Here is a 72089-nt window from a genome sequence, read left to right on the forward strand (position 1 = left end):
TCCTTTTCTTCTCCACCGCCACCCCCTGCCTCCCTTCACCTCACACAGTCAGTCATTGTCTAGATCGTTGCTACCTGGTGTGAGGCAGGGTGTAATTCATTAGCAAGTGAAGCTGGAAGGGCCGTCTCTCTTGCTGAGGGTGGGAAAAAAAAAGGGATGAAATCAAAACACAGACTGATCATCAAGGGCCACCCTCTTGTTTTGCTGCACTCTTTTTTCGCCCCTTTCCCTTCTCCGTTTTTTTTTTTTAATGTCTTTCTCTCTCCCCACCCACTTTGAAGTCTCTTCACTGAAAGAGAGCCTGACTCAGCAGCCAGGCTCTCCAGCTCTCTTACACAGAGGTGGGCACATGGCAACCTTGACAGAGACTTATGGTGAGCAAGCCTGACGCAGCCATGCAAATAAATTAGACACACAGAGTGCACTTCAGCAGCAGCTACAAATCACGGATTCAAACGCAAAGTGTGAATGTGCGGGAGGCGACAGCGCCACACTCAGATGCACTCACATAAAAACACACATGGACAAGCCGGAAACACAACACGCGTACGCGCACACACAAACAACGCAGAGTGGGAGCTAATTCTGCCATGCTGAATGACAACGACATGGCAACAGGATTGCGTCACAGGCTGGTAGCTGGAAGACAGGAGAGAAAGAGGTGGTGAGGAGAAAGCCGAGGAGGAGGAGAGGAATGAGAGTGAGACAGTCCATGTTGGCAGGAGGTGTAAAAAATGATGGAGAGAGATGATTGAGGTGAGGCCGAGGCCGTAAGTTATGCATTCACACCTGGTGTTTTCTTCTTCTGTATTTATGAGACTCTGTCCACTCTAAAAGTCAAGGATCAAAGGAGAGAATCAAAGGCCTTCAGTGAATGGAGGGGGGGCAAAGCTCCAAGGGGATGTGTAATCCATGTGAGACTCACTCACCCTCCTTTGCCTTCCTCCTCCACTCACCATCACTCACCCAGTTATAATCTGGAATAGTGCACATTAAAACATGTCTGTTTCTCTTATTCCTTAGCATGTTATTATTGCTACTGGCTTGATGCTTCCCTTAAGTTGCAAACAGTTCCGGTTATGGGGAAAATGGACAGCTGGAGAAACGTTCTGGCTGGCTGGCAGTCATTTCCTAAAACTGTACAGCTGAAGACTTTTAATGCCTGCTATTTTGAATGGTATTTCCCCATTACATGGCCATTATCAGTTATCACACCCATAATTATGCTTCAGCAGGGGCGAACTGCACCCATCAGGGTGGAAGAACCACATTATTGATACGTGTTGTGATTAGTCGACCCCTTAAGGTCCCAGTAACCATTACCGTTTGTGATAGCGTGTGAAGGCTGTTGTCCACAATTTCCTAATTCAACTTTGGAATTTAAACGATTTCTTTTGTGTTTGAAACATGTTCCAAAACTTCTGTGAGCGTACACACGCACTGGGCCATCCGTAAACCTATCAGACACGGCCCAGCGTACAATGCACTGGCTCACTTGTAGAGGTTTTAGTCTGATTAAGGAATGGTACATATCTAGTAGAAATATTAATTGCTTGAATTTCAAATTTCTACTACTGGAGCATTCTCTGTTTTTCTGTTTTATGACAGCTAAAGTGGTGGGCAGAGCATAGACTGTAGCAGAGCAGGGAGAGTGAGTGGCAGCTCAAGACTGGCTTGATTTCTGAGTCTCACGCTATCGCTAGCTGAAGTTGCACATTGTAGCTGTAAGATGTTATTTCAACCCAAACCACAATGTTTCTTTAAACCTAACAGAGTTTTTGAGCATAAACCTGGAATCGGTTTTGTTTTAATCTCGTGTACGGTCCCAACAATAAAGCCCCTGGATTTTTTGTGTCAAATGTTTACAATTTCTCTAAATCTTAAAATACTTCTACTTAAAAAAAAAAAAGCGCATAAATAGAACTGACTATTTTTTATATTTATATTAACAAGCGCTGATATGTAGATGTGGATATTGATATTGATGAATGCTTTTTGTGTACACTTCTTTCTCTCTCTGTCACACTGTCCCCCAAAAACACATACAGCATTATTCCTTTTATTACAAACACCATCATAATGAAGGCAGTTCTCGGTGTCAGGCAGCAGACACGTCTTAGTAGTTTTAAACCAGAGTGCCAATTGCTACGTCAGTCTCCCAAGGCCACGAGTAAAAGTGCCAGCCATCTATTTCAAATGGTTAGAGGAGAATGAAGGAGGGAGGGTGAGAAAAGATCTATAAGACAATTAGAGGCTGGATTTCCACTTCAGTGGCAGCAGTATTTTTACTTGTGTGGGTGTAGGTAAATGTACCATTTGTATATGATGAGAAAAGAGAAACAGCAATACAAAGACAGGATGATGTATAAGGACACACATGATAAACACAATTTACATCTAAGGTATTTCAAGGTAGTACTTTCTTCTTAACAGGCAGATTTATATGGGCACACTTGTAAAATGAGTTCACACTCAAGTTTAACAGGGAAGTTGTTGACAATAATTACCTCAATGAGAAAAACCCAAGTATATAAAGTTTCTCATTCCTATTCCAAGTAGTAGTCTTAGTGTATGTGTGTGTGTGTGTGTGTGTGTGAGACTCGTAACTATCTGGTGTCATTTTACATCTATTTTTGATCATAGTTAAACATAAATGTATTACTGTATGTACTGTGTCGTATGTGTAGTGAGCAACACGCAGTCATTTATAAACACAAAAGTTTGTCAGGAGGAGGTTGGGCTGGATGGTTGGGTTTAACAAAGAGAAGTACTTTTCCACAGGAGACAGGCGTTTGATGCCAGTGTGTTGTAAAACGTCATGTGACGTCCGCAATTTAACAAATCAGTGAGCTAAAGCAAAACTATTTAACGGCACCTGTATATGTTAATTTAGTGCTTACCACTAATCAAACTGTTGTTTGCACATTTGTAATCAATAATCTAGCATTTTTTACTGTTTAGGTGAACAAAATGTTGCTACTCCAGCCATCATTTAGGACAGCATCTGCCATTTAGATGATTTGTGCCAAAAGAGGACAGACTGGAGGGGAACCATGCCCCTTGTTGTTGGCTACATAAACTAAGATCCCTGGGCTTTGGCGGCTGAATGGCCCCTTAGGTAGCTGAAGGAGAGGGAAGATGCGGTCGGAACCACTGCTGTATATGGTGATCATGGGGACATGATTAAGGACATCAGTTTGGACAGATGAGTCGGTCCACTATATGTTGGCATTGACAATTTTCTGTTCAGCTGCTGATGCTAAGAGGGTTGAGTTTCAATATAGTGAAAGCTCAGTGTGCTGTGCACCAATAAAACAGACCTGCAATAGTAAAGTAGATTGTGTTTGTATCTTGAGATGTCAGTGAGATCCCATGAGTAAAACACTGCAGTCAAATTCACCTGAGAGGAGACTAGGTGAGAGGAAGAAACAAAACTTCCAAGTCCAGCTTTGTTTTATGCCTAGTAAAAACAAGAAGGTGACTTGTATCATTGTGACATATGTCAAACTAGATTTCCTCCTTTTTTATTTTCTTTCCTTTTTTAAATTGTTTGTTTGTTCTGTGTCAGCCACACATTCTAGATCTTTGACTCACATAGCCAGGATAAATTCCTTCTTTGTTCCACTCTGCTTCATGAATCTGCCAGCACAGATGGGTCTAGCTAGAGTCACTGTCAAGAGGGGATAGTGGATGGTTAAAATAAGAGTGTATTTGTTTAGCCAAGGTTTACCTTCGCGAACTTTGCATTCATATGGGACCTGGACACTGATTGGCTGTGATGTAAGACAGGGAAAAAAAAAAGTTGCAGGTACAGAGGAGGGAAGAGGAAAAATACACAATTGGAGCTGACAGTCCACCAGCTGTGCAGTGAAAGTAGGAATCACTGTTTCCCTATGAAGCATCCATTGAGTCAGAGCATCCAAAGTCACACTCTGTCACACAGAGAGGAAGTATTAGAACTGGGTGACAAATGCTAATTTTCTTTCCCAAAATGCAACATAAAATAATGGATGATTGACGGAGAGCTTACACCTGAGGACCGACTTCTTTGTTTCTGCGTTTAAAGTTACCAACTGCTCTTGAGACACTGCTGAGTAACATTATTTCCCTTTCCAAAAGATCACTTTCCATCTTTGTCACAGTGTGGGAGGCAAGCAGCAATAACCCACCTGTTTCAACTTAAAGAGACAGGAAGATTAAAAGTCAGACACCTTGCAAATTATTCTTAAAATTAGTCTCGGAATCATAAAAAAAACCCACATTCACACACAACACAACTGCAAGCCAAACTGCTGCAATCAAACTGTCTTTCACACTCTGCCGTCTGTGCACACACACAGGGACTCGCTGAACTGCAAAGACAAACACACTTAGTTTGTCTCGCAGTCGGAGCCAAACGTCGAGCTCTGTTTCCCTAAGGTGCGACATGTCACATGGAGCTTATGCTCATAACGAGGAAAATCAACAAACCTAAGAGCAGAACCAGAAAACACTTCATTCACTTGGTTCAATAAATGAGCAGCATTTTTCTTTTTTCTTTTTTTTTTTTTTTTGCTCCTTGAGACATTACAGTAGAGACAACTATCACAGCAGCACAAATCATTCCCATGGTACAGCAACCACAGGACCTGGCAAAGGGAGTAAACAAGAAGTGCGAGCATTATACAAACCCAGTTTTAAATATCAGGGTTAGGCAACATATAACACATTCGGTTGTGTTTTTATTGGAAACATTTTGCTCAATCAGAATTTGATGGCAGTCACAAGCTGGCAGAGACTCCTTTACCACTGTTACGTCACCTGTTTTTTCAACAAAACTGTCAAACATTTGTGTGGTGAGGACATCAATTGCTTTATTCTTAAAAGAATTTTTGCTTCATAAAGGATTTCAGTTGCTCATCAGTCCGAGGCCTCCTTTTTCATATTTTTCTCTATATACTGCACCAAATGTTTTGGTGCAAAATGGTTCATCACTGTGTTGCTGAAACAAAAAAAAAAAGTAAACTTGGATGGCAGTTAGTTGCTCCAAAGGTTACAAATATGGGAGAGGGTGGTGGTGCTATCAGATCTTGTTTCTATCAAATGCATGCAATGGCATTTGATATGTCTTTGTATTTATTTATTTTTTTTACAATCCAAAAATGTGTATCAAGTTAAGTGCAAATTATTGCTTCATTTTTTTCATTTTACATAACATCCAAACTTTACTGGAAAGGTAAAGGTACAAAACAGTAAATGTGGGGAATGTACTATACCTAGAGAAAGGGCATTGAACACCACATCAGAACTAGTGTCCAGGAAACAAGGTGAACAGACTCAAAACCTAACATTTGTTCATATTTTTCAATATCTAAGAGGAAACATTTGGAATTGTAAGTAATACTGAAGTTACTAAATTCCTATTGAGCGAGTGTCCGTCTCCATTAAAAGTCACACATTCCCATTGTCTTGTAGTGGCCTTTTTAAACAGATGTGTTTCAAGTCAATATTCATTGGCTGGGTTGTTGGTGGAGTGCAGTCAGGTTTGCAGCTCATGCTGCTCGACAGCCGTGTCGATCAATGAAATCAGTTGCTTCAGTGAGCAGATCTTTCCTTCAAACCTCAAATACTGTCCTCAGACACTAGACTCACTCACTTTAAATATCAGCCGTCAGTGCAATGCATAGACTGCACAGAAAATGGTAAAGGGAACAAAGGAACAGGCTGCTGTTGCTTTGCCCACAATATGCACCACAAGCTGAGATGTTAATGCTTAAGCTGCTGGGAGCTAGTAGTGCTTGTTTGTACACTGGATACAGGCTTGGAGTAGAGGAGCCTGTATCATGAAGAAAGTTTAAATTATTCTGGCTGTTGGGATTATTTGGCTCCAGAAAGAGTGGCTTTCTTACACAAACAAACAAACAAACATGTGAAAGATGCAGCGCTATTAATTACATGTGATCTTGCCAGAGCCACGAATGAAATACTGGACTAGTGTGTGGACGTAATAGTGTGTGGATTATTTTTAATATAAATATCAAAGAGTCTTCTCATCTGGCCAACGCCAGGTGTCTATTTTACCTGATCTGATTATTTGCACATGTTAGGTTGGTATAAAGACTGCTCTCCTCTGTAGGTTGTTAGTACAATGAGGAAACCGCTTTTACGTGATGTCATGAACAGTGCAAATCAGTAAAATGTTCAGTAAAACCTATATTTTAACTAAAGCTAACCAAATCCTTGTCTAGTTGCTGCCTAAATGTAATTTATTGCATATTTGCAATTTGCACTTGTAGTCCAGAATTTATGAGTTTTCAGGACAGAAAATACCAGCTGCCTTTTTAGTGCCACGGTATCAGCCATTTTAGTGACTGGTCCCCAAAGGCGTGCAATCTGTGGGTTCTGTGGGTGATATAAGAGGGCAAGGACTAACAACCTATGTTAATCCAACCTGATTAAAATTGAACCAGCTTTGTGGTGCCAGAAACCTAAGCAAAGTTTAAACTTTGCTTTTTTTCTGCAAAGTTTTCAAAGCTTTACTTAGTTTGCAGAACTTAGCCAGATGAATAAAAGAGAAACTCCAGTTAAGCCCATTTCTTATTTGCTTATTGTTTGTTTGACAGTATTAAAACCTGGTTTAATAGAAGTAGCATCTGCCAAACTACAAAGGCACATATGCGTAGCTTTTTATTGAAAAGGCTGTGGTTTCATCTTTTATTAACTTTTTTCCAAGGTAATTTCCTGCAAACTTTTCTCATCTGAAAGTATGAATATTGTCCAAAAGAAATCTATAAAAACTTGTTTAACAGTACTTTGCAGTTTTCTCTTGACAAAAAAAAATTGCCTTCATTTAGCTCTCTAAAAAATTAATTCACACATGATTTCTTGTCTTGTAGCTGAGAAGTTTAAAGTGACACACCATTTACTGTCACCAACTCGATTTCTCTGATGTTTCTTGCCAAGAAGGTGACGTCCTCGTTGACAACATGCGGGGAGATGGGCTGGAATGAAACAGTTGCTCAGTTTCGCGCTGCCATTGTGCTGAACGATATGTTATCCAGCGCCTGCCCTGACAAGCAGGGACAGTACGACCAGCAGCATGTCGAAAAGAGTCATACTGTATAAGGAACACTGCTCCCCAGAGCTGAAAACTAACATAATGTTGTGTCATGCAGCTGTGGCAGACCACTTTTTGCTTTTGTCTTCACAGGCTTTGAGAAAAGACAGGACAACGGTCTCTATACATTATGCACATCTGACAGAAATGAAGAGTAAAAAGGGGATGCATGGAGAGTAACATGAGAGAGCCACGGGCAGAGCCACACATCAGTCTCACTCTTTCAAAGGGTAGCTGCCCATAGCCGTGTCACCTATGTCATGTTGAAACGAGGAAAGAGTGTATGGTGGGGGGGATATGGGTGAAGTAAGGTAATGTGAGGGGCTGCCTGAGGGCTTAACATGAGAGGGAAGTAGTGGCATAGAAAGAAGTGAAGCAAACCACATGGAGAAACACAAACAATGTTGCTTGGTCATTTTATAAATGTAGGGGAATTTAATGTTTTGTTTTTTTTTTCCTGTTGTTCAGTGAAAAATCTGACAGTGATGGATGAGTATGTTAAAGTAGTTCCTTCAGCATTTTCTACCTTCAGTGTAAACAATCATTTATTCATGGTCAAGTAAATAGGAAAAATATATTAGTTGATGATTAAGGCTCAGACAACAGCAAAACAACAAAGCATCCTCATCAGTTTTAGGGGGAAAAAAATAGAATCAAACTGAGCTAAATCCAGCAAAAAATGTTCAACTCAATGCAAAAAATAAAATAAAAATAAAACAGCAGTACATGTTGCTCAGTCATATATTTCAACTGTTCACCTGTTTTTGGCTGCAGGACAACTCGTTAATGTAGTGTTTTTAGCACTGGAAAAGCTTGTCAGGCTCGTGGATCGATTACTCACACAGGCCCTCTTTGATCTTATTTCATCATCTCATCTGAAACGACACACCTCCACCAAAGCAGCAGACAATGTTTTTATTACCTTTGCCAGCAACGAGGCCCTTATAGGAACAGCAATGTCGGTCTGTCAGCCCACAAATCTGTTCCAGCACGTCGAAAGCTCTTCCCCACAGCAGCAACCCTAATGTCTTGTCCTCTGATTGTAAGAAAGTTAATCAAGAATTTAATTTGAGCCTCTGAAACGCCAAATGCTCTCTTCTAAAGCAGTTGTTTTAACATTCTAGCTGTAATCTGTGGTTCATAAAATCTCTTTCCTGCTGTTATCACAGACATGTGAATTATGTTAACCAACTGACTGGCTTTTTTTTTTTTCTTCTGGCGAGCTGTGATGTTTAGGTAAGCAGTCTTCATTAAAAGCTGAAAATGTATATTTAATCATAAAAGCTATAGTTAAAGGATTCTACTTTTAAAAAGACACAACCATTACTGTCATGAGTTTTCATAAAGAATGTTTTCCACATTTCTCTGTGAATTGATGTTCGTGGAGGTTTGCCTGGAGAGAAGCAAAATAAATGAATAATACATGGTCAAAGAGGGACAATGCATAGCTCCTAGCTACTCAGCAAACATAGGAGAATCATGTTCTTGTGCATTTTCAGTATACTTTGGAGTATATATGAAGAAAATGTATGCAGAAAGAATGAGTAATTGAGTAACCAGTGCTAACTTTGTGGATCTGCGTGGAACAAAAATAAATCATTGCATGAGTATTATTTCATATCAACAAACAGGAAGCGATGCACATGTCATGCATGTTGTTTTCGAAGAGTAAACACAATGCAGTAATATTAGATTGACTGACTGCGGGAGTGGGTGGTGGGTGTTGGCGTGACGACCATCATGACAGGGACAGAGGTTGATACAAATCGTCAGAGATGGAGTTTGAAAAAAGACTTGCACGCATTGCCACATGTCTCTTGACGGCAGATTAAATGTGGGAGGACTGTAATCCCGCGCGGAGTCAAGGAGAAGAGAAAGCAGCAGAATCTCTTGACAGCAGAGGCAAAGCATAAAACAAAGAGAGGGATGGAGCAGTGGCGCAAAACAAGCACTGCCAGGAACTAGCGCTTCAAGGCTTGTGCCTTCTGATGGGGGGATAAAAAAAAAAAAAGCAATCTGACTCAATACAGAGGGAATTATTTAAAGGATAATACAGATGGAGAGGAAGAAAGACCAGTAAGGAGATTGGGTGCAGAATAGGAAAAAGGCAACACCTAGAAGCATGCTAGTGCCCTTAAGCAAGGGATTGGGCTACCACTGCTGCTCACTGTTCTGTAGCTGAAGGCAGCTCCCAGGTGAGCAGCTGCTTCCACCCTGCAGCAGCATCTCCCCCAGGCTGTGGTTGTAAATAACAATATACCATATTCTTACAGCTGCACAGTGCAACTCCACCCCCAGTGGTACTTTATCAATGTGTGTGTTTCTTGGACCTTAACCTTGGGTGAATTTTTCACAGATATTTGGTGCATTTGTAGGCTTGCACATTAGTCTGTTAAGGGACTGTTGTATGAGTGTAGCTGCAGTAGCAAGTTGCAACTGCAAGGTGAGTGTAGGGAGGAAAAAAGTGGACAGATGTTACAGAGAAGGAAAACAGAATTGATAATCTACACACAGACACGCATGCAGTGAAACTAAACCTGCTGCAATAAATGAATAATGTTGAAGTACATTCTCATTTCAAGGGCAGCAACCTTGTCTACTTGCACAGTTTCTAGCATTTTGTAATAGAAAGGATGCTGGGCAGCCAAGGTCCTACCAGTTGTGTTTGTTTGGGTTTTTTTCCCTTATTCAAAATGAGGACCCATAGATGAATTAAACGCCATTTTATTATTGTCCAGCCTTCAGTAGTCTAATCCTGAAAGAAAAGGGTTAATATTTGTTTGCATGTGAGTGGGTGGGGAGGGAATAAATGCAGAAAATAATGGCAGTGCAAGGTTGCGTGGGCATAACATGCTGGGCTGTGTGTGGGTAAGGTATTCTCTGGGTGAACATGATGGTGGTGACTGTGTTAATGTTTAAAGATATAATTGCAAAAATGCAATTTCCAAGGAGCTATAAAGTCAATCAAATGTACTTTTTTTAAAAAAGTAACACATCTGAATTGCGTATCGTAATTCCAAAGATGTGCTTGTTCGTAAGTTTTTCCAGTGGAACCAGATAGATATGTTAAAAGAATACATGTGGGCAGCATAGTGGAAGGAAGGTTAGCGCCTTCTCCCCGAGCTTGTGTGGGTTTCCTCCCAAAGTCCTAAGACATGCATGTTAGGTTAATTGGTGGCTCTAAATTAGGTAGGTGTGAATGTCTGTTATGGCCCTGAGACAGACTGGGACCTGTCCAAGGGGTACCCCAATTCTTGCCCAATGACAGCTAAGATAGACTCCAGCTAACTTATGACCCTCAATAGGATAAGTGGTTAAAATAATGGATGGATGGATGGATGGATATATATGTGACATTTCCCCAAGGAGACCCATTTTAAAAGAGTAATCAATTTTTTGTCACAAACCACTGAGACCAAACACAATGAAAAGCACTCACTCATTGTCTTTCACCTTAATTAAGCCATCCATCACTGGCTGTCTGATGCGAGGGAATAGTCTGGGGCACAGGCATGAGGAGACAGTGGGAGTAAACTCCCACCTAGCTCTCTAATATGGGCATTATTAAAAGTTAAAAGAAACCATCAGAGATGCTGTGTTTCAGAGAAATTCAACAGGAACATTTGTTATCCAGTGCGCTCGCAGGTCTCTGTGAGCCAGACAAACAGTCCGACAGGGATCTAAACCAACGAGCAGACAATCAAACGGAAAGGAAGGGGAGAAATGAAGCTGGATTTGGCTGCCACAGTGGAGGATTGTGGCATCACTTGTTTGCTCCAACCTGTTTCTTTCTCTGTCAATCAACTGAAAGGCTAAAGCAGAAGCTGCTTATGTATATGTAGGTCCTGGTGCTGGGTTGGGGTGCGCCGAGATGTCATTGTGTGGACACAAATGGCAGTATGTCAAACACACAAGCACACAGATTCTCAAATATACATGGACAGACATTTCTAAGCACATACACACAGAAAAATGCCTTGGCTTGGTAAGGAAACTCCCCAAAGTTGCCATCCTGTTTTCCCAGGAGAAACAGCCCTTACTCTCTGTCACCGATTTGATCAAAGAAGACCACAATAGATTTTGCTGAAGTTAGATCCCAAATTCGTCAAATCGCTTTTTTCCAGATGCTGTTCACATCTCTTTTACACCGTTTGCACTTGTCACTCACTGTTACTGGGTGATGGTCCTAGACAGCGCTAAGGCACTGAAGGTGACTCTGTGTGTGGGTGGGGGGTGGGATGAGTTGGGTGGGGGTGAGTGTATGGGTGATGGAAATGGGAAAGTTTTGTTTAAACTTATTATGTCAAGGTCTGCACATCATATCCAACCATCCATCTTCCTACCTAGCGTGTGTCACCTGTCAGACTCTGTCATTGTTGCATTTATTGAAGATCACTGGTGAAAGTAGACAACATATTGAAAACAGCCTGTATGGAGGTCACAACAAAGTTTATAATGTTGCCTCACTCTGTCTACAACAGTTTCTGCCAGTTTATGAATTACAACTCTGATGCAATCAGAAGATGAAAAAGAAAACATGTTGAATGTCAGTAAAACAAAGAAAAAGAAAAAACCTAAAAAGGAACAACAGTGCTTTTAGCTCAATGCTAACATGCTTACAAATACTTAGGAGCTCAACATTGAACTAATTGATCATGCCAGTCAAATGAAGCCGACTTTCAGTCTCAGAGGTGCTCACGAGTGCCTTGTGTGAGTGTGTTCTAAGTAAAATTAATAACCCTAAAGAGAATATGAATGTCAGTGATAATTGGATGGATTGCGATGGAACTTACTACAAAGACATTTTACACAAATTTCCTCTGAGATCTGTGGATGTGGCTTGTACAAATGTCCACGACAATCCATCCAATAATTTATAGCTCAATCAAAAGTGAACAGATTACCAAACCCATTAGGGTTTGCCATCTGGGGACCATGAATGTCAGGACGACCCGTTGAATAGTTAGTGAGTATTTCAGTCTGGACCAAAGTGATGGATACATTTATATATTTTACCATTAATTTTTGCTCTCCAAGTCTGGACATAGAGCACAATCCTTAATAAATCAGTTGTAACCCGTAAATAAGAGCACTATTCAGGGTTAATAGATAAAACACCTAATGGATTACAGTACTGAAGACCTATGTTAATTAAATCTGCAGTTATGTTAGGGAGTCTTAAAGGTCATGGGTTTTTCTTTCTAAAGTGTGCCATTTAAATGTCAGTAAATGGCTTAATAAAGGCTTCTGAGTTTCTCACATTCTAATAACCCACCAGGTTTGCAATGATAAATGTTAATAAGTACAGTAACTTTAATGCATCAATGCGCATTTTAATATGAATTGAGCCTTTCAATCAAACAAATATGTTCTTTCCCAATCTTGTTGTAACTCACATTCATGATCTACAAGCATTAGTAGATGATTTGTTTTTTATGAAGCTCTTAGTCACAGCCTTGTTTAACTTATGCCTAAATAGACACTGGTATGAATGCGCTTGTTGCTTATTTGTTTTTTCTTTATCCTTGGAGACTCCATTAAGAATAACAATAAGCCTGTTCTGCTGTCATGCTAAACGTTCTATACAACTCAAAAATATTGATTTCCCTGCAGAGCTGCGCTTCATTGGAGTGTAGCGCTATGTGGGCGTCGAGCCATATGCACACCTAGTGTATGATCGTATTAACCTAGCTGAATGTTCACTAGCCACAAGAGTGAGATTAAACCAGCCACTCCTATCACTTTTAAAGCTCAGCACTTATGAGATGATCTGGAACTGCAAACCCATGCACGCACTGATCCACAGACAATATGGGAGGGAGATGGGAGGCACATGTAAAGTCTAAAGGTCACTCATAATCAATTTGTTATCCTGTAACTAACACTTTTGGAGTGTGTTCATGCAAACAAAGTGGGCCTTTCTCCGTCTCCCCCTCACACATGCTGATGTACAGTAGAGCCAACAAAACACACCAGGAAAATACCTATACGTGTTCACAAATTTAGAAATATGCAATGCGAGATTTCTATCTTTGCAGAAGCTTCTGAAAGGGATTCAGCCAGGAGAGGTGCTTATGTGGCAGTTTGGGCTCAAATGTGCTGATTCTTAAAAAAAAACAATATTTCCCACCACAAGTAAAGCGAATAAAGACCCTGTATCATTTAATATACTTACATTCCTAACCCTGCTTTCCCACTGACTGTAAGTTTTAAAGTTTCCAGCCAGTGTACACAGTGTGCACACTCATTGCTACTTCAGCAACCATTACACCACAGACAAGTGAAAACTCCAAGCAATCAGTGCAATTGTATAAAACACTGTGATCCATGCCCTTGAAGGACTTTAAAATCAAATTCAATAGAAGCAGCTGACCTGCAACAAGGGGGCTAAACCTTATTGTGCTGGTAATATAACACACCTCAGTGCAAAAGTGGCCAACATGGAGTTGAGGAACAATTCATTTTTGCCATAAACAGTTTCTATAGTTTATTCACAGTACTGTTTATTGGTTAAAACACTTTTCAAAAGCAAAACACTTCACGCTTCAGAAGCACAGGGAACTACAATCCCTGTTAAGAACCGGCAAACAGCAGGAAATGTCTCCTCGCAAGTGATTTCTGAGCAAAAGGGCTGATGATGATATGCTTCATACTGTACATTTAAAAAACTGAATTATATTTATTCAAAATTAAAAAAAAAAAAGAAAAAGCTTCCCATTATGAACAGTACTTTCATACTCAAAGCCGGGTCAAGATATTGAGATTTTCCAATAATATATACAATGATAAAGCATTTGCCACTTCACCGGCTTAGGATTTTGAAGATACCACTTGCTTTAATCAGCATTCAGCCTGTTTGTTAACAAACCTGAATATGAGGCCATTGTCAAGTGTTGCCTAGTAAATTACCTCAATACTCTGAATTCAGACGTCCTGAAGTCAGAGGATTTGCATGAAATTACTCCATGGACGTCTATGGGATTGTCGCTGACAATGGAGTCTATTCGACCAGTGCTTCTAAGAAGATATTTGATAATCTGGCACCGGTTATCTTTGCTGGATACATCACCAAGGAAATATAAGATTGAGTGAGAATGAGTGAACCTATCTATTGTCTCCCACCGAGCTGAGGCCAAGGCTTTACTAGAAGCTATTTTCAGAGATGGAGAGAAAGAAAAAGATGTAATTTCCAAACATGTGTAAGGATAACTAACCCTTACACTGTGACAGTGGCACCATTAATTACATTGGTAGAAACAACCCTAAACATTTATTTTTCTAAAACCAAATGCTGGTTTTCTTTTCTATTTATTGGCTCCAGGCAAAAATGGAAAATGTACCTTAGGGAAACTCACCATAGTACAAAATCAGATGCACTAGTGGACTTCACTGGTATCCTTGTGTCTGAATCTTAGCATTTTCCGGTGAGTTGCCATGCCATTTCAATGATCATGCTTCAGTTGGTGCAAATGGGGAAAGAGAGTTCGAATTGTCTCAGTGTATTTTGCCTGTAGCAATTTCCCTCAACAGGCTGTTCCGGAGTAATGGTGTGTTACCTAAAAGAGGTGACATGAGGTCCCTTGATATACCTGCAGAGGTAGCGTTGGCAGGGGTACAGGTGGAGCCAGCCACAAGTCCTTTGACATCGCTGTCATTTTGGATGAAAATCTCTGTTAAACCACTTGGACTCTGGGATTCTGCCTGTGTAGCCTGAAACCAACAGGGGCGGTTGACACGATGAGATGAGTGACACCCAGTGTTATTAAATGTGACTTGATCACATTTGCATATGTTAATGGGAGATATGATCGACTTACATCCTCCCAAACACGCCTCTGTGGTGTCCTTGTTTGACCAAAAATAAAGCACAGGTACAATAGCCCGGAGGATATTTTGTTATTGCATGTCAAAAAGATTGTACTTAAGAGTGTGTCTCTTAATTATGTTTGTAACTATGGCCGAACATCATAGTGCACTGTTAATAAATTGGTATATACAACATGTACACGTAGAGTATGGATGAAAGTGCCTCAGTTTCAGGAAGCACTCATAGCATGTCAACGTACTGTAGCATATGTGTACTAAGTTTCTGTACTAATCTTCTCAAAATCGTATACTTTGACTTAGATGATGTCACTTGAATCGGCAGGAGGTGGGACTAAAGACTCCCAAGTATGAAAGTAACAAAGACATATCTGATGGTGAGCTCACAAGTTCTCTGCAGCCTGTTACTCATCTCTGCTTGTGACTTGAGGCTAAATCAGCTACTACTAATATAACATCTAAATTTCAAATTAAACTGTTAGCAGTTCGGTTGCATTGTGGGTGATGTAGGTTCTGACAAGGAATTAGCAATGTGTGGGATAAAAAGGACAATATATGTACCTCTGCTGCCTATTGTAATTGTTTTTTTCATATTTCCACCACGAGTCTGACATTGTAATGGTAAGTTAGCTGATTACTTTTAAGCACTCAACTAAGCAATATTAAGAAATTATTAGAAAAATCAATAATCTATTGCTAACTTTAAAAGAATGCTATTAGAACATGCTATAAAAACCTCTGCTACACAAAAGATACATCTTGGATATGTACCATTATTACAAACTATATTACAGTATTACATACTATATTATCCTTTAAAAAGGTCAGATCATGTTTTACTTATATGTACCAAATTAACTTGCACTTGAGTCAGTTTTTATCATTTTGAGTTTATTTATTCAGGCCTAAAACCTGCTATTGGCAAAATTCCATCAATTTTGCTACTGCAGTTGTTACAATCACAACAGTAATTATGCCAGAGTCTGCATTCCTCCCCTATCTATTTTCCCTCAGTCTCAAGAGATGCAGCTCATCATTTTCCCCTAAGGATTAAATCAATCTACGATGGTCTTTCAAGTAAAAAAAAAAAATTAACAAAACAGCCAGAATCTTCTTTGAATGAAAGTTCTAATCTGCTGCATTAAGGGTGTTTATTTGTCCTCCAGGTCAGCAGATCGCGTAAAATAAACTGCCACAGTAATTCAGGAAGTTCCACATAAAAAGGATGTGAGTGTGTATGATTCGGATCTTCTGCAACATGCTCTTAGAATGTGGCGGCCATCTTAATGAGTTTGCAGCTTATCATCGCTCACAAGAGAAAGCAAATCAATCACATTGCTTGCATGGGAATGGGTGGAGGGGACGGAGGGAGCAACGGGAAAGAGAGGTCGAGAAGTAGACATGTGACATGATAGAAAGCTCGTCAGTCCATGGGCGTTGTTTACCACAACAGCCCTCCGCCAAGGATTTTCCTGGGGGACACTTGTTTTAATAAAAAACAGGGCCCATATTAAATTCTAATCCATTAGTGTGGCTTGTGAGCTCTGGCAATGCTTTATCAAACCATTCGAATAGATGAATGTCCCTTCATTATCGCGGTCGGACCATTTCATTAAACAGGCTCCGGTCCTTTCTCGTGCCAGAGATAGGTTGGATTTCACAGCACACCTTTTCTCTGCGAATAATGCAGCTGTTTGTTATGAAAGCTCCTGCCAATTTCTCGCTAAAAAGGTTGTGTCAAGGACATTTTGACCATATGTGCCCTTGCAGCCGTGAGGTTCTTTGACATCCTGAATCAATCATCTCTTACTCCCTCAGTGACTTTGCATTATGTGTGGTCTACATTTTTTAAATATATATTTAGCATGATATAAATATATTTAAGAATTATCTTAAAGTGCACGCCATGATGAATTTGCCCACCGCAGGCTCTCTTTGCATTAATTGCAGGTCAGAACCCTCATTTTGAGACACAGACTTGATAACTGCAAGCCTGGCTGCTCATTATTCACCAAATTTGTCAGTTTGTATTTGCACATCACTATGTTTAGTATTAGATTATGTAATGTAAGTAGGAAATAGTTCCAGTGGCTACAGTGCTGAAATGGCCAGAGTGCTTCCTTCTTCCCTCTGGGCAGATGACCATCAGAAGTGTTTTTCTTTTTGTTTTTTTTAAGTTGCCCTTCAGTGTGATGAGCAGGGATGAAGAGCAGGACATCAATAACAGGAACTGGTGGTGGAGTGGATAATTAGCCTTAAAAAGGAACAGAGGATCAATACCTTTCCCTCTACTCTTTTAGCTAAGAGTTTGTTCATGGGGAAAACAGGTTCAGGTCTCTAGAGCAGGACCACTGCATCGTATGGGTGATGCAAGGACACCAAGGAGATCTGTCTTATCAACTTGGACTCTGCGGCTCTTTCATTTTGTGTCACTTCATCCCAAAGAAAAGTTACTTTCAAAATCATGTAGCATAAATGAAGGATAGCTTCAGTTAAAGCCTTCTATAATGTGTGCTATTACAGTTATAAATCATACAGTGGATATATAAAACTTCAGAGACAGTTGAGTACACTGCTGAATTTAAATTAGTTTAAAAAAAAAAACACCATTTAACATATGAGAAAAAAAGTTGAGTACCTGGTGCAGACTTGGCCATTCAAACACCACATATCTGACTCAGTGGAACGTATTTGGCAGTTATTTTTGTATATGTTAGGTGACTGACACCATACCTGACATGATCTAAATTGTTCTGACAAGGTAAATCTCAGCCATCTGGTACTCGAGGCAGGTTTAAAACAAATGTCATGAATGATTTAGACACACTTTTTAACCCAGGTCTGACTATCCTACTGTAACTAACTTTACTGGGGGTGGGGGTGGACTGACTTCGGGTAGATTCTAGTATTTAGTATTTTGTAATATTTTGCATCCTGTTACACTAACATTTTATGACTTTAGCTCATAAAAGTCATTTTAGACTGTTTCAAGCAAAACTTTATTAACATTTAAATAACGTCCTATGGTTTGGGAGTACATACCCTATTAAAAATATTGTCTTCTAGCTAAAAAAGGCCTCTAGATAACATAATTGTGAGGAATTTTCCAAATTCCAAATGAGTTCATCTGGGGGTTATTTTGTTTTAGGAAGAAGTATAGACATTTTTGAATATAAGAACAACAGAGGAAGTTTAAAAGCAATTATATACACATACTCTGTTTTTCCAACTGACCTCTTTTTCTTTTTCCTCATCTATACATTAACATCCTGCTATAGCAGCAAACACACACATGAGTGGATGTAAACATAGTCTTCTTAGAAATGATGCAGTTGCTAATTTTCATCCTATGTAAAATCTCTCTCTCTCTTTGGAGACGTGACAGTGCAACTAAAGTTCAATTCAAACAGACGCCAGTGTCCACATATACTGCATGCTAAAAATATCAAAGTTGCTCAGCAGACTGGCATGAAATTTACTCAGGAGATTCATGCATTTGTAGAAAATATTGTATGCTGGCCTGCAAGGGCTTTACAGCTGATGGTATACAGTGTCTGGGAGAGTTTTTAGTTATGGGCAGAAAGTTAAAATGTGTCCTTCTAAACAATGGTTATTAACATAGTTATCTTCCCTAAATGTTTTTTATATCTCAGCATATCATATTTCTGCTAGTCCTTGTCATACCTATGATAGAATTTTTATTTCTTTATACTTCATACACTCTGTTATTTATGTTTTGCATCAGAATGTTATGTTTTGTTATGTCATTACCCCAAATTTCCATGAGCCAAAAACAACCCATATGCATGTTTGGAGCGTATATTGCTGTGTGTGTATGTATATATAATGCGTACTGTAAACTACACTTTAAGCCTTACCATTGTTCCTAATCGGGTAAATTATTTTCTTTAGTAAGAAAATTAATTATTGTTATATACAAATATATAAAACAGTAGTTGCCATTTTAGTCACATTAAGCTAATAAAAGATACGTTTGGAGAGCAAGCTGACGTAAGTACTGTAGCTTGGTAGTTTAGCTTCGTTACTACAAAGAGATGGTCTACTGTGTACTAAATGACAACCCATAATGGTAAACCATGCTTTTATTTTTAAATGTATGGTTTAAGAAAAAAAGTGTTTCCCAACTAAGGGAAGAGTAGGTGCCAATGATTCATGCATCTAAGGGTTAAGTAGCTGTAAACCCTAGAAAGAATTCTATTGTGGGATTCAGGCGTTGGTGGTGGTTGTGGTGGTGGTGGTGGGGGGGGGGGGTTAGTGTGACGTGACAGTCTACATGCAGTTTTAGAAGCTTTTCCACACCAGCAGGGATAAAATTCCCCAGCATGGGGTGGCCGTGAATGCTTGTAATTTTCAGCATGAAAATGGTCAAAAGTCAACATGCTCAAAGCATTGCATCAGCATGAAATTGCACCTATTGGTAGCTTTAGTACAACAACTATTGCTATTGAGAGCATGTTTTACGCTGCTTAAATATATTTTCTCTGTATATGTTTTGTTATTGTGCTGGATAATGTAACTCAAAACGTCATGGCCAGCTTTGCAAGGACAGAAGTAAAGCAAACAGGCTGGGGATCAGGAGGCAGTTGTAGATTCCTTGGCACTGGATTTACAATACTTGGCAATGGAGGCAAACAACTGCTGTTGTGATGCCCTTGACCAAGCTAGTTCCCAGTACTGGCGGTTTGGTTTTAAACTGGGAAACTCAAGAAAGCAAAACACGTTTTCACTCAAAGGTCGAATGCATTTTTTGAAAACATTTCTGAAATAAAGGTTAAATGTTCCACTTTTAGCTTTGCAGAAAAAGACAGAGGTTGTGAACAAAAATTAGCTGCTCTAAATAGCACAAGCACCACGGTCCTCCTTCAGTTCATCCCGATGATTCCCACCAGCCAACAGTCCAGACATCAAGTATCTCTTTTGTTGTTCCAAATGAAAAGGCTTTTTCATCACCGACATTTTCTCCTGCAGATACAGAGTGATGAGTTTTATTGATGAGCTGTGGCTTCAAAACAACTTGAAAGAAAATCTCATAATGATAAGGAAGAAAAAAAGAAAAGAAGACGTATTGAGACCTGAAATCAAAAAGTAGGTCTGCAAGATAACGCTCTGTCTGTCGTGGGTCTTCTGTTTGTAATAGCCTCCCCGGCTTTAATTATTAGCACATAAGTAATCTCAAAGGCACAAATTGATTATTTGAATTTTCACATTAAGTTAGAACCTACAGGGACCCCAATTTCCATAGCATTTGAGCATTATCCTCTTTTGAAATCAAGTTTTCATTTAAAAGCTATTAACAGGTTGTGAAACACACAAATGGATGTTTAAGGCACAGTAGTATGTAATTATCTTCATATGAATTATTAATTTCATCACACTGTGACTGAATAAATGCAATCACTTCAGTTAAGGACTTTGATAGTAAGAGTGAAAATATTAAATGTTGTTATAATGGGGAAAAAAAGGATGGTTCTAATGTTTGACTTTTGTAATGGTTTTAAAATATATATTATTCATGAGGGTTTTTTCAATATAATTATCACAACTTGCACTTACACTATTTTTAGTTTGGGTTTAAGTACAGTTTGAGTGAAGTATGGCTCCTTTCAAACACGATCCATTACAAATCACAAAGGTCACTTGCACTAATCGCCAGGGGCTTTAGAGGTCATGTGTCCCATGTTAAACAATGACTTAAAATGATCCCAAAGAAACATAAAATGACCAAAAATAGATACAAATTTAATAAAATGGACACAAAACGACCAAAGATAAACCAAATAAAAACACGAAACAGCAAAAAAGTAACACAAAACAAAATAAAACTGTAGTCCTTAAATAATTAACATGAATTAAAAAAAGTCTAAAAGAACAAAAAAATGACCAAAAGCAAACACACTAGTTCCAAAAACAAACATCAAATTAAAGACACAAAACAAACAAAAAAAAGGAACATACGAATATAAAAACAGACCTTAAATGACTAAAAGAAGTCATCAAATCACCAAAAACAAAGTGAACAAATGTACAAAACATAATAAAAACCAGACAAACAACTGTACAATTACTATAAACAGAGTCAAAACGACCAAAATAAAACAGTGGTGGGACCTTTCCTCTGTCTGTCCCCAGGAGCCCATTTTCTCATATTCCATCCCTGAATTAAATACAGTTAAACACAATGGGAGAACCTGCAGATACGTTAGTACCATATGATCTATATGGTGATCTTTATCTCTGGTTTCAGGTACATGTCCATGCCACTCGTGCTGAGAGAGTAAGGATCTCAGCCTTGCTAGCAGCAACGGCTGTATAAAAATGAGAATGTCAACCTCGAGTGCATGAATGGACAGACCTTTTACCACCGGCCAATTAAATTTACCTTTATTTTCTACAGAGGATTTTTATGTGGAAAAAGTCACTGCTGGGGAAATAGTTTTCACCTATGGAATGCATTTTTTTTTACCACAGGTCACTGTTTAAACCAATTTCTATTGCTTTTGCAGTCATGTCATGTCATGCACAAAATAAAACTGACAGTTTTTATAGTGCCTTTCAAAATGACAAAATGAAACCATGCATTTTCACTGAGGGGAATCACGTGGCTGTTTCTAGTTGGTTAAATTGATTTCTCCTGGCTAATGGGTTAATTTTGGCATAATTGAATAACCACTTTCTCCCAGGATACCTTACACATTTATATGGAGTATATAATAATGTCTTGACAGTTGGATGACTTGGGAATCTCCTGTGGCTTCGTTTGGTGCTAATTCTTCCTGTTAACACACTTTAACGTAGCAAATGAGATCAAATATATAGCACTTGTACTGTTTTCATCATGCCTTCATGCTTTAGAACAGGTGTTTGTGAAAAGGGGGACAACCTGAGGCAAGGTAGGGTAATGTAAAGTTATTGTTTCTGAATGTGTCGTTTGAGATTTAATGCTTTTATTAGTAGCACAGTGTAGAAAAAGGTGTTTTTTCTATCATGTTGCTGTCAGGTATAAGAGTGTGACAATGAAGGAGGGAACTGCTAAAAAGAGTGTTCCTGGCGATAAGAGCTTTGGAATAAATATTATTGAATAAATTTAAATAAATCTTGCGAGTTTTTAAAAGAAATCATTCATTCAGCCCCAAACAGATGATTGAGAGATGAAAGAAGAGAGATTTCTGAACTGGGTGTGTGCAGAATGTTTTTTTGTTGTGCTCTGCATTATTATAGTTTTAAATTAAAAGCCACAATTCCAGAGTTAAGCTACATACAGTAAATTCCAGAAATGTTTTAGTCGTTTTGCTAGTATCAAATTCAAAATGATTTTAAAAATTTCTTTGATTTGATTTGTTGTCATCATTGCATTGTTTTTTTCATTGTGTCCCAACTTTTCTGGAAATGAGGTTTGCAGAGAGTACCAGCATCTGAGGATCAAGCAACGTAGAAACCAAAATACAAAAGGAGCATCATAATAATAATCTCTGTTTTTATGAGTGACATCCAGATTATTCCCTCAAACCTTGCAGGGGACTTTTAGAAAGGGTGGATCAATGCCAGTGATCATGCAAATTGACCAAAATTATGCACGAGAAATCATAGTCCAATGTTTTCTACACAGTGTTTTTATCAGCCCAGTAACTTTCTGTACTATGTGTAAATTAATAATGGCTGCACATAACACGAGTCCTCGTTTTCACTTTGTTTCTGAATCACCATTCAACCCTTGTGAGTTTTATCACACTACTCAGCTCGTTGTGCATTTAGCCTACACACACACACACACACACACTCTCGCAGATAGAGCGCAGAGAACATCACAAGTAGCTGACGTCAATACTGCTGTAAGTGCTCTGAGAGCCCCTCTACAGGAGCCATTTTTTAACAAGCACTCCCACACTCTGCCAACTTCAGCCTTGCTATTGTCCAAACACAAGCAAACTGTCACTCACTGTGCTCTGGGAGGAGGACACAGTTGGAAAACAATAGTTTTCCCATCATGACAAGTTCATTATGGATGGTTAAACCCAGTGCCAAACTTTATCCTTTTAGTCCATATCTCATGAGCTGAAATCAAATAACACTGTTGAATTTTGGAATTGCCTTTTTCTCATTGTCAGTGCTATTTCCAATAGCCAAATTAGTATGTCTCTCTCTCTCGTGAGTGAGAAAATGAGTTTTTCTACCTCCCACCATTTCATTATCTGAGCGATCTCCCAGCGCGCAGTCTAATTCCTTTAGCAAGGCCCCGGTTTCTGCAGAATCCTCATCGCACTTTGAAAGCCGCAGAGATAGAAACAAAATGGGGACAGGAGTGCAGGAGAGAGAGAGCAGGAGTTGCAGGGAATGAGAGAGCGAGACGAAAGAAAGGGAGCTAACTACTGGAAATTTACAGCAAATCAGAAAGCTCTTAAAGTGCATGGGTATGAGTGCACTGCAGAGATGGACCCACAAAGACGTGCACAGCCACCCACGTACAGGCCTTATCTCGCTCTTTCAAACCTTCAGTCTTAAAAACAAACGCACACGTCTAGAGAGAGCAATTTTACCAATAACAATAGAGCGTCTAATTGCAAACCAAACTCATACTAAGTAAACACATTTTCTGTTTGAAGAGAATCGACTGAACCTGTGGGGCAAAAAGCGTGCCATACAGTACGGTAAAATACTCTTGGACAAAACCAAGTCTTGAACAGAGCCTGTCGGAGGAGAGAGGCACTGTGATTTTCTTGAAAAAGGCATAAAAAGAGCTTTTAAAGATTGTGATTACAGAGTACACATTGCAGTATGTATCAAAAATGAATGTGATTTTAACACGTCTGATTTTATGTACACAACAGGACTAATGGGGACTTTGCTTTTTACACATAAGAATCAATAGATTTCGACTACAGCAAAATCTGCATTGGAAACCGGTGTTGCAGAATTTAAAGAGACATGATTTGTTTTACCAGGCTCGAGCTAATGTTGTCACACATTTTTAACCTCAGTATGAATTGCTTTCTTTTTTAACCCACATAGCTCGTTTTAATGAAATTAAATGGACCACAAAAATCAAGTAGTGGAAATATTTCCAAAAACAGACAAATAATGACCAAAAATACCAAAAAAAAGACATAAAATGACTGCAAAGACAGCCTCATTTACAGTCATTTTGTGTCTCTTTTACTCTGGGTGTCCTCAGAAGCGCAGGGGGCCTGATTTCCTCATAATCTGCCGACGGCTACACTAGAGGTCAAAAATTGGGGTATTTTATCCCCTAAAGTTATGGAAATGCTAAACTCACTAGAACATCTCAAGCAACCTCCAAATATCTACTTTGCACACTTGTCCTAAATCCCAAAAGTGATGTCCCCCAAATCGACCTTGCCCTGCAGCTATTGCTTAAATTCGTAACACAATCCCTTGGCAATAATCAGCATTTTTAATGCATTATCCACCACTGACTTTCCATCGGTTTTTCCACGGAATGATGATGCAGCCGTCCGGAGCAGAGTAGCACACACAGACCTACAGTACATAGGGGCACTGTGCTTGGTCGGGCTGTAGTTTAGCGACTTGACACTGTGAAGGAAGCCATACATCAACCTGTTGTTTTTTTTGGCCAGGCGTCATCAGGCTCGGCTGGGGAGTCAGTAATGCTATGGTTGCCATTTATCAAACGACAGGGTTACTGCGGCTCCGGATCAACGGGTGCAGCCGCCATAAACAAACAAACAAAACGGGAGGCCTGATGAATACAACCTGGCTGCCCAGTGGGAACAGAAAAAGAGTGGAGGGTAAATGATAAAAGGGGAAAAAAAAACACTTTCTGCACACATAGAGAAACCCTTGACAAAAGAAGTCTAAATAAAACATGAAATAAAACAGTGAAGCATCTACCTATCTCTCATATTACAGCAGCTGACATGAAAATACCTCTATAAAATTCTGCTCACATACTGTACATCTTCTGCTTTTTATCTATCCACACACACACACACACGTCAGCCTGAGTTGAACAGAAACAATACATTGTACAGTTCTGCCATTCACATATTTTACATATGTCACCCACAGCTCACAGAATAATATATGCATTTGTAGTCAGGGTTTCTGTCTTCATATTAGCTTTGTAATCTACCATACAGATTGGACCAGGAGGGAACAAATCTCGCTAAGACTAACAGTAGGATAACAGTTTCTGAAAATTCCTATTACTGGCAGGATAACAAAATATGACTATCTACAGGAATTTAGCTACTCTGTGATGTAATGACATGTCTTTTATGTAGTTGCATGCAGATAAAACAGTAGTACATCCTTGCATTGCTGATATTGGTTGAAAATGTCTGCTAATCTTGTGACAATCATATTCCAGCCCTTCATTTCAAGGAAAAACATATGCACAATATGTAATATGCGTAATACAAATGTAAAATTAAGATAATACTTTCTTTGTTAAACTTTCTAAAGTTTGTTTAAAACAATTCCATTCCCGTGAAAAGATCCCCAGAAAATGAAAAGGAAGCCACACACACTGTCACTTTCTTCCAACATTTGCATCAAAAGAGGGAAAACTGTCCTCGGACAAATTAAATAAGCTTCAAAACATTGAATAGCCTTGTTTTATGGCAGATGGCATTAGAGTCTGGACCCTGACTGCCCTTTTAAATGCAATAAATTATTTCATGACATTAATTCAGCACAGGCTGGACAGTGGGAGTGCTAACTGAGAGACCAAAAGAATTCACAGTTGGTAATAAATAGAGATGTTAGAGGAAACAAATTTTACTCTTGATTGAAAATCTATTCATTAAACATAAACGTTTCCCTTTACGTAAGCATTTTCCTTGACAGTTTCATTGAATGTTAAAAGAAGCCTTGAATGAAGGAACGAAGGGCTGTTAAACTTCACTCTGACTTCCAACTGCTATACCAACTTCTAGCTGAAAAACACCTCTAGATGACATCACTTGGAGGAACTGTCAGTTCAGATTATGTTATCTTGTTGCTCATACTATGGTGTTTGTCACCCTGCTTTTCCAGAGCTCCCACAGCTGATAGAATCTGAACTCTTAATGATAAAGCCCCCTCTGTGTGATGTCATCTGGAGGAGTTTTTCAGCTAGCAGCAGAGAAATTCTTTAAAAGTTTATAAGCATTCATGTACATTTACACCCTATGCTAAAGGCATGGAAAGCAAGTTGAACATTGCTGAAGTTGCCCTTCTCCATTAAATGCCGTGTTAGGCACACCTATACAGATAGAAAAACCTGTGTTGACCACAGTGATAGACCATTTAAATTTGCCACCGGTGCACAAACATCACTGGATGCTGAGTATTACACAAGAGCTGAAAAGCACAGAAAAATGAAAAAGACAACTGATCAGTAATTACTGTACGGCAACATGGGGTAGGAGAAGAAGCACTGGAGTGGAGGTGGTGGTGAGGATGGGGATAAAAATCAGTTGAGTGCTGATGAACATTTGAGCATTTCTACATGCCTGAAGGAATTCCATTAACCACTCTGATTAAAGTAATCATTGGAGCCATCGGTGCCTGTCAGATGCCATCCCTGCCCTCTCAATTACCCAGATCTCCTTGAACTCAATTGCTCACATCATCGTGGTGACTGGGTGGCAGGCAGGCAGCGAGGCTGCACCGGCGTCGAGGCATCACTGGCAGGGGGTAGGTGAGGCATCGCTCGAGCATATGGAAAATGTCCACCCCCTCTATTGGTCTCCATATACAGAGGGTGGCCGCACATTAGCCTTATTATCACGTACACATATTGTTACCTTGTCAGGCTGTACAATTTCATTAAGGGGAAATGCAGTGCACAGGTTAAAGGAAATAAACAGTCGGGTTTGCTTTTGTATAAAACCAACCAGATGAGTACCAATGAAAAAGTTGTCAACAACAGTCATTTTAGTGGCTAATTCATCAGCTGATTAAATTTGTGTTGGTTCAGATATTTTCTTTTCTCTATAATAAATACAACAAAATTGCAAAATGTATCGTTTCTTTCTAAGAAAAAAAATTACATCTTTAATTTATTATTTAAGTACACAGTATAGTATGTAGTATAATTGAAATCCTTTTGATTGAATCATTAATCAACTAACTTGTCGGCTCTGTTTACAATCAAATGCTGTATAGTAATAGTAAAGTGTCATACTTTCATTCTATGTACATTCTCTAAACCATTCTATGCTCAGAAGGAGTTAAAACAATGCAATCCAACTTCTACAAAAGAGAAACTACAAACAATAGAAATTACAACCTTTTTTGTAAATTATATTTAACATATTATTATTTCTTTTGCATAAAAGTACATAAAATGTCCTGGCAAAAAAAATCTGAGATAAAACCTGATTTTGCATGTGTAATGGTGGATTATGGACTTAACAAAACAGGTAGCTAGCCAGACATCCATTCGACCCCCCCCAAACCCCCAACCCCCAAAAGCCCCAAATTCATTAATTGGCAATTACTATGTATTAATTGTAGTAACTGTAACATAATTTGGCAATGTGCACCATAAAGCACAGTGGAAACTAAAACAATTCAGGCATAAAGTCCCTCTTTCATTTATTAAATCCTAATTTGGTAAACGTCATTATTTCTAATGATATTATCCATACATGTCTCATATTGTTACACAAACGTAGCATAAATCAGATTATCACAAGCCAGATGAGGTGTCAATATTAGAAGAACTAAAAGGCTACATACACAATACAAACAGAGATGGAGGGACATTTGTTAAATGAGGGCCCATAGCTTATTTTTGCCCCAGGGCCCTGCAAACCATTTAATCCGGCCATGTGCGTGTGTAGCATCAAGCTGATTTTATTTACCATAAACACAAAATTCTGCCAGCACCATCTGATAAGCGAGGACATACAGTTTTTAGCAAAAAGTCTGCTAAAACAAATCCAAAAAGAAAAAAAAAACTGTTTAATTAGCTTGGTATTTTCAGTACACTGTTAGCAAATAATTGCCTCCAAGTTAAACTCAGTATGCTGAAAATAGCTGAGTGATGAGCCAACAATTCATGCAGCTTGGAAAGCCTTCATGCGCTGTACCATTCCGCATTGATTAACTCTCAAATGGTGTAAAGGCAGAAAGTGGAATAGAATACTTGAGTGCACGTTCTCCTTTACTGTCTCTCCCATGTTTTGTATTTATAAGATGTCAGATTATTAATTGGGGGCTGGGGGGGCTGAGAGCGAACTTCTTTACTGTGTTCTGAACTTTTCACCGCTGTGTGTGGACTTGTGTCAAAGCTACACCTGCAACTACATCACATCTTGTGTTGCATCAGCCCTCACATGAGATCTATGCAGTACGTTTGGCCAATAAATCCTGTGCAGCATGAGGCAACGCACTCTGAGCTCTTTCACCTCAGAACCGCCTCCTTTTTCTTTATGATTTCATTTGTGACACCCATGTCATAATGTCTCTGCAGACATACTCTCTAGGCCTGCTGTAGTGGGATGCCTCATGCACACATTGGAGTGCAGGGTCATTACAGTGATAAACCTGCACACTGGGAGTCTAGGTGCAAAGGATGGACACACACACACACACACACAACCACACAGTTTTAACAAGCCCATTTGCAATGCATGATTCACTGATTATGTAATTGTGCTAAAGGTGTTTTTTTTCTCTCTAGAGTCCTGTGAATTTAACCAAATCATACTGAATAGAAAAAAAATTACTTAATATTCTAGGAAATTAAATAAAACAGCAGATTGCCATCTGGGCCACATAATAAATATTTTTTCATAGCATCAATCAGACTGGATAAGGATGCTTTTATGTTGCATGTCTATGAATGATTTCTTTTTCTCCATATTGGCAGCAGAGAAATAAATAAAAATCCCTGTCAAACACTATCAACACTGTGCCGTCTCATAGGCCACCAATGCTGGGCCACTGCATACGGTTCTTGGCTGTGATTCACATCCCCTGCTTACACATATGACACATCCACAGTTACATTCAGTTCCAGAACTCCTCATCTCCCAAATGCTGCCTTCTGTTCTCATTCTGGGCTTCTATGAAAAGATGCAACAAAAGAAGGGACCCTGAGCAGGCTAGTATCATTGTCATTGTTGAAAAGGCGGCTGGCACTTCAGTGAAATTAGGTGAAAATTGCTGAAAAATACAACTATACAACAGCTGGCAGGGTACAACCTACAGTAACTGAATTATAAAACCATCATAATCCAAATAATTCTTCCCGGATGTACAATGAACGGATCGAAGGAGGTGTCCGACATAACCAGAGTTTGTTTTTGTTTTTTTCTTTTAGCCTCCTCTCCAGAGAGATCCCTGCCTGTCTCAGTCAGGGAACATTGGATTCCTAAATGGTGATGCTCACTGCACTCCGAAAATGGTGGCACAGTGCATCCTTTGCATTTTTATGGAACTACTTTGCATATTGGATTTAAGTGGGTCAAGTGAAGAGCAAGTTAATAAAAAAATCCAAACAGGCGCTTAAAAGATTTCAAAAACTAAGCAGCTATTTCAAGATATACAGTCTTTTTTTTGTTGTTGTTGTTGTCTTAAGCAAAAATGTCTATATAAGATACTCACACGTGAAGCAAACCAACTCAGTTAATTCAGTTAAATTAGAAATGATTGTGACAAACTCTTAATGCAGCAGCTGCCCGTGTTAATCAGTGCCTTTGTCAGAATAGTAAAATAGCATTTCCACTCAGCTCCAGTGATGTTTACATAAATGACCCACTCGGCAGCAACGTGGACACTGTCACCATGGTGCCATCGCAAAGCTTTAGATAATGCTCATTGATTGAAAGCCATTGATTCCAATCCTCATTGAGACACTAGCTGCCACTTTAAATGAAGCACATGTGTTGTGTCTTGATCTACTTTGATTGAGTCCACAACATGGTCGATTCTTATAAGCCAATGTATTGCCATTTGATTACAAAATAAAATGATGTTGCAGCCTCCAACACTCAACTTTCCAGGCTGTCCAGTCTTACAAATCACACTGCTTTGATTGATCCACATTCAAAATGTGAAAGCCAGACCAAAAATGGCCTCTTTCATATCATCACCAACAGCCTTATATTCCTTATAAGCACATTATGTGAACCTGACATCATGTTTATTTGATGACAATAACATAGTTTGGTCAATATAGTGCAATAAGTGCAAAGCAACTGAAACAAATAAAACTGATAAGGGATAGAGAATCTGCGAATGCTTGTATAAAAATAGGTGTTACATTGATTAAAATATCAGTATTACACAACAGAATTAATACTTCAAATATCATTTATGAATTTTGCTTTTTTTTTTTTATAACATATCAGTTCTACATATTAAGAATGAATACCCATATTCATTTTTAATATAATAATCTCCTTTATGAGAGCTCATCGAAGGCAAACCCGCCTTCCAATTCCAAAAAGTGCAGAAAGCATACAAAGACACCTTTTTTTTTTAATCATATTCTTTAAATGATGCAGTCTCTTTTTGATCACTGGGGTGTGCCACTTAAAAAAATGCCACTTTTACAATGCAGAGCTACAGTAAATGAAACTACAAACATAAGCCTTTCCAGAGGATTGATGGACTATGGTGACACAGGTAATATTGATGTAGAATCAAAAGTTTTGAAAAGACATGGCAGATTATATCAATAAATACTTACTTACAGACTACAGCAGAAAATAGTCCTACACAGTTTTAAAGATCTGCTGTACAATGTTTTTGTCCAGGAGTGATTTTATAAACATTTCTTTTTCTGATTCACAATATACCTTATGTATGGTTATATTCCTGAAAATGAAGTTGGGTTTACCTGTACACTTACATTGTGTGTGTTATTCAATCTTCACCATAGAAAAATAGATTTTTCATCATCAGTTAAGTGGAGCAATTTTGTTCATCCGTGTTTCAGAAAGCTGTATCCGTTCCTGTGATATCATGTTTCAGAAATAAGAATAAGATTGTTCGGCACACCCCGTTTGAACTTCTTCGCCTTTGCTTGATGTGTGTTGTGCCAAGGCACCCTATAAACTGAGCCACTGATTCAAGGACGAGGGTCAGGAGAGAAAAAAATGCTTCATAACGTCAATGACTCTGTTGCTCAGAACTGGCTAAAAGTGGTCTGTTTCTCAAGAACTTCGAGGTAATCGGGCTCAGACTGCAGTTTAGCTTTTAGCTCCAAATACTCATTCCTGTTGGGCTCGACATACACAGTACTCGGTGCTGTGCCGTACAGCACTGTTTCTCTTATCCGCTCTGGGTGCAAGAACTGACGTCTGACATCAAAATTCGGGTTGTACGTGTACGACACAGGCCCCGTGTACTTGTACTCTAAATTTGCACCTGCCGGGATGGACAGAATGGACTGATGGGGGGACTGCTTATCAGGCTCAAGGATGCCTCTAAAGAAATGGTCTGCATCCTGCACAGGGGAGGGGTTTTCACGTGGTTCGATGGTGCTAACACTGTACGTGGGGCTCCTCATCGTGCTGCTATCCCTGTCCTCATCCGGCGTACTCCTGTATGTGACCTTGAGCTCGTGGAGGTCACGGTAATCCTCCACGGTGTTTCCTTCCCGTGACCTGTAAATGGGGTTTTTGCACATGTGGCCCATGGGATGTGGAATATACTCATAGACATGACCTGCTGGGGCCTTAACTTTAGGGCCAGAGCGGTTGCTGTAGAGGCTGTACTGCAAGTTGAAGGAGCTGACGTCTGAGTTGTTGGTGCTAGTGCGGTCGCTTTGTGACTTTTTTCGTTTTTTCATGACTACAACAAACAGCCCTGCGGCCACAAAGACAGACATGATGAAAACAAGCAGGAGGCTGAGGATGAGGACAGAGAGGGGGACCGTGCTGCTGGGGGTGTTGAACTTTTGTGGCGTGTCTGTGGTGACGACCCTGTCATCCATGGGCTCGTCAGTAGGTGGTGTCGGTGAGACATAGGCATCAGAATAGTCCGGGCAGAGCTGCTCCGATTTAATAGAGCGCAGGTCCATTCCTGCGTGGCGTTTGGGCGTCTCGCACATGACCTCGTTTACCACTGTGCCTGCGCTCAGCTGCTCCAGCCATATCTTCATCCCCACTATGTCGCAGGAGCAGTCCCAGGGGTTTTCAAACAGATCTATCTGCACCAGCAGCTTCAGCTGATCTAAAACACCACTCACAGGCAGGTTTTGGAAGTGATTGTTGCGGAGATTAAGCCTAGACAAGGACAGGCTGGAAAAGATACCCACAGGAAGGGTTTTTAGGAGGTTATTATTGAGAAAAAGCAGCTGGAGATTAGGAAGGTAGCGGAAAGTGCCCGCGTCAACCTCCTTAATTTTGTTGTACTCTAAATAAAGATACTGCAAGTTCTGCAGGCCAAAAAACATTTCTCCTGTGAGCTTGTCCATGAGATTACCATTTAAATACAACCTACGTAAGTTGGTTAAATCCCCAAAAGCTCGATCGTGGATCACAGTTATCCTGTTGTTTCCCAGGTGAAGCAAATCCAATCCAGTGGCATCGACAAAATCGGATCTCCGTACAACAGGGATGTAATTTCCAGTGAGATACATTTTTTTAGGATTGTATGGCTTGGGTTTTAGATCAGAAATGCTTTCAATCTTTCTCTCTTGGCAGTTGACATTTAGCCCAATTTCAGATATCTGCAGATTACATGTGCAGGCAGTGGGGCAGTCCAAAGGCACAGGAGATTTGGTCTGAAAAGCAATGATTGGGCCATAGTTGTATGGGTTACCGCCTGGTATTCGAGAAGTGGGCTTTAACCTAGTTCTATTAAATTGCCGTGTGCCCTTGGTAGGTCTAGAAGAGGACCTAAGAACAGCTGAGGAGGTGGCAGAGGCTGTGACAGCTGAAGGTGTGGTCTGGTAATATCCATTGGTGCTGCTAGGGGGTGCAGGCCGGACTGTCTCTTCTAGAGGTCGTCTGGGGCACAGTTCCTGCTTGGACACTTCGTCCAGGTCCCTACCGTGGAGCCTGAACGGCGTCTCGCACACCACCTCTCCCACCAGGGCTGTGTAGGCTATACTCTCCAGCCAAGCCTTCAGTGCAATGAGCTCACAGGAGCAATTCCACGGATTCTCCTCCAGTTGTAATTCCACAACTTTGTCCATGTGCTCCAGGAGCCCGATGTAAGGAAACATTTTTAACCGGTTCCCTCTCAGGTCCAAGTGCGTAAGGGGAACATTCCGGAAGATGTTAGGAGGGAGTGCAGAGAGTAGGTTGTCGTTCAGAATCATCACTGTCAGTTGGTGTAGTTTGCTCAAGGCATTGGGTTCGATATTGGTGATATAATTGTAATCAATCTGTAGGTATTCCAAACTCTCCAGTCCTGCAAAGGTGTCATCCCTCAGAACTTCAATTTTATTGTTATTCAGGTGCAACCTTTTTAATCCCTGGAGTCCATTGAAGGCACCCGACTCTACCTCTGAGATATCATTGTTCCCCAAGTGCAGGATGGTCACCCCGGTGTAATTGATGAAATCATTGACTGACAGCTTCTTCAGGAGGTTCCCTGTCAGCAGGAGGTGGTAAATGGAGTAATGGACCGGGCTGATCTCTGTCAGTCGGATGATTCCCCGGTTCTCACAGCTCACAGTCAGGATCCCTTCTTTCTCCTCGCATGTACACAGGTTTCGACAGATCTCCCCATAATTGTCATACATCTCGACCAGCCTCAGAGATGATGCAATCAGAAGGATTATTTTTAGGATCCAGATATGCATTTTTCCTGGGAGAGGATGCCCCAGCTCACTCAAGTGCGGTGCCAGTATGAGGTGTCATCTAAAGAGGGGAAAAGAAAAGGACGGGTTCTGGTTTATATGGCATAGAGACAGCCTCTGTGAAAACATGTTCAGCAATTTTACAAAATGCATATATGCAGTAAAATAGCAAAAAAAATGTTAGACATTCATAACAAACACACAGGCAAAGAGGAGCAGGCCTATTAATGATTGTTCATTATGCAGATGTGTGATGTCGGCGTCGTTTTGGTTTGTGAGGGAGCCAGAAAACGAGGGACCTAGATGAATCCTTAATACATGCACACTTAAACGATGATACAGAATCAAGTTGGTAACACAACTACCTGCGGTGGATGGCCACTGCGCATTTTTGATGGCTCGCCTGAATTCCAATCCATCTCGGGAGGGAGAAGGAGAAAGGAAAAAAAAAAAAAAAAAAAAAAAGAAAAGCATTCGCCATCCACTGTGTGCAGACTGATAGATCGGGTCATTTACTAATTTAGCCTCTTGAGAATTTCCACAGAAACGACTCACTGTCAAAACAACTCAAGCCACGTCGGTTTCTATGATGGGTGATGTGTTTGTGCGTGCGTCTGTGTCTCTCTGTGTGTTTAACGATTCAATCCCCCCCCCCTCTTCAAACTACCATTAAAATCTCCAAGCTGAACTCCTGTCTCCTTCCCATAAAGATTTCTCACTCACCCCGCATACTCGACGACTTGGTAACAGTGGGGGGAAACTGTGGCATCCCTTCTCCCCCTACGTCCGAACCACATGAGCAAAAGGGGTGGTGGTGGTAGGGGGGGGTGTTCGTTTCCTGATCCAGTGCAAAATGATATAAAAATACCAACTCTCATGGATGAACCGTGTGAGAGAAGCGGTGAATGCCGGCCTGCGATAGAAAATGTGGATATCAGCCTACGAGGCGACAGTCGCAGCCGTTCTTCTGCCCACGGGCGAAAAAAAGCAATGCGAGGAGTTGATCAATGGCAAATATGTGTGTGTGCTTTATCTCAGAGCGCATCTCTGATCGAAATTGCATTTTGACGGGGAGTAAATAAAGACAGAATTAAACATTCTCTATGGCATCTGCTATATAGAAGGTTACAGATACTCTCTTTTCCCTGTCTCCCCCCCCCCTCTCTCTCTCGCTCCCTCTCCGCCAGAGACGCGTGAGAGCGCGTGCACATGCACACACAAACACACACACACGTTTGGTCTGTGTGCGCTCCTTAAAAGAGCACAAAAGCCTACACATTGACCCAGTAAATCCTCTCCAAACACGCACATTTTAACATACAGGGACATGCTTCCGTTATATACGTGAGTGTTACACCCACTTTCATCTCATCTCCTCTCTCTCTCTCTCTCTCTCTCTCTTTTAATTTTCCTTTTCTTACATTAGAGTTTATTACCATAAGCTCAATAAATGCCCATCGCATCTGGTTATAATAGAGATAACTTGAACGCCAGCGCGTCCATCTGTCTCTGTGCAGAGCCACCAGGCTACTAGTTGGAACAATAAACTGTGATGATATATGGGAGCATAAAAATGCAGCCTCTGTGCTTCTTATTGCCATAGCAGCCGCAGACACCTTCCTTAACAGCATCTTCAATCCGGATCAACTTCAGCAATGCAACTGAGGGGGAGAAATTCAGCACCATGGACAGGTCCCCCAAATGTTAACTCACCTAACGGCTGAACGGAGAGAGATGGAGTGAAAAATCATTGTCCTCTTACCGTGCTGATCCCGGTAAACGCCAAAGCATCCCGAAAATCACAGCTGTGCCCCTTCTTTTCTCTCCAACCTCAGAGAAAACATGGATTTCGTGATTTCACCGTCCGCCCTTCCGTCGGCTGTGGGAAAAAAAAAAAAAACCCTTAAAGTCAAGTCTCCTCAGGCTCCATAAACCAGGCACCGAAGAGGCACATATATAAGTCTCATTCACGCCAATAACGTGACAGTCAGCGCGGCAAAACGGGCTCTTGTATTGTTCCAGCGGCCACTTAAATTGGCAGAGTCATCTCGGAAAAAGAGCCAAAACCAAAGTTCGAACATGGCAAAGAAAAGGGGGCGAACAAAACCGCGGTAATCCCACATCAGACAAGACTTGCCGCATGCATTTTAACTGTGACTTTCATCCATGCGCACTGACGAAGCGGTGGGAAGAGGCACGAATCCCCTTGTCTGCTGCCAGTGGTGCGGCTTGTACCAGTTTGTGTCTAGATGCCCGAGGTGTCTCTCTTTTTTTTTTTATTTCAATTTCCAGAGCGTCCAAATCCGCCGGAGATCAGTGGATGCAAGAATCCGAGCCGCTTGCTCCAGTCCTGCATTAGACATAAGATATCCTATTTTTAAACACAAGGTTTATCTTCCCACCAGCGTTTCAACTAGTGGAACTTAATCTTGGTTGGTGCAAAACCGGCGAGTCTCCAACGGCGGTATTATGAAACAATTAACGTAGTATGAAATAAGTCGTAAAAACGCATAAATCCCCCAGTCTCAGTTCTGTCACAGCTCGGAAATGAAAAGCAATTGAATGCGTGCAATACTCTTTAAGGGGGTATGGTAATGTGGAGGTGGTGGGGGGAGGGGGATGGTGTAAAGGGGGGGAGGAAGACTGGAAGAGGACCCGTAGAGGGCAGCACAATGATGAAAAAGGCATCTTGGCAGGCTTGTATTCTCATACTGCATTTGTATGTCAGTGTGCTTTAATTCAACTACAAAAAACACTTGATTTATCTCTCAAAGCTTTAGCTACTTTCCACCTAGCTGGGAAGTAGCTTTTGAAAGTCACGACTGGACACGTGGACCTTTTTGTTGTTGTTTTTGTTTCTTTTATCATAACAATAGCATAATCGTTTTACCAAGAACTTGATTTTCATCGAGAGAAGTGGAAAGTAGATGCATAGTCGCCCGACACTCATCCTGAATTGATCATGTCTGAAGTTTTTTCTTTTTCTTTTTTTAAAGCCCTGCAGAACTTGAAAAGCTCCTGGAATACATTTATTTAGTAGCAGCACATTGTTCACATCCCCTCTGTCAGTGGGGTGATACCTAAGTGAATAAAATTACATCATCAATGTGTTTTGCACAAAAAGAAAAACTGTTTTATTTATCATGCTCTGAGTTGATAACATTCATTTATACTCATCAAATATCTTCAGATGCTTTAAAAAGTAGTGCAAATCCTCATTGGTTTGTCTTTGCTTTTGACTGGAGGTATTTGATTTACAGTATACAGTTACAGAATACTGCAATCAAAAGATTTATGACCAAATAGCCTCATATTTCCTAACTACTTGTTCCACGACTTTTGGAAGAAATCAAATTTTGGGTCATATGATACAACAGGTGCTACTTTGTTTTAAGTACTGAGGTGTACATACAGTGCCTTGCTAAAGTATTCCTACCCCTTGAACTTTTTTACATTTTATCACGTTACAACAACAAACATAAATGTATTTTGTTGGGTTTTTATGTGATAGATCAACACAAAGTGGCACATAATTTTGAAGTGAAAGTCAATACACCTCGCAGTTATAGCTGCAAGTCTTTTGGTGTCTGTCTCTACCAGCTTTGCACATGTAGAGAATGAAACTTTTGCCCATTCATCTTTGCAAAATAGCTGAAGCTCAGTCAGATTGGATGGAGAGCATCTGTGAACAGCAATTTTCAAGTCGTAGATTCAAGTAGATTCTCAGTTGGATTCAAGTCTGGACTTTGACCTGGTCATTCTAACACATGAATTTGCTTTAATATGAACCATTCAATTGTGGCTCCGTCTGTATGTTTATGGTCGGTGTCCTGCCGGAAGGTGAACCTGGACCCCAGTCTCAAATGAAGACTCTAACAGGTTTTCTTCTAAGTTTGCCCTTTATTTGGCTTCATCCATCTTCCTATTAACTCTGACCAGGTTCCCGGTTCTTGCTGAAGAAAAGCATCCACACAACACGATGCTGCCACCACCATTTTTCACGGTGGGGATTGTGTGTTCATGGTGCACGGTTAGGTTTCAACCACACAGTGTTTTGCATTTAGGTCAAAATGTAAATGTTTGGTCTCATCTGACCAAAGCACCTTCTACATGTTTGCTGTGTCCCCCACATGGCTTCTGCTTATGGCTGTCTTTCAACAATGGCTTTCTTCTGGCCACTCTTCCATAAGGGCCAGATTTTTGGAGTGCACAACTAATAATTGTCCTGTGAACAGATTCTCCCACCTGATCTCTGGATCTCTGCAGCTCCTCCAGAGTTACCATGGGCCTATTGGCTGTTTCTCTGATTAATGCTCTCCTTGCCCGGCCTGTTTTAGGTGGACGACCATGTCTTGGTAGGTTTTCAGTTGTGCCCCACTCTTTCCATTTTAGGATGATAGATTGTAAAGTGCTCCGTGAGATGTTCAAAGCTTGGAATATTTTTTTATAACCTAACCCCACTTTAAACTTCTCCATAACTTTATCCCTGACCTTTCTGGTGTGTTCCTTGGACTTCATGATGCTGTAATGTTCACTAATGTTCTTCAACAAACCTCTAAGGGCTTCACAGAACAGCTGTATTTATACACACAGGCTGTGGTGTAGGTAATTTAGTAATTAGGTGACTTTTAAAGGGAATTGGTTCCACTGGAGTTTAGTTAGGGAAATCAGAGTAAAAGGGGCTTTTAAGATATTAATTTGTAAAAAAAAATGATTTATGATTCCATTTATCATTTTCCTTTCACTTTACACACAATTTTGGACCACTTTGTGTTGGTCTATCACATAAAAAACCAACAAAATACATTTATGTTTGTGGCTGTAGCTTGACAAAATTGTAGAAAAGTTCAAGGGCTATGAATACTTAGGGGTAGGGGTATAGTTACCAAAAGTATTGGAACAGGTAGTTTTAAAGAAAATAAAAGCTAATAGCCTCTATGGTTGCAAATCTTTTGATTGCAGTATTCCGCAGGTGAAATGCATGTGCATGGGTTAAGGTCTGGCAGTGTGTTTTGGATCATTGTCTTGTTGCATGATGAAGAATCTCCCAATTAGCTTTGATATATATTTCTGTAGATTTGCAGACAAAATGTTTCCATGCACTTGTTCATTGATTCTGCTGTGACCATCATGGCTTTAATAATCAATAAAGATCAGTGAGACTCTTCCAAAAGCAGCCATGCAAGCACATGACATGACACCATGCTCCACAGATGATTCTAATTCCTGATAAGGTGGTATGGCCTCTGTATTTCTGCACATGAAGTTTTCTCTAAAGGGTGGATTGCGATAGCGTCTGCTTTTCTCTGCGTGAGATGTTGGCTTCTGTCATTAGTTACCTTTGCTGACCCTTTCAGTGCTCAATACACCAGTGGTTTCTCTCTTTCAAATTGAAGTAATGTTTGTGCCTCTAATTGTTTTTCTCGCTTTTGTCAAATTCAAAATGTCAATATAATCTTCCATTGACAGCTCTCTGGTGTATTTATTCTTTCTTAACACCAAATACAGGGTTCACATGTAAAACCCAAGATTAAAACCATAAGTAGTCTTTTAGAATTATGTATTCTTTGGACAACGCATGTCACACCGGTGTGAGAAGAACAACCCTTCAATCAACACTTTCCAATAGTTCCTAAAATTAGGTCCATCTGACACAACAAATGCTATATTACAAGTTTTTTAGGATACCATCAAATCAAAGCTGAAAATCTTTTCATGCACAGCAAAAGCAAACAAATCGGGCTTACTGTTCTAGTACATTTGGTGGGGATTGTAGTTTAAGAAAACACACATTTACAAGAGATCTGCATTGAAAGAAATGAATTTACTGTAGGATTAGGCTTAATCCAGTTCTGCACCAAACACTTCAGCCCACTAATGCCTTGTTGCTGTAAGCTTTGTATTTTACCAAATCATGACTTATTTGCCCCTTTGCTGAAAGAGCAAATCAAGTTAAAGCTACAGCTGCCCTCTTACCCTCTTACTGTGGTACAAGAAAGTTTATAAGCACTTAACTAAAGCCTGAAGAGAAAATCGAATTAAATCTAGCATATGGTGGGCCGCCATGTCCAAAGAGATTTCCCACTTAGTCAGTATTGTGTGGTAATAAGGCAACTCTTATGCTCTCTTTAGCAATGCATCAAGAAGCGGATGTTGCATCCATGCCGCCTTTCTGAAATTAGCCGCAGAGATGCGCTGAATTATCTTAAAGTCTCTAGCTCTGTAATCGCATTAACAGCGGTCTTTCCTGTGGGACAAATTGGTATCATTGGAACCCCAGATGGAAGACAGCAATGGAGAGGCTAATGCAGCAGGGTGTTTGCTCCCTCTCTCTGGAAAGGGACTGTGGCTGGCTCCCCTGAGAGGCATCAAAGAGAGGAGAGAAGCTGTCCTTAATCATTTTTATTTTATTTTTTTTTTACCTTAAATGACTTTGTGTAGTGCTGATGGGAAAGGCTGATACCCTTGATTAAGTAGTGTGCGTTTGGGCAAGTTTTCTACACTGTATATAATTTTTTTTGCAGCTGACTTGTCTGAAAATGTTTCTGTGTGCAGCTACATACACAAATGGAAGTTGTTGTTGTGTGGGTGTGCAGGACCATGAATCTCTGCATAACAAAGGTTAATGGGCTCACATAAACATGGCAGCTATTATCATAGATCAGCTGCATAAAACACAAAATATTATAATCAGGTCTGGGACAAATGTTTAAGTAATTAAATGCAAATTAAAGCTCACGCTATGGTGACTTCAACATGTTTTATTTTTTTGGTTTTTTTTGCATGCTTAATGGCTTTTTAACCATGGTATAAAAGATTTCTTATACAGTAAGCTCATTGACATTAGCATATTAGTTAGGAGGTAAAGCATACTGTGCCCAAGACATTGAAATTAATTACATTTATTTTATGTTTTATTTGCTGTATGTTTCCTGGCACTGTAGAGTGGTTCTTGCACCTGACAATGTGACAGTGGCAGACAAGCACTATGAATGAGAACAGGTGTAATAAAGTTATGGCATATGGAATTTGCTGCAGCTTCACATAATTGTACTTCCATTTTACAAAAGAAGAATCCACATGTTGTTCGCGTTTGACCCCCAAAAGATTAATGTGCCCTCAGAAAATAGCACGACTAAATATTTAATATGATCAGGTTCTTTAAATGTTGATATGAAATTAGTTGTGATGACTCCCAAGTTGGGAGTTTTGGACATAGCTGTGTGTGATAGCAAAGTCAAAGCCTTCTGAAAGATGTAGATCTGGTAGTAGAAGCTGTGAGCAGTAAATCTAATGAAATTTGTCTAAAAAGAAAACATCTCATTGGGGTTATATATTATAACACCACACCTCTGGCTGCTTTTATCATTTATTCAACTTGAATTATATGTTTAAAACTTCTTCAAGAAATTACATTTAGTTTAACAGTTGTAATTGAATAGAGTTCAGTGATGGTCTTGCTGTGCTGACTTGTGACTGTAGTTAACACAAATTGTGCACCCAGTAAACACTACAATATGTCTTCTACTAGACATTTATCACTGTTGTGTATGAGATCAGCTTAATGAGCTATGCAGAATATTTGGCACCTGAGTGCACTACTGTTTCTAAAATTTACTATCTGACCTATTATCATGCACAAGGTCTACAGGATATTTGGACTGCCTGCCTTTATAGAAAGCAAATTCTTGTGTCAGCAGAGCGCCTGACATGCATTGTGCTATGATCAACTTGTTTGGTCTCATCCAGTGTGTCCAGAGGCCAACTGCTGCTGCTAGCAATTTCCGTCATAACCCAGTAAGTCTACATCAGGTCTTCGGGGCCAGGATCCATTCAAACTGCTGATAATATGGAATTAGAAAACAATTTTAGTTTGACAGCACAATCCAACTGGCACATCTTTTCTGTTCATAACAAGACGCAGTGAAGAATTACAAGAATTTTCTCTGGGAGAAATTGCTATACATAAACAATGACTAAACCCTGGAAGCCCTATTTGTCCCTGTAATGGAATGAAGGCTAATAAGACAACCAAGGATGGATAGGATGGGAAAGGGAAAGCATTCTATTGCTCTGTGTTGGTATCACTCCACCAATCATGCCGCTAAATTGATTTCGCCCTTGCAGCGTCACATTTAATGCGACCATCATAAACGCAAGCACAAGGCATGTTTATTAGCTGTATTTCATTTTTGCATCTTTATTGAACATATACAGATAAAAATTATTTTAATAATCTGTGAATTTCTCATTAAGGACTTGTCACTAATGAATAATACACCTACTCAACCTCCGTTCTCGAAAGCCTTGAGATGTGCTCCAGCTGATAATGTCCTACAAATGTTTACCCTGTGAACAAGAACATCCCCATTAGAACTTATAAACTTGTAAAAATACCTATCAAACCCAACAGAATAAACAACCTACAGACTCAACAGGTTGACTCATGATAGACAATCTAAAAATAAAATGATAAAAATGAACATAGCAGAAGCAGAGATATCATCTTTTTTATTTTTAATTAAATTACTTTTCTTTTTTGAAAGCATACATTACCCACAATGCACCTGGAATGCCAACAAGAGATTTGAAAGGCAACTAGCAGCAGACAAAAATTAGAGGCTGCTGACACGAAGCTCAACTACTTCCTGGTTCATAGTCCATCATCTTTGTTTGCAACTAGAAACTCCTGGGAGAGTAGCTGATGTAGCTTCAAACCACATGCCTTGGTCCCAGAAGTTGTGCTATCTGGAGAAAACCAATCAGCCACGACATTAAAATGGGTACTCTCACCAGTTTGCAGGTAAACAGCCCCATATCAGCAAAGGCTTGCAATGCAGTGTGTGTTCTGACACCTGTCGATAGTAGTGCACCAGTAGCTCTTCTGTGGGATAAGACCAGACTGGCTTCCCTTGGCTCTCCATGAGAACTAGTGAGCTTTGGGCATCCATTACCCTATCACCAGCTTACCAGTTGTCCTTTGTTGGACCATCAAGTATTGACCACTGCCCGGGAACCTCCCGTCCCACAAGACCTGACATTTTGGAGATGCTCTAAGCATCACAAAGAAGCTCTGATTCTTGAACATGCCAATTTTCCCTGTTTCTATCAACTTCAAGAACTTCAGTAGTGTTTTATTGCTGCCTAATCTATACCACCCCCAATGATGCAGACTTTACTTTTCAAGCGTTATAATATTGTGGCTGATCAATGTATGTGGACATCTAATATTTGTAAAAGTCCTGATGCTACCTGTGGATAGCACAGACTCTAATCACAAGCAGCCGTGCTAAAGCCTGTGCATTCATCACAGGTCTGGATGATGTAGAGCTGTGGTGTAAGTTCCCAAGCAAAGAGCGAGAGCACAGCTGCTCTGACAGCCTTGATTGATCGTCGGAGCAAGATGAGGGTTTGCACAGGGAGACTTTCCCTTTGTTTTTTCCCCATGACTTGGCTCAAGCAAGGTAATTTAAAAATGTTGAATCAGTAACATGCAAACTTAACCAGGGGCTTTAATGAAACGAGGTGCTGACAATGCGATAAGTGCATCCTCGCTGTATCAGAGAGTGGATGGGATTGACTTATTAGCTCTCAGCACAGTGAAACAAAAGCAGTGAACCATAACCATAACAGAACCAAAGTCCATTCATTTGATTGTAGTCAGTGAGCATGAAGGCTTTTAAGGTTAAGAGTGCACTTCAGGGCTTGATGCACAGGAAACAAGCCGTGACCTTTTAGGTTTAACCACCTAATCTGTCAGTTAATCATTCTGTCAAGGCATCAATCATTATCAAACTAAATCTATGCTTTTAAGATGTTTGTTTTTGTATTTAGCACCACTCTAAATACACAGGAATTGAGAGGTGTTAAAGGTAAATAAACTGCAAATGCTTTAAAGCAGAAATTGCACACTGGTGTTCTGTATAGAACTTGGGACCAGGCTGTTTGAAAATTGTTCCAATGACTAACAAGGCAAGAGAGGAAGAGGAAGAGGTAATATCACCGCCCTGTAAATGGATGAAATTTAAATCCGGGCAAAGCAAGGATAGCACAATGTGGAAGAAAACTTATTTCTATAAAGCTGGGAAGAGAATCTGGCAATGAAATAGCCAACGTAGATAGAAAATACTTAGATAGAAAAGTGATAGGCTCAATAGGGGTTCAAAATCATTACAGTACACAAACTAGCAACGTAAAGCTGATGGATAAACAGTTGTCAGTTGTTAAGTCAATGGGCAGGTCCTACATACATATGTTCCCTCCATCTTTAAAGAAGAGCAACTGATTTTTAATTAGCACATAAGAATGTAACAAGCTCTACAAATTTCTTGCAACGCAAAGAAATCTAATAAACAGGTGACATGGATCAAGAACAAAGAATACCCATGTGTTATGTTACAACAATTTATTTGCCCAATAATATATATTTTTTTTTTAATATTTTGAACCCAATAAGGTTAGAAATAAATAGTCTGCAAAACGCTGTGCATAACAACGTACATACCATTCAATGCATATCACTTGCTATCAACACCATAGCTATGGATCAGTAGGGACCTGCTCCAAATGCTATAAAGCTCAGTAGGTCATTATCATGTGACATTATATGCAATTTATACTCATAGTTGGGTTTAGGCACAAAATCGAGAAGGTTAGAGTTTTTAGTCTTTATGAAAAGCTAAGTTAAGCTAACAGACATGAGTCATTTCCCTTTATTTACCTAATTATTCTTGGCAGCATAGCATAAAGAAAGAAAATATGTTTTTTTATGTTTTTTTTTCATGCCCTTGCATTAGGAGCAATGTCCACTAAAGCAGACTGTTCAAAGTTTACTGTAGAATTTATTTATTTTTTTTAATACAATTTTTTCTCCAATTTCTCATTGGTCATTGACTGCACTTTCTTCCATTTTAAATTAAAAATCACTGCTGGATTTTAATCTTTGAGCGAATAAGCAAGGGAAAAAGGGGGCGAGGCTTGCCAAGCCAATTAGGCAGGCAATAATGAATTTGTAAGTCACTAGAGAAACCATTTGCCCTCTATTTAAATAGTCAAGATAATTACAGTATATTCAAAAAATACAAATGAGAATATCAGCATGTACATATCAATTCAGCTAACTGACTTCTTTTATTTGTCTGGTATCAGAAGTTAGACAGAATGACAGAGATGGGTTTTCCTTTCCAGCTCTGTCTGTATTAACATGTCATCCCCCCCTTGATGATTCTGACACTTTTCTCTAATCTGGAGACGCCAAAAAGGAAACTGTTGGTGCCGACCCTGTGACACAAAGCTAAAAACAATGTTTCCTAACAATTAGCAATTCTGTTTAGATGTTCCAGTATAAAATGGGACAGAGAGACTTTGACAACAAAAGCAATTTTTTTTAAGGTTCCAGAACCTTATTTGCTTCATGCTCTGATGATTAAACAGCTTGATATTTCATCAAATGCTGTATTTTTCACTTACTGTACCTTTGGGTTTGATCTCTAAAGATTTTGTGTGCATGATCCTCAGCTTTTATATATATATATAAATATCCTTGTACCGCTTTTACAGACACAGTGTGAAGTGCTGGAGGCTTCGCAGCAGCAAGTGAAGGTTGAAAAATTGTGAAACGGCTGGGCAGGGCCTGACAGTCTGGGCACTGGATCAGTCAGTGGATTTGGGGGCTGGTGGCTGAAGCTATCCCCTAGGTGCACTCGCAGTTCAACTTGCTTCATACTGGAACCAAGCATGGGTGTGTGTGTGTGTGTGTGTGTGTGTGTGTGTGTGTGAGAGAGAGTCTGTCTATGTTTGTGGACTCAGGATTTGTCTAGCCTCTGGTGGAGTCCCTGATGGCCTAGATGGAGAGTCCAAACAAACTGAAGACCCTCATGGCCTAGAAAAATTTAGCACAGCAAGTACTAAAGTTAGATAACATGGGTAAAGCATTGTATTAATACATTCCTACATTTTTATAATGCTTTAATTCAGTTTTTAAATACACATTTATCACTTTGTATCTGTATGTCTTTACTTATAATAATTATAGTAAAATTTAAAAAGAAAATATCTATAAAGAGTTATTTAATCGCAAATTCAAGCCAACATAGCAAAGGTAGCAGCAATGATCCAAGCAGAATTTCACAGGATTAGAAGATGAACTATTGATCCACATTTCTAGTTTTCTCCTACCATACTAACAGTAAACCTTCGGGCAACACAGAGGCTTCTTCATATTTTGTTTGGTTTATGAGCATAACCGTTTTTTTTTTTTCCCTGCCAAAATTACTTTCCATCTTTTGCTCCACGTCTTTTTTGTCTCTTTGTGTATAAATGTTGCTCTCGTGAGTCCCTTGGCTTCCCAGTCTATCTTGCTGGACAACCAGTTCTCTACACCAAATCAGTAAATAATAGAAAAATAAAATTGAGCCTGAGCCACAGCTGTTTTTGTTTGTTTAATTCTGAGAGGAAACAGTGTGCAGTTTTTACAATTAGATTTTTGTGGAAATGAAACAAATCAGATATGGCATGTTAATTGTTGAGCTGGCAGGTAGATTTCATTTTCAGGCTTGCGGTGTCTTAATGCTAAGCTAAGCTAATCACAGCCAGACTTGCCCAGACCCTTCAATTATGAAACTGGTGTCACTCTTTCTAAATATTGTATAACGTTCAACAATAAAGCAAGTAGTCACGACCAAAAAACACAAAAAAATATTAATCCATGATAATAACTATATTTCATTTATTGTACTAAGCCACATATAGCATACTGTTTTTTTATAATATTATTACTTACACTAGAATATGTCATGAATTAAGTGATTGTTGAATTACACTTGCTATAAATACACCATTAAAACACATAATAAACGAAATAAACATTTCTTCAAAAAATATTTTAAAAACATTGTACAGGTCAGAGTCAGCATCAGATATTTACGCTCCTAAGGCATCCTTTGACATCCTTTGGCGTAACATATTAATGGCGTTACTATTGGACACTCCAGGAATGTTCATTATTGATGCTGCAGGTGCACCTTGGCGTGTGTATTGGACGCTGCAGGAACAACTTTAGATGCACAAAAAACTATTTTAGGGTTAGGGAAAACAGCTTCAGGGTAACTTCACGTTAAGAAGCAATAACGTTAAGATTAGGAACAGAAATTGAAGGGTAAGGTTACGTTAGAAGACAAATTACACAAAAACAAAATGCTACAATGCCACATTGTGAAACAATCATCAATAAACTACAGCTGAAAAGTTTTGTTTCTTGCTGTACCATCAACTACCCCGTCCACCTCCCTATTGGCTTGGGGGTTTCTAATTGACTACAAAGGGGTACCTTCAGCTCCAGAAGAAGGTCTTGACAAAACAGCACTTTTGAGAGTGAGAACAAGCTGAGATTCAAATTATAGTAATAATACCAGACTGTGGAAATACTGTGATAACACATTAAATAACAGTAGAAAAGTAATACTAGCAAACTATACTTACATTACCAAAAGTAAAAAGTACTCTAGTACAGTATAGTAAAATGAAAGCACTCATGTGAAGAACCCGTAAAATGTACAGAAGTTGAGGAAATGTACTTTGTATCATTGATTTTAAAGTAAATTCATTATAAAGCATATTGACAATAGATGTTCATCCCTTAGATACATTTCCCCAGATTCCACACGTTTGTGTTTGAAAGAAATCATCCTTTGCATAAATATTTTCTGTCCTTTACTAACATATTATTTATCTGACAAATATGATGAAAAAGTAATACAGATTTGTCAAACAGTATAAGTGTTTCCCCTGTGTACTGCTTTAAACAATAACTTATTTAGTGTACTGCTTCTAATGGAAACAGCAGTGGGAGAGGTTGTTGAAGAAGATTATTTTTCAGGGGGGGAGTCACACTCATTTTCCTTTCCAAGTTATTGTGAGGTCACCATCAACCCTTCTTTCTCCCCTAGGAAACTCCAATTAGCATAAAATCAGTTATTCCTTCTCCTATATGGCCACAGAGTCTCGCTTCTTAAGAGTGACTTGTCAAATAAAAGGAGGGAGTAATGTGTCTCATAAGTCAACGTCAACTTCAATCATTCAGGAAAAGCTCTAAAGGGAGATTGTGGTTCATGTTGACCATTTGAATCTCATATCATTTGACAAGAGGAAACGGAATTTGCGTGCTTGCGAGAGAACCGAGGGAGATGCATCCAATAGTTCTACATAATGCTGACAAAAATTGTGCATTATTTATAGCAGTGGGACTGCAGGACTCTGTTTGATGCAAACAGAAATGTGTCATAAAAGAAACCTTTTTTTATTTCCTTGGCTCTGTTAAATATTAAAAATCACCTGGGTCACCAACAAGAAGAGCCTCTGTGCAAACATTCTAGTTCTGGGCCTTATTGAAATATAACTATAGCCCAGTTGATATTGTGCCTGTGTAGTGGTTTACAAACCGCAAAACTCATCAAAGATCCTCCTCCCTCAGGGGCCTAATTTGAAAAATCCAGAAGTATCTTCTTCATTATTAGTTTGGGATCTTCTAAAATACAATGTTACATTATTGAGATGGTAGTGAATGTATCTGTGTTCCCTCTCTCTCTCAGAAAAAGCAACAGTGAATGAATTTGTTAATGCACAGTATATGTCCATTGGGGACAGTGTTGTCTTGGAAGCACTATAGAGGAAGTACGTAGCTCACAGTCCCCGTTGACAGGATACAATCAGGCCCTGGGCAGCTGTTTATTCTGGAAGCTAGGTGAAAGACAAGGCTGTCATGATATTCCAAGAACAGGAGCCGGTTTGCCTATTTTCTGTCACACAAAATGTGTGTCCAGACAGGGGACAAAACAATATAAATGACCCCTGAATGGCTGTTTGGCAGTGAAAATGATAAAACAAATTGCAGAGGGTACGGTCACTGTGGGTTTGATGGGGTGACCATTGCGTGGACTCTGGAAGCTTTGGTAGAGGAAAAACCAAAAGGTGTGGATGCAAAGTCTAAGCTTGTTCTTGTTGTTGGTATTCCTCCAAATCAATCATGAGTGGAGAACCCAAGATTCTCAAGTACTATGTGCTACTTTTTGGGGCTGTAGATACGAAATAATGAGCCTACTTTAAACAAAACTTTTGAGCCTTGTTTGTGAGATTAACACTTGCCCCATCTTTGTCTGTAGACTTGTACTGATGATGTTCCAATTCCCAGGTTATTATTTTTTCAATGCGACCCCCAGGAACAGGTGACATTTGCATGCTGATAACAAGTGGGAACCTATGAAAACGATGCATAGTTTATTTCATTTAATCATAATCCAATTAATTCAACATTGATAAAACCAGACATACATTCATGAAATGTTTAAAATTGATAAAATGATATGTTACTTTTAAAATGTTTGACAGTTAAATATTAATAAAATAGTTTGGCAAAACATCTATCACTGTTGAATTCATAATTTGCTGATTAGTCATTTGTACGGCACTTGCCAATTTGACTGTAATCACACCATTTAATGGGGTGTTATCAGTTTTATTAGTTTATCAGTCGATAACTATGGTTCAGTAGGTGACCTTTCACCTTCTGCCTTTTTTTGGTCTGATAATAAGGCACAATCTAGTGACCTTAGCCAACATGACAGAAGCTTTTAAAGAATGTTAAGAATCCACTGAACATACTAGGACCTAGACTGTTTCCCCACTAAACCTTAATTATGGGCTGATAAGAACTGCTAATGGTGCAATGAATGGTATAACTTAATGATAAGGTGGAAAGTGAGTAATGAAAGACCATGTCACACTTTCTATTTTGTATATGTTAAGTTAGTGCAACAAAGCATATTATATTAAATCTGCAATATGATACCTCTAAGAGGAAAGTAACTTCAGAAAAACTAGCTTTAAAGGATGTGGGGTGGGATTCGTACCAGTGGTCTTCTGCATCCCAACCCAAGGTCCACCAACAGCCAACAGCTCCTCCACTTTTTACTTCACCACACAACTGTATTTTTTCTCCACTGCACTTGACTGTATTTAATTTACACAAACTGAATGCGAAGTACAGTAAAAAAACAGGTGGTTGTTTTAAACAGAAGAATGGGACAGCAAACGAATCAATTCGTTATTTTTGAGGAATCAAACTTACTTCCTTAGAGCTCGGCTCTTTAACTTATTCAGAAGTGATTCCAAAAAGCCCATCTTCCAAATTTAACAAGCGGTTTAGTCAGACATTGACATTTCCTCCTGCAGTCGTACTCGTTCTTTTCTTTGAGGAAAGGATAAGTGACACGAAGGTGAGTGGACTACATGTCCCTCCATCTGTTTTCACAGGTAAATGAATTGTTGGACTTCTTAATTGAAATTGAAGAACCAAAGTAAGCAAGAACGCATCTGTTGCTTGGTCTGGACACTCTGACAGTATGTCACTGACGTTTAGTTTCTTTCCCTGAAAGTAAAGAGGGGTTAAAGAGAGAGTAAAAAGATGTGGAGAGAGGGTGCTTCTTCCTCCCAGAGGTAATTACATATTGATCGAAGTCACCGAAGATCTAAACAGCAAGGCTGTGTTTAGTTTTGTCTTAAAAGGAACTTGTCTGGGTTTTTCTCTCTTTGTCCTGTGAAGTTCTACAGTAGCTTGAGTGTGAAGTGAGATGATATTCAGCTAATTACATTTCCATGGAGCTGTCCCTCTTACCTTGTCTCCTGCTTTCAGGTCTCTGTTGTTATGGACTTTACAATTACTTGATAATTAAATGGTGGAGGTCTTTCTGCTCTAGCATTTGCAGAGTCCTTTATTCCTTCTATGAGCCCGACTTTTTAAATTACCCAGTCACTCCCTTTCTCCGCCTCTCGCTCTTCACTCTCTCTCTCTGTCTTTCAGACTTCAGACGCTGTCTGTCCAATGATCCAGAACAGCCTTCAGTGTCCCCCCGCTGATGAATTAAAAGTGTTCCTTTGGCATTCGAGGCCTTGGTGGAGGATTCAAAGGCAAGAGGCAAATCAAAAAAAAAAACTTTTCTTTGAGGAAGTGGTTGCTCCATGGAGTGCACTTGTCAAGCTAAAATGAGTTTTTTTTTTTCTCACTGGACGCCATAAGTGATGGGGGATATTAACAACAACGTTAACAGCAATGCCATATCAAGGCCACCAGCATTTATAGGAAAATGCACTTTAAAAGTTTTAATGGCGCAAATAAATAAATGAGATTATTATGAATTCATGGCATGAATTAAACTTGGAGGTTTAGGTTTTGCTCCTGAGCTGCTGACAGTTTTCATTCACTCATATCAGCTGAGAAGGAGAGAGACCAAATGAAAGGAAGTCCTACTTTTTTTTTTTTTTTTTTTTAATTCAGATGATCTTTCTTTTTCTTTTCTGCCAACAAAGTATGCCCTGCTCGACCCTCGGTTATTGTAAAATTTCAATTCTGTGTTTTATCTCGTGCACTTATTTTGCAGCTCTCTCCAGGGTCTGGTTCACAGTCTGCACACATGTCTGACTCAGTCAGTTCTTCACTGAGCTGACTGAGGTGTTGCATCACAAAGCTTTGGAGTGTGGATAAGTAGAACAGCATTTTTCCCAACAGTTCTGACTCTCAGAATAAATAGAATAGAATACCTGTGGACACATATTTATTTCTATTTATAACATGTCTATTATGTGACTAAATAATTGCACATGTGCAGAATTCACAGTGTATGTTAATGTGTATTCTATAAACACACTGTATATGAGTCAACTGTAGAGAATGAGTCACGCTGTTATTTTAGGAAGACTTAAATTACAGACTAATTATAATTCACTTCGATCATCATATTCATTTTATAGTAAACACTTCCAGTTTCCTGGGCTGCTCCTATTTGCTGTTGAAAAAATACAAATGCCTTTTGTTTATGTCACCATCATCAATTTGCACAGCCCCACAAAATGGTCACATTCTTGCTAAACTAGTATCAGTGACCCTCAAAACACTTCCTCAACAGATCTTTCAGATTAAAGGACTAATGTTTAAACGTGACAACTCCTTTTGTCTTCTGCTATTGTTTCAGACATTTTTTTTATATCATCTTTTATTTGAGAGATTTATTGTTGACATGGATCAGTATGTTCTTTGTTATGTTTTGGGTTTTTTTCTATCTATGAAATGAAATAAACCAAAGCAAATAGTTCCATTTGAAATTAGTTTAATGACACTAGAAAGTATAGAAAACGACACTGGAGTGGGAAATAACTTTATGTGACAATATGTTAATGACATGAAGAAAAAAGCCAATTACCACTTATTAATGGCATTGTTCATTTTTTTTAATTTGTGCCTAAACCCAAACAAACTGCTCTTAATCCAGAATTTTTTAATGTTTAAAGAAATATACAGTGTAACACCGGATGCCTATTTGATACCTAGGGCTGGGTACTGAAATATACTGGGTACTGAAAAATATCAATTCTGATACTCACGTCTTGTCTTTGATACTGGTGCCTGAACCGTTGGATTAGACTGGTTTAGTTTTAGCTTGTTACACCTAATAAACTAACCACTCACAAAAGTATTTAATGTTTCCTGCAGCAAAATCACATAGACTTCCCTAAATGTGACTTCTAAATGAAACTGGGAGAATTTTAAATATAATGAAAACGATCTTAATCAGACACTAACCCTCACTGCTGCTCCCCCAGCTGAAGCCACACAGAAACAAAGAGGACACCCTGCATCATTAGAACCATAACCAAATTTTGCCAATCGGCTAATCCCATTAACGGTTTTCTACAAGTGCGTATAAAATGCTGAGAGTCACACCTTCATGCCCATTCAGTTGTAATATTACCACAGTTTTAAGCATGTGCGAGACACTTTGACTGTCCGACCCCACTTAGGTATCAAACTTTGGTATTAAACACAATCGAAGCAATTCGGTCTGTGGCCTAAAATAGAACTCTGGAGATTTTAAGACTTTTGGAATACTCATGATGCCATTCTTCAGTTTGAATTCTCAACTCCATTACACCAAAACTGATCATATTTCCTCGTCTTTCCCTGCCCTATCCTATCGCTAAGCCCTTTTCCTGTATCTCTTTCACATATTCCATCTCAATCTTTCATTTTTTTCTCATTTGCTTGAACCCTATGACCCTTCATTCTTTAGGGCCCGGATATCTTTATGAAACACACTGATTTTATTCTGCCTGTACTTTCCTCTTTTATAGCTAGTGTATAACTCTTATGATTCAAGGGTATGAGTAACGATGAGTAATATAAACCTATATTAAAGTAAATGAAGTATATATTTTGTATCACAGAGGCCATGAAATGCAGGAACAGCCAACGTTCTGGCATATAAATTGTGATACATATTTAAAATGAGACTACTGATTGATTACTTACTAACTTAAATACTTTAAGGTGAACTTTATTTTCAAATTGGTGGCACATGCTGTAGATCTCTGATATGTTCTGATACATATAGTAAAATACAGGGAGAATTTTTACTTGCTATTCTTTAATCATTCAAGATTATGTGTTTCGTCATGGGTTTTTTGACTATTTTACAGACTTGGTTAAATGTCAGTTCAATTGATTCAGTTTGCATCAGAATTTTGTACAATGTTCAAATCTGGAATCGGGAGAAATTGGTTTTCAACTCAATAGGGACTAATTAAAAACACAACAGTACAGTTGGGTTTTTAATTGTGTGGTGTACAGTAGTAAGTTTTATATTTTGATGTATCATGGGAAACATTCAGAACTTTTCACAATTTCCGATTTAGGGTTTGCTGTTCAGCATTTAAGAGGGCCTCATGCAACTTTGCATCTTCATAGACTAATTTTCACACTAAAGACCAGATGGAGCAAACTTTGCCAGGGCCAATGAAAGATAATAAAAAGCACTTTTCATTTATTTGAAAGTATGGCATAAGTGACAAATAATCTTTCCCAACAGGATGCCAAAAGCAGCACAATGATGCTGCTTTGATGGAAATTATTGCCATAAACAATGTGTACCCTCTAGATGGCATGCTAATATTAATAGTGGATAGCAACCATCCCAAATTGACCAAAGATAAGTGGTGACAGGTGCTCAATTGTCTCAATCCAAGTGGCATAGTTGCTTCAATTCACAGTCCCACCTCTCAGATAACCAACAGCTCACTGTGCAACATTTACATCACGTTGGTAAATTTTACATGCACACATTTTTATTCTTTTGTCAGCTTCTTTGACATATACATGGATAACCTCGCAGCCACTCACTGAGAGCTAAAGCGTATATAAATGTCATTTCAACCTCTCAGATGTCATGATTCTGGAGATGTACTTTGCGTGTCTCTGAAAAGTAACACAGGAAGAACCATCCTTCTCAAAGTGTGAATTATGGCACAATTGAGCAACTGCTTAGAACTGCCATAATTTAGCCTTGGGAGAGAATAAGACCTTATCTTAGAAGTTAACATGACATTTTTGTCAAGAATGGCCATTTGTACTGGTTTTTGGTGTGTTTTAAGATACACTCACAACCTATAGTGATGATGAAAGAGCATTAAAGGTCAAGTAACCCATACATGTTAATAATAAGTGCACTCTTTTGTAAAACGCTTCATGAACGGCCACAGCTCCAGTCACGTAAAATGGCCCAAACAATTACTAATGATTTGATAGTTGATTTTTGGCTGCATATGCATGTGCAGCCTATTCACCCCTACAGCCATTATGCATAAAAAAGAGTCTAGTAAGACGTCTTTGAGCCAGAACACAATTCACTGGGCAGGGAGGAAACTTTTGTATTGTTTCTAAGTGATCAGCCAAGTTGGTAAACTGGAGAGACCCCCTGATGCTGAATAAGACTTGTGTGGGTGAGTAGAGGAAGTGGTGGAAGACCAACTGAAAGATTTACAACATTATGGGCAGGGTGACTGTGTCACCAGCACTCCCACAGCCATGAAAAGGTTAGAAGCATTTCCGGGATTATGTGCCATTTAGGAAAGCAGAGGAGGACTGGTGCTATATTTGCATCTGCCAGGCAGATCAGCATGGAGCAACAGAATGCAGTCTTCTTTTTCTTCATGGCATGTAACAGTGATCTACACTCAGTGGTCTAACCTTCTTTCCCCTCCGCTTGATGAATGAGATTAAAAGTTATGTATAATATATTGAATCATTTTAGATTACCACTGTGTGATTCTGTAGCATACAACATAAAAGGCCACGCTCTACTTATTATCCAACATAATTGATGAGTACATGGGTTATGCGGGTTGCAGCTAAGTACCCTACCTGGATGGATGTCATGGCCTTAATTTAGATTGTTTTAGATTTAGATTTATTTTTCTTGCATTATGACAAACATTTTATTTTATGTCCACCTCCATCTTCCTCTGTACAAGTAAATATTATGGTTGATGTTATTCATTTTGAAAGGAACTAAACCGAGGTTTCCTATATGAAATATGCAAATAAGGATTCAGTTTTAAGATGTGTGCCTTGATTCTCATTCTGCAACAACCTCCCACCCCAAGCTCCCAACTCAATGTTAAGCAGCCTCATAACAAATTTAAATGCAGTTTCCCAATGTGGCCAGTAAGACTGAATGCAATCATCCAGTGGGGAATACCCACTCAGCCAAATGAGACATGTGTGTTCACAAACCTTACAGAAAGGCCACCCTGGCACACACAGATAAGGAAAATGAGAAATTATGTGAAGTAATGGGCATGAAAGGTACTAATCCTTCCCAAATGCTATATGTAGCACTATAAAATACCTCCCAATATTCTGTCAAGGTCCTCATATACAGTTAATTATGCCCACTGTGAAACACTGAATCACTTTAAATCCTACATGTCCTCTGTGCAGCTCTTGTATGCTGACCAGCAAGCAAAAGATATTACTCTGCAAGTCTTGCATACAGCCCAAATCTGTCAAGAAAGGTTTGTATTTTGTCTTTTTTCCCATCTTTTTCCCCACCAGCTCTTGTCTGTGGAGGGCTCTAAAATAAGAGTCCCTTTCCGCAGATATAATTAATCACTCTGGGAGAACAGGGCGTGTAATTATTTAGGTTACCACAGAAATCTCCAAACCTCCTCCACCTTATACCCCCCCCTCCCAACTCTACTTCAAAGTGTGACTTTTAGGAGGCATACAACCAAATCAAACACAGCAGTTAAGGAGAAAAGTTTCTTCCTGACCCTTGTTTTTGTTGAAGAAACATGCACGGAGGCATTTTTTTTTTCCAGCATGAAGAAGAGGACGTGATGTCCATTTATTTTCTTGTATCTTCTTCACAGGAATATATCATTTGAATTACTTTCTGTTCATGAAGAACACTGGTTTTTGCTTTACAGGAAAATAAAATGCCATATATTAAGGTGAAGTTTTCATAAAGGTTAACAAATGGGGGATAATGACAATTATGATGATAATGATAGCTGACGTCTGCAGCTGAAAATAAGTGAGAGGGTGAGTTAGATGGTGAAAGAGGGAGTTGGGGTTGCTTTCCCTCTTCTTCCTCTCCTCTGCCTCAGCCTCTCTTGCAGGCAGTCATACACTCTCCCTCCTTTACTGATAAAGAGTTCAGCATCAGTTCACCAAAAGATTATTACGGCACAATGAACCAACCCTTTAGAATGATCCTGGCTGATTCAGAATTAGCCCGATTAGAGGGGACCTCAGCTAAAATTCGCTGGTAGATGAGTCCAGCTGCCCACAAAAAGTTTCTATTGTGCAGAATCAGCAGGTTTGCATCTCTCAGCCAGGAAAAAAGGGAGGATGCAGCCCAGTAATATGAGCAGTGCCAATTGGATAACACAGGTGTCCAAATGAGAGATGGCAGCACTTGTCGGGAAGGTGATTGAGCCATACTTTCTGATGGAAAGGGGATTTAGTGTACCATGCCCGTGGTTTGATGCCCCAAACACAAAGAGCATCATAAAGCCTGTGTACACAAAGCAGACCACAACATACATCCTGCTAATTCTCCTGAGCTGTGTTATTGAGGGGTGATATGTTCAATTCAGCTTCTAAGCGAAGATACTGTAATATTTATAATCATCAACTCAAAAAAAAAAACAATCTTAAGATGCTGGATTACAACTACTGCAGCAGTACTTAATTTGTTCCTATATGGGTTTTAAAGTTTAAGGAAGTAAATGTAAAATCTATGTGATATGCTCTGTGGGGGCGCTCTAAAACTACATTGTAGAGGTTGCATGCTAACATTTGCTAATTAGTACGATCGGTTGAGGCTGATACGTATGCCGTTAGTTTTGCAATCCTCTGGCACTAGATGCAAGCTCAGTGCATCAAAGTTACAATGTCTGTATTCAAACCATTGGCAGGGGAATCATTCAATAATTTAAACATTTTTGTTTCAAGATCTCATAGTGGATCTACAAGAAAAGTCAGTGGATCACCAAAGTTATTATTTCCCCTCTTGGAACCATTAATTTCTCTACCAAATAACAAATGAAGAATCAATTTAATAGCTGCCAGGATATTTCAGTAAAACAAATCAAACATTTCAATATCTTGGTGGCACTAAATGAAGATCTGGTCTGGACAGACCATCATTTCCAACCCCACTGGAAACAATACAACATTCATGTCTCGTAAAAAAGAGCAGAAGTGGCTACATTTCTAAGGAGCACTGCCAGCTTCTTGGTGTAAAGTGTAGTGATACATCTCCCACCACACTGCAGTAAATCCTGAATTATTGGTGCGAAGGTCAAATGAAAGAAACCTGAGCAGGTTGCTGAGTGACAGTGACACTTGTGGTGTAGTGATTTTCGAAATAAAAAGAAAATAAGATGAATCAAGATGTGTTTACACAGGCTGGTGGCCAAGGATGATCTAATCAGCGTGTGGGTGGTTTTAATAACCACTGTGTCCATTCGGGTGTGTTCCTATGGTGTTTTAATGCCTGTATGTTATGGAAACACAGATGCAAGCCCATGCGGCCCCCTCTTATCCAGCCCATCTTTGTCTTTCTTTTCTCTCCCACATGCTGTCTCTGCTACAGTGCAAACTCTAAAGTGACTAATACTTTTAAAGTTCCTGTAGCCAGGGGAAAGACTGTCAAGCAAAATTATACGTTGGAAAGATCTTTCATCATTGTGAATGTTGTCATTTGCCTTTCCCCAGCAAATGACACAACTTTGAAACTGAAAGTAAACTGTAACATTAAGGAAAGAATAAAAACACTTCTGCTGTAAATTAACATAAACCTTCACAACATGTCAGAAGTTTCATCTTAGTCCTATTTAGTAACTTCAAACCTTTCAGAATAAAAATATATAATGTGGTAAAATGAGAACTTTAATCCGATAGCTGCTATTCATAGTTTTCTTACCTTTAGTTCTCCAGGTGACCTAGAATGACAATGCATGCATCTTTTGGACACCACATGACATTAGTGACTTTGTAATGACGTCATTCACAAAACCAAACAGGGATTAGCATCCTTAATGTCGCGGACCTTCTTATACTTTTTTTTTTTTGATTTCCAAATCTCTTCATTAACATAAGTGATTAGAACCAGCAACATTTAAGCTTGAGCTTTTCTATTCAGCTTCTCTCTTCTGCTGATTGTGCACCTGATAATTGTCCCATTAAAACTTTCAGTGCAGTATCCTGCAACACTATTCCGTGCTCAAGGTGCAGCACAGTAGGAACTGAAGTGTAACTGTTGTGGTTTAATAATTTCATTGAGATTGTATTAACAAAGGTCATAGTAAGGGCATATCTTAAATTGGCAACACGAGTCTTCTTGTGTTCAGTAATTCTACTGCAGGCGCACGTCATTAGTGAGCAATCATCTTTGATCTGTGCATAGCATTTAAGTGACAACCTGACATTTTACAATGTCTGCATTAGTTGTTGGATTTGTATTCCTTTTACTGAGCCTGACTGGTTGTCGGATGAGGGTGACTGTGGTCCTCTAAAATATGACTAGCAAGGTCATTTGTGGAAGCATGACAAAAAGAAATGTATAACGTAACCATACCCTTATGTCTGTGTGCCTAATCCTAACCAGACTGCTTTGACTACACAAATTTAATCCCACAATTTTGACTGTTTCTGTCGAAACGTACTGTTACACTTAGCCACCATTTTGATGCCATTATAAAAGTTGGCATTCCCTCTAAACACAGCACAGATTTATCTCCCTGCCACATCACTATTGTGATATTTCAGTTGTGTTTTATTGTCACAATGTGCATAGAAAACAAATTGCAAATGGACTTTGCAACTTGAAAGCAAAAGCTATATTATTCATGTAAGGGATAAAATCAGGTTTTTTACTGTACAGTGTTTATTCAACTGTACAGTAAGTTACTTGTGCTGCGTTATACAGATTTGTTTCAATTTATGTAATTTAACCTCATTGAAATATATTTGTGAATGAGAGAATAAAAAGGATACTTATGAAAGTACTAGCTGAAATACGTTCTTTTATTTTATTATTTTGACCAAAATGACAACTTAACGACAGGGTTAAATACAGAGTGAACAGACATTGGATGAGGACTAACGAGACAGTCGAAGGTGGCAACAAAGTTTGTGTATATGTTGATTTGATATCAAGTGTAAAGATCAGAAAAACAATCATTCAAGGTTTTTTTTTCAAATTTTATACAGGATAAGGTAACAAAACATCAGAACTCCAATGTATAATTCTGTGTGATCAGTGCTCGCTATTTTGATGCCTGGTGCCAAATAGACTGCAATTCCAACTGATACCTGTTTCCCTAAATGGGGACACTACTTCAACCCATGGTTCCTGGTTGTATGAGAGGGTAAGAATAAATAACGTTTATAGGACGTCATATTGGAGAATTTGTTGAAAACGAAGCGTTGGATTTTGATTCCGTTAGAAAGGGCTGGATGTGAAAAATGGTTTATTTATACTGACTTTGAAAATGTTCTTGCGAACAATTCTGAATTACTTTTGAGGGCTTTTATTTGTGTTCCTGAAGGCCAACTCTATAATCTGTACATATCTGTATCCGATGCTATTATGATTAATCAACAGCAATCAATGGTGGGTATATTTCTCATGTAACACCATTTTGTTAAATTCTTACGCTAAAGTTAAAAATTGTTGTTCTTTTTTGCACATCCTCGTATGCAAACTCATTGGACATTTGAAATATTCACCCTCAGCATGTATTGATGTCTGTCTTCTAATGGTGATGATGCTACAGTCTTGCCAAGTGACTCACTGAGCAACAAAGTGTGATGGAGCAGCCTTCATATCAGATAATTAAGATAAATTTGACTTTGGTAAGGGCGAAGGACAGCACATAAGCCAGAATGTTTTTTTAGAAACAACTTCTCATTCTGTTGTTGTTGTTATTCTTTTCACAAATCACACACGCTGTCATTGCACAAGTAGGATGATTATTTGCTGTCTATACTTCACAAAAGAAGTGATTTTCCCTATTATCAAGACAGGAATGTAATTTGCATCCAGTGAAGTGTTGGAGGGTGGAAGAATGCGACGAAGTCTGTGACAGAGGCAGTTCGATAGACTGGCCTTACTAACACGATCGATACATTCCATCAAGTCGGCGCCATGTATCAGCCTTTCTGGTCATGCAAACCATTCATGAGGCAGCAAGGCAGAGTGGCAATGACAAGGTGTTAAAGTAGCTGGAGGAAAAGAAGGGTCACAGGGAAATAAAAGAAGACGGTGGGAAAAGGTGTCCAAGGGTGCAAAAGTATAAAAGGAGAGAAAGGGAGTCCAAGGGTAAACAAGTATAAAGGGAAAGAGAAGAAGGGGTTCTTGTCTGAGGGCAAAAGGATGAGGGAACACTTGCATAAAGGGAGTGTCATTTTACTGCGCTAAAGAAAAATAGAGATGGGGGAATGTGAGGATAAGGACAAAGAAACCAACATTTCTTTTATGGCATCTTCAATGTGGGAAACCGAACGTGGTGCCGTATAAGGTGGCAAATGTTCATTCAATACCCCACCAATGTTATTTTTAAGGTCTTGGCCTTGGTATCTGGGGATTAATTTACAAGTGAGCAAGCAGAGGTTGGAAGATGAGATTTAAGGTCATCAGAGACAGTGCACGCTCATTCTTGCAATAAAGTCTCACTGCTGAAAATGAAACGAAGATTGTTGATAGATCTCAAGGAAGAGAGCTTCGGTATATACGGCTATAACGTTACAATTACAGATACCAAACGAAATAAGGTTAGATACTAATCTATAAAGACCAGTATTGCTGTTTCATTTCACTTACTTTTCTTGTTTCATTGACTTTGACTGAACTAAAAAAAAAATAAAAATGCCTAAGATAAAAATGGCTTTGCATTAAGTTAAGGGAACCTGAACCTGCAATCGAAAGGACAACTTCTGGAGGCTGACTCAACTGTCTGCCATAAAGACTTCAAAAGGACTTCAGCTCCTGCTGGTTGCTATTATCAACTTTTGGCAAGTCAGGTTTTTAATTGTAAATTAATTTGAAAAGGGCTTAAGACATCTAGCCAACGCACATTAGGAGGACTTTTTAATTAATTTTTTCTTTCTTAGAAGTTTATCTCCAACCGACCATTAGATTCAAACCTGTACAGTTCTCTTTTGTCAGACGTGTGAATTGCCAGCCGGATTTGGTGGTCTAATCAAAAGCACTAGGCAGCCTGTGCACTTTTTGGGCAGCTTCAGTCACTGTAACTGACAGACTACCAAAGACTCTTTGGCAGGTCCACTCACCCATTCACTGCAAGCAGCCGACAGCCTGGGAAAATAAACTGCTGCATCGCCTTCTGATAATAAGAAGCAAAAATCACATCAGATGGCATGAAAAGGCTGATTGTGCTTTTTTTTTTCCTCAGTTTCTACAGTTTCCCTGTGTATTTTCTTTGTTGTTTCACATTGTGGGATTCAAGGAATAGAGTCAAGCAGGAAAGCAGTACGATCATAGATGTTATTTTCAACAAGGAAAGGAGGGTTCAGGAAAGACACTCTGTCCTCTTCTGATTTCACTCCTCATCTCACTCTGCCAGTTTCTCGAATCTTCATTTATACACTATTAGAAAATGCCTCCGCTATCTTTTAATTACGAGGTCAATTCATTCCCAATATAGACACAGTAAAGAAATAAAACTTTACAAGCAATAAAAAGCTTGTGGCAGAAAAGAGCAAAGATGTGTTGGATACAGTGTTAGAAAATTGATTTATCCCATGTCTCAGCGGGATTTCATTGAATTGCTCTATTTAGAAAGAACAAAGAGAAGAGGGCGAGCAATATTGGAGAGGGGCTTCTGCTGAGATTTATTTCTTGCCTATATAGTACACTGTACACACAGTTTGCTCATTCATATAATCTCTCACTCATTCGAATCCTTAATGCTCCTGCTCGTTCCGATTATAGCATCTACATTCTAGCAGAATGCTAATGGAGCAAGTAAATGGTAACATGTTACTTGGAGTGAAGTTCAAGACCTCAGCTAATTTGGCTCAGCATCCAAGCAGAACAGAGTTTATTAGGTCTCCAGCACAACGGCTCGTATGCAGAGGTAAGAAAAACATGCTTGTTATGGACTCAATATATGCACTGTTTATCTTATGTCCTAGGATAAACAACGGCTAAATACAAAAACCGAAGACGTTTCCCCATAACTTTGAAGGTTTTCTGTGGACTTTATTGGTGTTTGTCACTTGGAGTGCACCCATATTTCCTTTCATCCCCAGATTACTATTAATGATTTTTTGATGACCTAATTACTTTAAGATAAAGTGACTAACATCATGATGCCACAGGATTGTGACCATCCATTAAGAATAATTTAATTGCACACGGCTTACAACCAATGTCGGATTTTGTCCTTTTGCACTATGTGTCAAAACATTTGGTCAGCGCTGCCACAGTTTAATAAATGGTGCATCCATTTTTTTTTTTTCCAGTTTCCTAAAACATTCCAGGCTGACACATTTATGCATTCAGTTCATTAGGAGACTCACAATCCTGGGCCAATATTTATTAGCATTTGGCTTGTAGGTGGTGTTCATTTTATTTCTCACTTTGCATCATTCTAAACCTTGGATACCTAATCACTGTGTACAGTATTTCTTCCTCACAGTGCCATTTGGTGCTGCTAAACTGTCAAGTGATTAATTGTTTTTGACAGCACATTTAAAGGTCTCTAGCAAACTGTGAAGTAATCCCTGGATGGTTAATTTGCAGCTATTTCTGGACACTGACATTTTGATTATTATATTCATCGCTAGATATTATCCCAACATGATGAGATTTCTTTCAGCATAAAATAGTGGAATCCCACTATTTCTTCCCATCTAATGGAGACTTGAGAAGGACATTCCTGCTTTAAGGGACATCTCCACTGTTCATATGTAACCCCCCTCTGGGTGCACTTGCCAGACGTTGGGCCTGCAGATATCAAAATGCTATCGACAGCACATGAGCTCGAGTCGTTTTGGGCGATGCCAGGGGAGGATTGTTAATTATGAATTGATGTGTGGAAATGTAGCAAACTGAGATCTAATGCAGATGTGGGGAACAACAGTCGCCTGCAGTAACAAAAAGTAGCAGGAAGGCATTGTTTTATGCCAGGAGAGTACCTTAGCAAAACATGCACAAACAGCACAACAGATAGGGTTAGATAAACCAGTGTTTAGCTTTAAATTCTATATTTTTTTAAACAGCTTTTTATTAACCCATGGCAGTTTTCTAGCCGTGATTCTTGGCAGGCAGGTCCCTGTCCTTGTTTGCATTTGCGAAGTAGCTGCCTGTGATAAAACAGACAGAAATTTTCTCTTGAGACAGAAACTCAAGAGAAAATCTATCAGGTTTATATAATGATGATGCATTCTGTGTTGATTTAGCTCATTCAAACACTAGTGGCTATTTGTACAAGCCAGAGAAAGTAAACTGACCAGGACACTGACAAGCGAATGTGGCCAGTGAAGAGGGTTTGAAAAAGGAGTCAAAGAAACCATTTGTGTCAAACTGGAACAATCATTACTTAAAAGACAACGTAATCAGTGTAGGTCTCCCCAGACAGTTAAATGGCCAATCACACGCCGACTAATGTGACCCTAATGACACACATAATGGCCAGGTGGGGCAGTGATCCACATGCGACCTCGATGGCTCTCAGGGTGTGAAACACTTTACGACTCCAAAGATATATGGGAGGTACTTCAAACATGGGAATCCCCAACTAGTGCGAACTGAAGAACCTTTATGGATGCGAGCTGAAACATTGAGAAGGTCCATTTGCCTCCAAAGGAAAATGTTGAACTTCAAATATGCCCTGATGCAGATCAGCATACATGTTAGCTGAGCTTTGTGATAAATTATTCAAATTACCGGTAGAGTCATAGACAATTTTGTAAAAATATGAAATAATAACTGTATATAAGAAGTTATCCTGTGTCATTTGTCCCTATTTTCTTAATTCAGCCACAGATGTGACTTTGTTGAAACACTGCCACCACACTTGTATATGTTGATTTTCCCAACAGGGAACTAAAATGGCATCTAGCATAAAATTATTTCCTTCCTTTAAAGTCAAAATGCTGGATTACCACTGTGAAAACACGGGGGTCCGATTGGGTTTTGGCACAAAGGGCTGGGTTGTGTAAAGGCAAAAATAAACATGGTTTAGTAAAATGATAATGCTGTAGCTCTGAGAAACAAAAGCTAATCGTTAATGTTAGTTTACTAGAATGACTATAAAATTTCTTTAAAGATACTATTTTATTTTCCAGGTTAGACATTTTTTTTTCCATTGTTCAGGTTATTCATTCCGAAAAACTGCCTATCAGCTGTCAACAGAGACGCCCTGCGTTTACCAGAAGAAATCCTGGTTGCTTTGGCTCTGATTTCCAAAGAGGCTCCAGGCAGCCAGAGATTTAAAAAGCTCACCGGTGTGATTGTGTTGTGTTTAAGTGTTGCTCCTCACTCGAGCGAAAGAGACAAAGCGAGTGGCTCTTGGCACACACACACACCTTTCCTCTCAGACTGCCCTCCAAGGCTTTGCTGCTTAGCACATTCAGGCCTCACTGTTCCCTACCTGTGTTGGCTTCTGTCTGTGAGTGAGAACAATAGCTGTCTGGAAATGGTGTCCCCCTGTTGCCTCATGCTCCTGATTCCATGCTGACAGCAACAATGTCATCTTTGCATGGCTGCAGATTGCAGGTATCAGTGGTAAACGCTGGGCTGAAGCAACTGGTTTCTCACTTGTTGATAAAAGTAAGTGTGGGTAATGTGTCTTAACACTTATTGGATTAATGTCAGACTTGAGCTTAAGTTTGGGAAAGGGTATTTTTGGCTTTAACATGCTTCACATAATTTGTAGTATATGCATAACTAATTCATTCAAAGAAACTGGGCAGGATTTTCTTCATGAATAACATGACATTATCTGCAAAGAGTGTGAAATCAGTGGGTAATAAGTCATAAGCAAAAGCAGTGTACAGGATTTAGTAATCTAATGCATCTCAGTGAGCAAATTACTAATTCATTACTAATTCTTAACATGGAATTTGTTATGTAGTGGCTTGTTTAGCCGTGCGGACATATGCTTCTTCTCAAGTAGAATATATAGTTTGTAACCATTGTAAGCTAAAGTGCAATGATTCATATGTCACTGATAAGGAAATTGTTCATTGTTGTTTGCCATTATAATAGCGTTTACATAATGAGTTCATATTATTAAGCTTGTCCGAGCAGTGTTATTGTAACTGCTCCATGGAGTATAATAAAAATCCATGCTACTTTCTTGACATCTACAAATTTGTCGTGCTAAAAATGTGATCAGATGGCCAAATATGCACTAATTGTAATTGCAACATGCAACAGTGATGATGACATTGAAAGGTCAGCAAAGGGCAACATACACTAAGAAAAGCATTAAGCATTACTCCATTTTTGTAGCATCTTTCGTTGACTTTTACATCCATTTGAAATCAAACAATATATTTCCTTAGGCTCTTCTTTTCTGAATCTCCTCCGTGCTTTTTATGGCAAACTCACTACTCTTAGATTAGCTGGTAGCAAAGTGGCTTTGCTTGATGCTAAGTATTCTCCTGGAAATACACCAGTGTGGGCAAGCAAAAGGTAATTTTTAAATGATCTCTAAAGTCGACTCGATATGTAAGACGATTTTCTTTCTGCCACATGTGGTAACAATCATTCTTTTATACTTCTAACAGTAGTAATGGTTTATTTGAACTTCAGCGACATAGCTGTACAAATTAGACACAGACCATATTATCCCTGAGCAAAGTCTGCACTCTTTCATATTTTGTCATTATCTTAATAGACTCTAGCGCAATCAAAACTGTTCAATCGAAATGCAATCTCACCCCCACCATCTTGGTATTTGCTTTGAATTTGATTTCTGAACATTTACTCTCCCATCTAATCTTTCCACCAATCCCCAGCTTAACATCAAGAACATGTCAGAAATACATCAATAGTGCATTTTGAAAATGTTTCATCTTGGCAGTTATATAACAAATGGTTCTTTTGCTTTTCACCTACAGTATGGTGGGATTTTTGGTAATGTCTGCTCCTTTGCAGTCAGCAAGATAAGTAGGTTTCTGCTGCCTTTTCACTCCCTTTAAAGATATCAGGAACATGTGTTTGAACACACTCCCCCATTAGTACCACTGGGTGACAACTAAATCTCATGGCAAAGTTATACAGTGCATATGTGTGTGCCTGTGTGTGTTTGTGTGTGTGCCTGTGTTTGTCAAAGAGCTCTTAGGGATGTGATGAAATGGTACCAAGAAAAACAAGCTGCCCCAGAAAACTTCCTCTGAAGTTTATGCAATAAAAAACTAACAGCCAGCACAACTTTACCCTGATATACAGAATAATAATGTTTTAGAGGTGATGTTTCAGAAGACATCGAACTTCTTTTGCCTTGCCAGTACAATCAAATACTGTACTTCTAGTGCTAGTGTTTTATTGCTGTTATGTATTTTTATTTTTTTTTTCCAGGCATTGGTTTTCCTGAGCGTACACCCTCAGATTAGTGAGCTGTAAAAGACAGAAACCTCAGCATCTTGCAAAAAAAATACTGAATCCCTGGTGCTGATCAACAGGTGCGTCATCCATGCTGTCATTCTGTGCCACTTCAGTCACAGCTGGAGTTTTACCTCTAGTGCCAGCATGAGGTGAGATTTACTGAAATACCATAACTATTGGATAGATTGAAAGAACTTTGTTTATCCCCTAAACATTTAGCTAGTGAAATTGTCAGGTGAAAATATGAATTCTTGCAGAGCTCTGAGAACTTGAAATGTTGAAAGCGAGAAACTGTATTGTTCAAAAAAATAATAACACAATGCCTCAGTAGTAAAAGGGTTTGAGTGCCGAACTGGCCTGTTACCCATTGAGAACAATATGAGGCAAAACATATGAAAAAGGTGCCCTTAAACTGCTGAGCGGCTGAAATTCTATATCAAGCAAAAATGAAAAAATAAAAGCTTTCAGAAATAAAGCAAAGTGCCTCCTCAGCTCCCAAACACTTTTTTTAATAGAAAAGGTGGATCAACACACTCAGAAACATCCCCTCTGTCCCAATTTTTTTAAAAAACACATTCTTGGCATTAAATTCAAAGTCCGCAAATGTTTTTTTTTTTAAAATAAAACACAAATTTCCCACATCTGATATGTTTATTTCCTAGTATTTACAATTTAAATAGTTTGCAAATCATTGCATTCTTTATTTACATTTTACACAGTGTCCCAACTGGGAACGTAATTAGAGAACTGCCTCATGTCTTTTCAAAGACAGACCTGTCTTCAAGTTCCTTTAATTCTCTCTTCCTGTTGTTTCTTCTCCTCCCTGCCATTAGATGCCGCGGCTCTCCTGGAGTCATCTGTTTGCCTGCCCATCCTCCCTTGCCGTAAAAGGCTCCACCCACCTGCTCACCTGCATTCAATCCCCATCTATCCCTTTAATGTGTATATTGCCCGTTTCGCCCTGGCCTTCAGTTTCGCTGCTCTGCATCATAGTCAGTTTTCAGTTTTTCCCTGCATGTCTATCTTTGGGATTGATTGTCTAGCTTCCCTGGTTTGTCTGCTCCCCTACAGTCTTTGCCTGGATAACATGATGCTGTCTTTGTTCCTTAAGCACAGAGAATAACCTGACTTCTGGTTCCGTTATTGATAAACTGCACCTGTTCTGTCCATCTGTCAGAGCCTATTTCCTGGGTTGTGACTAATCTGTGCAGATCTTATCTGACGTTGCTTCACAAAAATTTTCTGAAACAAGCTTATAATTTCACTCAAGCCTTTCGACTTGTTAAGGCTCCAGTGTTTTTTAGATGAAACATTTAAAAGTGATTGTTTCTGGTTTTTCACACCATTTTTAGGTCATTTCTTTTTGGTTCCTTTTAGTGACTCATTTTCCACATGTCAGCAAAAGCTGCTTTTTTTCCCCCTTAAAATACTGACAGAGGCACGACTGAAAGACATAAAACAATTACTAATGAATGCGCTGGCAGATAATGTGTGTATGCTGATTATTGTAGTTTGAGTGTGAAGTTGATGCCTGTGTGCTACCAGTATGCAAATTGGAGGTTTTCTGGCGCATGTTTGTTACTGCAGTAGATCGTGCTGAGTTGGACTTGCAGATGGAACGAGATTTGTCTTTGAGAGTGTCTGTGTGTGTGTGAACCATGAGTAATCCCTCACACACAATTATCCCGGGAATTCCAGGGTTAAATTTATCTCCGAAATTGCACATGGCAGCACTGCTGTGTCTGTTTTCTTTAGTTAATGTATTTCCAGGACTTCTCCTTTAACAGCTTGTTTTTTTGTTTTTGTGTTTTTTTTTTTTCCCTTTTGTAAATGTAGAAATTATGCACCAAAATGAGCAGAATCGGTGATGTAGTGCCCCATTACTGTCAAGCAAAATATCATCTTGGTGAGACCAGGATGAGTCAAAACATTTCCAAAATGGATTATTGGCTTCCTATTATCATTTGCCCTTTTTAGTTCATCGAAATGTTAAATTACCAAAACAACTAATATGTTCAATTTAAAACAATGGTGTTATCACCTTTTGTATTGTTATTTTTTTTTCATTTGTTTGTTTGTGGACCAGTACATGGACCAGTCCTGCATACTAAGCGGTGTTGCCCTTCAAGCTGTTGTCCATAACCTCATTAACTTTGCCAGGGATGTGAAATCAGTGTGACACTCTTATCTGAAGACACAATGTCTTTACATGTCGCTTGTTGTTTCACTCCCAAGCTCTTTCACAGCTATCACATTTCACTTAAATGGTGTAACCTGTGATTAATTAACTGTGTAATCCTGATAATAGCTTGTATTATAAATGACATCACTCGGCACAAGTACTGCGTACCAACCTGTGGATTCTGGTATTCGTTTGAGGTTGCTGCCTTTACGGGAGCAGAAATTAGTAGTTTTATTGGTTACTAGCCAAATTGATTATGTTTCTGTACAAAGTTACATTTAGAAAATACACTTGACGGCAAATACAGGCTTGCTTGTAAAACTACTGCTATAATCTCCTCCTCATAAAACCATTTTTAGACTGGACTCAATAACTTTTTTTATGGATATTTTAATGCCAGTGCAGTAGCCCTGAGAGTTCAGAGCGCTGCAAAACACATTCAAATAGACAAAACACAAGCTAATTAACAACCCATTTGGTAAGACAAGTGTAACATTTAGAGACCAAACATTTGGAGACGGAAGTGTGCGGCATGTACAGCAAACACAAACACAAAAAAGTTGCTTGAAAAAGAGAAAACACAAATGGAAGCGTGCTGCAAATACACTAAACCCAATTAAAGGCAGTAATGTGCTGCAAATACAATAAACACAATCAAACACAGAAATATGTTTCTGAAACAAAAATACTCCAAGACAAGAATCATGGATGGATTACAAAGTGATAACGCTATACCAAACACAGGCCGCGGCAGAAATCAAGCAAACCTACCCCAAAAAGTCACAAAATGGCCAAAAAAAACTAAGTGAATCCAACATACTTCTTCAGACTATCCGTACACAGTTTTCTAGAAGCAACATGAATTAATCGAAGAATAAAAACAAGACAAAATGTGATTTTAGACCATTGTTTAGTTAGTCTTCCTGATTGTCCGTCTGTCTTTACCTTGCAATTTACATTTTGATGTAATGCAAAATGAAAATCTTTATTTTAAATCGTAAAAGGAAAAAGATGCATATGCACGTTTCTGTCTTTGTGTGTACTCACAGTTCTAGTCATGAACCTACAGAGCTTTATGTGTCTGGCCTCAGGAGTGTTTTCCTATTCCATTAAACCTTGTACACAATCAAGCAACGCAATAGGATGAAATGATGGTTCTTACAAAGCCTTTGGCCCTTTGCCTGGTCAAAGCGATTATCCCTGACATTTGCAGTCGTGTGTGTGTATGTGTGTGTGTGACCATAACTGTTAGCGAGAGAGTCAGAGAAAAAGTATGGGGGAGATTCACCTGCATTGGATATCAAGTAAATGAATTATTTTTCCGTGCAGGAGCGAAAAGGGAGACGGTGAAATTAATCTGAGAAGCCAGCTGTCTTTGTACCCTGTGCACTTTACTGATGATGTATTCTCCTGTCTGAAAGAGGACGAGATGAGTAAATGGGAGCCTCGATCTTAATGTTATCCACAACAAAATGATTTGCAGCGGGGATGCCTGTTTAGGATGCTAGAAGGTCAAATTGTTTCACTTTTCATTTATATTTGTGATAGTATAGAAGCAACAAACGTTCATTTCTGAATCTTACCATGATGCCTGTGTAGGTACTTTATTTGTAAAAAACCATTACATGTTGAACTTAAAGTGTAAAAATGTCATAAGGCAATAATGTTAGAATAATATTAGAAGACTTTAAAAGGACTGGCATACATATTCAAACATGGTCCAAAGTTAAGTAGAATCCAACACACGTGCTGGATTGGTGCTGATGTGAACTCCTATGTTCTAAATCAGAGTTCTCTCCAGCTCAGACCTGATGGGGTCAACTTCCTGAAAACTGCCTCAAAATGTTGACAATGTTAAATGTGAACGTGAACATTAAAATCAAAAGAACTACCAAGTGTTTTATTTTCAACATACTTTAAGTTCTCGTGGGCGAATTGAAAAATTTTTTTTTCTTCTTTTTTTAAACTTATTTTTATTTACGTCCAGTGGCCTCTCTGGAAACAAACTCATTTCTCATTCCTGTTTGCTGAATTTCATTATGAACAACCCAAAAATAAATAAATAAATAACTGCCGGGACCAACTTGGCTGTCTGGTGAACTAACTGGCAGGGGGTTTGGTAGGGAGGCATTTTTCCGCTCTGTGTCTTGCAAAATACATATTTATGGCTACCTGGAGTTTCAGCAGGCAGAAAGTGTTGCTCCTCGACTCTGATTGGCTTGAATACAAACGAGTTGAACTTTACTTCTCATGGAGAAAATCTGTATTTATTTTCATCCAATGGCCATCATTTCATATAATTGTTCAAGATATACATTTTGTGCAGTACATATGTATATATATATACTTATATACTTTTATCTATTGATAAGGTGAAAAGGCTGTTTTACAAAATCCTGAGCACCATTTTCTTTCAGTATTTTGATCTTTTTGGTTACATTTGCTCACATTTTCACTGCAGATTTACACTGCACTGGATTTACACTCTCTTACAGTGCGGGGAAAAATCGTTCACCTCGCAGAACCGGCCCTTTGGCTTCTGTTCACCTAAAAAGTTCATTCCGCCATAAGTGCTATTTGTGATTCAGCCAAAGTTTTCATGAATGAATGATGGAGCTAAAGGAGCCATTTACTGCCACTTTCTGTGCCTTTTATTCTACAAATTATGAGCTGAAGCAGAGTGAATCATAATGACCACTTTTGAAAACCCTATTTACAGGGACAATGTAATGTGGAGAAAGTCATGATGCAAACAATAGAGGCTGCAATCTGATTGGTTGTTTAGTAAGCGTTTTCACAGCGCCGGTTAAAACAGTGGAAGCCAAAAAGAATGAGTCTTCAACACCAAAGACTCATCATTCACAACTGACACTTCACTATTATGTTTGAGATTCAATATCTTACGTTATGGAGCAACTGTTAAACAATTCTTGGAGCTTCTTGCCTTGTTGCTCGAAAACCGGGCTATGCAAACAGATTTCATAAGAGAGATTTAACTACACAACAGGTAAAATCCCACACAGCCTAATTACAGCTACATTTTTAGAACTTTTGATCAATTTAAATTTTCCCCTAGGACACACTGGTCAACCTTTGGAACAAACACATAAAGATAACAATACCATTATGGTTCCCGTTTCTGCGTAGGTGTTAAACACCTTATACCAAGTTTGTTTTGAACAATTTTGTCAGTCTTTCTTTAAATCAGTTTTTATTATGATGCACCTGATATTGTCTGTCTAAGTCATCCAGATGGTAAAAATCTTTTTT

General features: G+C 39.1%; 1 protein-coding gene across 4 annotated transcripts; it reads right to left on the reverse strand.

Annotated features, from left to right (window-relative positions):
* Window positions 1–30451: 30451 nt before the first annotated feature.
* Window positions 30452–36226, reverse strand: LOC137108779 (SLIT and NTRK-like protein 5). Of its 4 annotated transcripts, none has more exons than XM_067493809.1 (2): window positions 35428–36226; window positions 30452–33726 (listed from the first exon to the last, which is right to left on the reverse strand). In XM_067493809.1, the coding sequence occupies exon 2, from the start codon at window positions 33666–33668 to the stop codon at window positions 31041–31043; it is 2628 nt and encodes an 875-aa protein (XP_067349910.1). In that variant the 5' UTR covers window positions 33669–33726; window positions 35428–36226; the 3' UTR covers window positions 30452–31040. The 4 variants fall into 4 exon arrangements, with proteins under 4 accessions (XP_067349910.1, XP_067349912.1, XP_067349913.1 ...); XM_067493811.1 differs by having other exon boundaries at window positions 35379–36226; XM_067493812.1 differs by lacking the exon at window positions 35428–36226 and adding an exon at window positions 34389–34817.
* Window positions 36227–72089: the final 35863 nt, after the last annotated feature.

Source organism: Channa argus, chromosome 23 (assembly GCF_033026475.1).
Source record: "Channa argus isolate prfri chromosome 23, Channa argus male v1.0, whole genome shotgun sequence".
NCBI classification, from domain to species: domain Eukaryota; kingdom Metazoa; phylum Chordata; class Actinopteri; order Anabantiformes; family Channidae; genus Channa; species Channa argus.

Excerpts from the sequence above, each read along its gene's own strand:
- LOC137108779 (XM_067493809.1), bottom strand. The coding sequence starts at position 33,668 with ATGCATATCTGGATCCTAAAAATAATCCTTCTGATTGCATCATCTCTG.